The following is a 70807-nucleotide window of genomic DNA, read 5'->3' as shown; positions in this document are numbered from 1 at the left end:
GAGGACTGTGCTCAATGGAAGTATTCTAAGCAGAAGAAATAAAGCCTAAATAAAGCGAGTGGAGCGGGAAAGGACTAACCATTTACTGGACATATTTAGCATGTACTCCAAAGAGGAGCTATTTATTAGATTCCCCAGTTTGGCAGACCCAAATGGAAATTTAGAAACTTTTACTACTAACCCTAGAGTAGACGTTTTGAGTGATACAGATGGGTTTAATTCTCTGCGCCGTATGTGATAATAACACCTATATCTTTCCCTCAGACAGAAGACATATGATTCGTGAACTGGTAAAAGAGTGCAGCTATCTTCTGAGAAATGGGCGCCGAATTCACAGTAGGCCACAGGGGTAATGAAGGCTTTGGTTGCCTTGGACCTTACCAGGGTCCATCACAGAATCCACCAAGGGAATCTATGGCTGTACTCTATCCATCAAAGAGCTCGTCTACCCTGTGTATTACAAAAAGCGCCAGCTTTTCCGCTGCATTGCTAAAGCTCCTTTTTTTGTATCCCTCAGCGCTTAGCTGAGTGTTTGGCACAAGATTGCTTAATAAATCTTCGTCGCCTTATCTCGCCTTCTATTACGGGCAGAACCCCATGACTGGAACGTAAGGAGCAACAAAGTGTAGGTAAAATCTCATGAAGCTGTTTTCCACCTAGTAGGGCGATAACAGCAACGTGGAAAAAAAACAACTCGAGATATTCCTCAGTAAGGTAATAGGAGCTCTAATGGAAAGTAGGAAGCAAAGTTTTAGGGAAGGACATTGCCAGGCACCATGAGGATCCTTCCTAGGGCACGCATGCTCCTATGGGACTGGAAAGTAAAGGTAGGATATTTATCAGGTATACATAGGAATGAAAGGCATACGGAAGAGTCTAAAAAGGCCCAGGACTAATGGATGGAATCACGGCAATCAAAGTTCTAAACACGAGCTGAAGAGCCTGACATCCAGCTAGGGACCTTTCTCTGTTCAGGTTGGAGAATAACTTCCTCTTTATTGTTCAGTCAAGATCACAAATTCTCTGGGGATGGTAAGGAATGATCATTTGAAGGCCTGTCAGTGAAGCCGCTTTCACATAAATAGAGCGGATTACATTCCCAGCCCCCAGGATCGTTATTCCAGCATATTTTGGGATCATTGAAAGGGGTTATATGCAAAGAACGGAAAAACGGAACTGGAGGATGCGGGCATCGATCCCGCTACCTCTCGCATGCTAAGCGAGCGCTCTACCATTTGAGCTAATCCCCCGTGACAACGGCTGCTTTAAATAGACTCCTAGATGACTTAATTCACTCATTCTTTTCTATAGAAATTAAAATCCTAAAGGCAGTAAGAAACCGAGGAAGGAAAGTGCAAGGAGTGAAAAGAGGGATTCGACTCTAAGGAAGGGGAGTAGATGTAGTTGAATGAAGAAACTGAAGGTGTCTTTCTGGGCTCCTTCGGACAATTACTAACGGATAATTTAAGAGGCAGAACCCAAGACAAAATTTGCAAGGGAAATTGTTCCCAACGCATTTCCTTCCAAAGATAATCTGTAAAATGATGTGGTTTGCAGGGGTGGGGAGTGGGTGGGAAACGTGACCTTATCAAGACTTGTGGCATGGATGAGACAGACCTGAAAGGGGTTAGGGTAGGATTTTATCTACCACTACAACATTATCTCATTTTACAGATGAGGAAAAATGAGTCCGAGAGATTTTCAGTTTACACAAGGAAAAAAACCTATGAGAGCCAATATTAGAATTCAGTTCTCTTAACTCGAAATCCAGCACCTGTCTGACCCAGGAAAGCTGCACTCGTTTACACTTTTCCACCGTGCCTCCAGGAACCTTAACATAAGGAATCTTAGTATTCACACCTCATCAGTACCCTAGGCTCCTCTGATTGGAGAGTGGAGTGAAGAGCTCCTCTGCAAACCTCTCTTTCAGGAGGTCACTCAGGCCAACCATCTTTTCCTTTCCCACCCAGCTGTGGTCCTTTGGACTTCTCCATTCTGACCCCTCACCCTGTATCTTCTTTTCCACCTTCTTCCTCCTCCTCTATTTTCACCTTCCTTCCCCCCCTAATTAGATTGTCAGGTTCTTTAGGGCAAGGACTCTTCTTATTCTTTTTAATTTTTGTATCCCCAGGATTTAGCAGAATACCTGGAACAGGTTGCTGTTCAGGTATTTTTCAGTCCTGTCCAATCCTTTTGTGACCTTATTTGGGGTTTTCTTGGCAAAGATACTGAAGTGGTTTGCTATTTCCTTCTCTAGCTCCTTTTACAGATGAGGAAATTAAGGCAAAAAGGTTTAAGTAATTTACCCAGAGTCACAAATTGTGCTAGTAGGGACAGCAAGGTGTGGAAGTAGATAGCCCATTGGGCTTGGAATCAGGAAGACTCATCTTCCTGAGCTCAATTCCAGCCTCAGACGATGACTGAAAAAAATGATTTATAAATGAAACTGCTAAAAGAGAGCATTGGAAAAGAAATGAGAACCATAGAGGAAAGGCTTGGAAGGAGAATTCACAGCTTGGCATAAGCATTACAAAATCTGTGTAACAGGATGGACTAATTAGAAGTGAATGCCTCAAGGAAATAGTAACAGACAAAAATCTAAAACTGGAACAAATAGAAGTAAATAAGATATCTCATGTCAGAATTACTGGAAAAAATATCTGGAAAACAGAGCAAGGAAAAATAATTTTAAAACCATTTGGACTAACTGAAGGCTATAATCCTGAAGATGGGGGGATAGGGAAAACTCTGAGTGAAGCAGTCAAAATCATCACAGTAAATTTTGTCAAGCACAAGCAAGGGAACTTTTCAGTTTTTAGACTGGAAGGTTTTCCCATTTTCAAACTTCAGGACTGATGAAGATTCAGATGACACATTCTCAGGGGATGGAGTGTCTTGAGAACCAAGCTCCTGGGAGTTGCTTTAGCAGTAACGAAGGCAGAGGTCTTCAGGTTCCTGGGAAATCCAGGGCATTCATTTCTCCTGGTGATTAGCAGAGAAAGAAGATGGAGGCAGGGAGGGCCTGTATTCCATCAATTCCTGGGTTGCACTGGAGAATTTATAACTTGTTGGGAACTCTGGAGAGAATTGAAGGGAAGAAAAAGTAGGGGATGGAGGTGTTGCTTCTGACATGCTAAGCAAACTCCATACTATGGAGCTATTTTCCCAAGACCCTGAAACATCAATAACATGCCATATGCCTGGAACCCTCCTTCTAATGTAGTACTGAAGCACTGAAAGGCAACAGGAGTCTGAGGGTGGGGGTGAGGGGGTGGCAGAGAGGAACAAGGTGTCTCAATGCCCAATGTAGCTGAAGGAGGGATCAGACCTTAGGTATGATGAGTGGACATCACAGGATTTAGAAAAGTCAGTGAAAGGGTTTCAACTTCTAGGCTGTTTTTCTTTTTTACAGGCAACTGTGATGGATTTTTAGGGGACACAGCACTTCATATGCTTTTCATGGGATCAAGTCCCAATACTCTGTTAAAAAAAAAAGGATGGAGAGAAAAGGGATAAAAAGTACATCTTGATCAAAGCAGGTGCCAAGGATCAGATTTAGACCTGAAACAAAATGCTGGGACCCTGCAGGCAATATGTGAAATGCTAGGGAATTTGCTGCATTAGGAGTATGCACCAGTTCTGACAATAATTTCTCTGCCTTTAACAGATCTGAAATGGGGGAATCCCAGTACTGATTTCCAGGGTCCTGATTCTCTGAAGGAGCAGAAAGGAAACAACTCACCTAGAAGGCAACCAATAGTAACAGAAAGGAAGGGAACTCAGTAGATCTCCCTCATATGGGGTGGAATGAGAAAGAAGAGAGAAATCCCAAGGGAGAGGCACAAAGATAGAGAGGAACAAGACAGACACTTTTTTCAACCCAGGTGAGTGAAACTGTTCTCTAAAGAGTAAACAAACTGGGTACATTCTGGTGGTCTTGACCTCAGGAGATAATTGTAATGAATTCAGTGTCCCCTTATGCTTGGAAATTATTTTGAAAGGGGGAGGCATTCAACTCTAAGTGACAGCCATAGAGGCAGTTAGATGGAAGGATTCTTATGGACAGCAAGGTTTGGTAAAACCCTTTTCCTATCTGTGACTCCCCCTAACCCCCTTACACTCTCAATAGGCACACATCAAGACTTATGTGTTTCACAGCCTCCTCGACTGTCAAATTCAAGCTAAAAGAAGCTGAAAAAGGAATCAAAAGATACCATTCCCCTAATGGAACACCCAGGATACTCAAAGCTATTTACATTGATATTTTTGGATTCATTTTCCTTAGAATCAAGGGAGGAAATTGCCACCTCATCTTCCTGAGTCCCACTCCACTGCCCAGCTCTCAGTGCCTGGCCCCTTCAAGGAATCCCTATTTGGGGCTCAAAGTGGGAGTTGGGCTAGTAGGTTTTCTAGTTAGAAAACTCTTCTTGTGAATCAAGATAGAGTGTTTGTGACTAGCTTAGGTATTCAGTGTCCCCTGGGATGAAAGAACTGTTCTCTGATTCTTACTTTGTTTTTTTCTTTGCACTTGCATCCTTTTCAAATTATGGACTCAGACAATGACACTTTGTGGGTTCCCATGGGGTGGGGGTGGGAGGACAGAATCCATGCTCACTAGACCTTGAGAAATAATTCCTTGGTGGAGTTGTAAATTGATCCAGCCATTCTGGAGAGTAATTTGGAATAATGCCCAAAGGGCAATCAAATTGCCCATACACTTTGGTTCAGCAATACTACTGCTAGGTCTGTATCTCAAAGAATCATTTAAAAAGGGAAAAGGACCTACATGTATAAAAATATTTAAAGCAGCTCTTTTTGTGGTGGTGAAGAATTGTAAATTGAGAGAATACCCAGCAATTGGGAAATGACTGAACAGGTAGTGATATATGATAATGGTGGAATACTATTATGCAATAAGAAATGATAAGCAGGTGGATTTCAGGGGGAAAAAAACCTGGAAAGACTTACACAAACTGATGCTGATTGAAAAGATCAGGAACAGGACAACACTGTATACAGTAACATCAATGTTGTGCTATGATCAACTATGAATAACTTAGCTCTTCTCAGCAATAAAATGATCCAAAATGGTTACAAAGTACTCATGACTCACACCCAAAGAAAGAACTGATCGAGTTTGAATGCAGATTGAAACATACTATTTTCACTTTCTTTATCTTATTTTTTTTCCTTTCAATCTGTTTTTTTTTTCTTTCACAACAAGACCAATATAGAAATGTTTTACATGATTGCTCATGTATAACTAATTTAAAATTGTGACCTTTTGAAGGAGAGGGAGAGGAGGAGGGAAGGAATAAAATTTGAAACTCAAAATTAAAAAAAATGTTAAAATTGTCTTTACATATAATTGGAAAAAAATAAAATACTATAAAAAATAATTCCTTCTCTCTTGGGTTCTCCCCCCCTTTACAATCTCATTCCTTAATTCTGTTCCTATTGAGTATGAACAGTGTCTTTGTGACTTAATTGGTTAATCCATTCAATTGTTAATCAGAAAGATTGATGGTTTAAGATCATCCAAGAACATTTTAGAACTTCTTGGGTAGTCTTTTCCCTATGCCTTTCTAGGGTCATCCCCAAATACTGAACCAGGTGTGTCCTCTACACACCAATGCAAGTAGCCGCCTTCTCTAAAATATATAAATCAAGTGCACAAAAAAAGCATTTATTATGTGCCAGGCACTGTGCTATGCAGCGGTGATGTAGGTTTCTTTTTTTTTTTTAAACAAAGAAGACAGCAATAAGAGAGCTTTTCATATTAGAACACTAGTAACTAGAAAAGGATGTTTTGTTCTGGGGAAGAGATTGAAGTGGTAGGGGAGAGTGACACAGAGAAAAGAACTTAAAAGAACTTAACAGACAGAAGGTAAGATGTCAGTCACTCAACAAGCATGTCTACTGTCAGCCAATAGTTACACTGGATTAAGGGGAATAGTTTGCATATAGTTGTTAATCATTTCTATTGGACACTATAATTGGAACTATACAGATGAATAGATTAACTTCTCTAGGGACTGAGTCCTGGATTTTTGGAAGATTATCATGTAGAGGTGAAGGAATCAAGTTCAGGAAGTCCTAGAGAGATCTGTTTCTGGTTTTTGTCTCTCAATACACGTTGTTTCTCACAGTGAAAGATCTGGAACATAACATTGCTTCCTGCATTTAATTGTCTAATTGAAATTGTTTAATTTGCTCTAGACCAATGGAGGTTGGAAGATCTCTAGTACTGAATGCTGTTTTGTGGGATTTCTATTGAGGTAGGGGGTGAACTCTGTAAGAAATCACCCCTTTGGCCTTGACTGAGAAAAAAACTTAAAATTTTTTTTTGAGTTATACAATTAGAACTGAGTGGGAACAAGGCCTTTGAATCCATCAAAACCACTGTGTGAGAGACTCGGTCACTTCCTAAGCACTTTGTATCACAGGGAGAAATTATCTCAGAATTACAAGAAGAGATCTGATCATCTGGATTTGAAATATTGGAGCAAAACTGGAGCAAAAGGAAAAATGAGTTGTGGCAAAGAAGGGAGATAATTGAGTCAAGTCCTTGGCACTACAGCCATTACAGAGAAAAGAATTCAGGTTGGGAGGGAAGGTCTAAAAAAGGTGGGCTCTTTTCCTAACCTTATTTCCACTCCATGCCTATCTATCCACAAATTTCATACTATCATCTGCTATTTTGTAATTTAAATGTTTACAGTAAACCCAGTTTTGCCTCAATCATAAAGCCAGGACCTAACCAGATAAAAAGCCTAACTTTAGGCAGAAAGCCCAACTTCTGCTTAGATGTTAATTTTTCCTAACTAGAAGCTAGGAGATATTGTTATCAAACTCACAACTTTTCAAATAAAACAAATTCCCTAAAATCAAAGGGAAGGAAACCAAGTAAACTTAAGGGCAATAATATATATAATTATATATATATATAATATAATAATAATTATATATATAATATAATAAGAATTATATATATATAATAAATGGGGACGTTCGAATCACCAACCCTCCTGCAGTACTCCCGGAAGGCTGTTTACTTTTTGAGGGGTTGATTTCTTCATTTTTTTGAATTCTTGGAAGGAGAATCCGAGGGCAGTGGACTGTGGAAAGTGTTAAGTCTGAAGAAAAACGGTACAAGTAAGTGGAGATGCCGGGGATCGAACCCGGGGCCTCACACATGCAAAGCGTGCGCTCTACCACTGAGCTACATCCCCAGCCCAATAAATGCTGTCTCATTTCTTTTTAATATATAATACCCATTTTTCTCTCAGGATGGGTGGGTTCGATAACGATGGTGTTATTTGAAGACGTGCCAATAAGACGTACACCCAAATAACTTAAATGCCAACTGACCACTTGAAAGAGGCAAAAACTTTTCCTGTCACCCAGCCTTCCTCTGGGTTCTGGGCTTTGAAAGACAATTTCTCTACACGCATACATGGACATAAAGAGCCAGAACCTATACAATTTGAACTTCGCAAGAGAGACAATAGCGAGATCCTGAAGATTTTTGAGCAAAGGAAAATTTATTCTGTGTAAATGGAAAAACAAAACAATTAGAATCCCACATAACTGAAAACTGTAATTAATAATTTTCAGATTTGACCTAGAAGAAGAGACAAGGAAAATTAATTCTCCTTTCTTTGAGGTAGGGTTGGGAGTGGAGATGAGACTATGGGAAGTGGGGGAAAGTATTATTATGGCCATACGTTTTATGACCTAGGCATTGAGCTAAGGGTTTGGGATACAGGTTTTTTTTTTTTTTTTAGGGTAAAGTCCTTGCTCTCAAAAAGTTAATATTTTAATAGGTAAGACAATAATCTAAAAAAGTTCTTATATTAATATTATTTTTAATAGAACTGTTTTCTCTACCTTCTGCTTCCCTCCACCCCGAAATGGAAATGAAAAAGAAAAGAAAAACAACCCATTTGTAACAAGCACACATAGTTAAGCATAGACAGGTATTGGCCACTGAATGTCCAACCTTGCCCCGCCCCCCCCCCTTCCCGGCCCAAACAACAACAACAACGTGTCATTCTGCACTCGGAGTTTATCACTTCTCTGTAGGCAGGTAGCATTTTTGGTCTTGGTTCCTTTGGAATCATGGACGGTCATTACAATCATCAGAATTATAAAGTTTTCAAAGTTGTTTGTCTTTACAATGGTATCATTACTGTGGAAATTGTTACCCTCCCTTGACTTTGCTTCAGTTCAAAAAAGTTTTCCCTGGTTTACCTGAAACTATCCCTTTGATCATTTCTTACAGTATAATAATATTTCATTATATTCACATACCATAATTTGTTTGGCTATCCCCCATTTGATGGGCACCCCCTTGGTTTCTTGTTCTTGCCAGCACAAAATGAATTGCTACAAATATTTTTGCATACATTAGTCCTTTTCCACTTTCTACTTAACCCCTTGGAATATAAGGCCAGCAATGTCAATTTGGGGTCAAAATGTATTTCAGTTTAATAATCTGGAGAGGGAATTTTCCAAATTGTTTTCTAGAATTAATAGACAAATTCACAGTTCTACCAAAAGGGCATAAAAATAGTGGTTTCCCCAGAACCTTGCCAACATTTGTCATTTTCATTTTTGGGGACAATTTTGCCAACTTAAAGAATGTGAAGTAAAATGTGAGATGTTATCTCTGAAATGAGTTATGACTTTTCCACATAGTCCTGCATGAAAATTAAAGCTCCATTCCTAATTAGTCCATCCCCTAGGAGTGGGGGCTGAATCTTGCAAGTAGAGGATCATCTGTATTTCATCAGCATCTTAGTTGCTTTGGGTCTGTAGGATGTAGGCAGCAATCCTACTATCTCTAAGCACTGAGTGTGCTACCATCTTAGCTAATACCCTAGAACTAACAGCCTCCCTGATGGTCAAACTCAATACAAGCATTCATTCCTTGTAGCCATTGATACTGCTCATCATACTCTTCTCTTTGACATTCTCTTTCCTCTCTAGATTTTAGGGACGATAATCTCTCCTGGTTCTCCTATCTATATGGTTTATCTTCTGTCTCCTTTGCTGGATCTTCTTCCAGGTCACAGCTGGCCTGGTAACCATGGCGTCCCCTAGAGCTATGTTTTTCCCTGATACCCCACTAGATGACCTCTAGGCTAGAGCTTTAGAAGCTTTTGCTTTTAACTGGGCTTGAGGAATTGAATTGAAGTTGGCCTTTCATTTGCATTTCAGTTGTATTTGAGATTATATCATTATTACCATAATTATAAACAGTACTAGTAGTAACTCAATATAGCACTTTAAATTTTACAAAACTTTCCTCCCATCAATTCTGTGAGGTAGGGAATATAATTATTATTATTTCCATTTTACAGATGAGAAAAATGAGGATGACAGAGGTTATATCTGTATCATAACTAGAATCCACACCATGTCTCCTGATACCAATACTATTTCTCTTTCTACTACATCAAATTCTTTTTTTCCATGATCTGAATTCTTACTGAATTGTCAGCCAATAAATACATACACTATTTTTACTCCTCAATGAGATAGAATAAAATAGTAGTTCACAAAATATATACATATACAGGTTATCCCAAAAAGTCTTGTTGTAGTTTTAAGCTTTAATAACTTAAACACCCGTATATAAGCACAAACACTAATACTCGTGTTTTTATTTAACGGAGTTATACCACACACATTATAGTGACATTTCAATACATATGATTTAATTCATGGTTTTATGTATAAGTATATATATGCATGAAGATATAAGCATTACCATTATAAATAAAATGATATACCTATATCTATGTTTATGTCTATGTCTATATCTACGTCTATATCTAAATCTATAAATTTCAAAGCTCAGGCTTTTAGGACCATAGATCTAGAGCTAGAAGGAAGCTTAGAGGCCAATGTACCAAGCCCCCAATTTTTTGAGGATGTGGAAACTGAGTTCTAGAGAGGTTAAATGACTTAGGTCACATAGTCAGTAAGGCAGGCTTTAAACTGAGATATGCCTAACTCCATGTCCAATATTCCATACAGTACTCCATGTTGCCTCTCCTTTGATGCTTAACATGATATTGAAAGTGATGAAACACTTAGACACAAATCCAGAAATAATCTTGATTTTATAAAAGACAAATAATTTAAGACCTAAGCAAATTTAAAACAGGTATGATTGACATTGATAAAAAAAAATAGAGAAATGCATGAAAGGTGGTAAAGCACAAAAATTAGATTTGTCTTTTTCAATGATCCAAGACAATTCCAAAAGACTCATGATGGAAAATGTTATCCACATCCAGAGAAAAATCTATGAAGTCTGAATGCAGATTGAAGCATACTATTTTCACTTTTTTGTTTTTCATTATTTTTCCCTTTTGGTCTGATTGTCCTTTCACAACACGACTAATGTAGAAATATGTTTAACATGATTGCACATGTATAACCTATATCAGATTGCTTGCTGTCTTGGGAAAGGGGAAGGGAAAAGGGGAGAGAAGGAGGGAGAAAAATTTGGAACTCAGAATCTCATAAAAATGAATGTTGAAAACTAAAACAAAAAACAGATTTAAGTATTTTTCCAGTTTTACCTGTTGGTATAATAAGTTGATGAGTCTAAACATCTAGGAATTATTTTTATGTGGCACTATTGTGTTTATAATTGATATAGTGGCATTTGGATCATAACCACTAGAGTACCTTAACATCAAGTGCAGCCTAAATTATCAAAATAACATTTTAAATCCATTGGGATTGTGAAAATTACACACACACACAGATTAATTGTCGAAGAAATTGTTCAAATTCTCTAGGGCTCAGTTATCTCATTTCAGGATTAAAAAGACAGAAATAACAGTGGATAGCAACATAGGCAAACTAGTAATTATGATCTTTTTGTTGTTTCATTTTTTTGGAGCAGGAAGGCTAGGCAACTGTGGCTAAGTGGCTTGCCCAAGGTCACATGGCTAGTAAGTGTTGTGTCTGAGGCCACATTTGAACTCAGGTCCTTCTGACTCTAGGGCCAGTGCTCTGTTCACTGGACCACCTAAGTACCCTTTGAGGAAGCTAGCTATCCCTGTAATTATGATCTTTCATGGAAGTTCTTTTAAAAATAGTTTTAGATAAATTTGTGGAAATTGTAATTGTGGCAATGAACATTATTCATGAAAACTGTCTCAGGCATACTCACCAGGTCTATTTTTGTCAGGCCATATCCCATGCTATCTACACATATCCATGCTTAAAATTGACAGTCTTCCTTGAAATTCACCTCTTAGTAGAAATATCAGTTCCTAATGTAAATATGATATTCTCAGTCAAGTTTCCTTGTGAAAGTTACCTGGGATATGAAGTACTTCTGATATATGAACTGGTTTTTTCATAGGACAGCTAACATCTATCGTGAGCCGACTGGCAAGGAAGAAGAAATCATTCACTACCAGTAGTGGAAGGGGACAAGGGAGCATGTTGTGTTGATTTGCTCTGCCTTCCTCCCCTCCAGGACTTTGAAACTGGGATCTTTGAAAGCACTTCTCTTTGAAACTCTTTTGGTGTATAATAGCCTGCCTAGTTCCTGTAAGATTATTAAGGAATGCCACAGAAAAGTGTGAAAAGAGCTCAAGCTTCATGTGCTCAACTGCTTTCATCTTAATGTTTTTTTTTTTTACTTTTTTTAATTTTACTTTTACTTTCAATATAGTAAATGCAACTTAACTTGAACTGCAAATGAATGAAATCCTTTGAGGTCAACTAGATAAATGATCCAGTTGTGCGGGGAGGGTAGCATTAAGCCAAGCATGTTATGGATTTTAATTTGAACATCCATCTCTCTAGACAGGAGCTCAGAAAGCACTAAAGAGCTACAGATACGGAGAGAACTGGGAGATGCCTTGAACTGTTCACACCTTTGCAGAGTGAATGAACTGTATTTTGGGGGCTGGGAAAGCCCTGGGACTTTTGCACATGCCCAATTAAGGGAAGGGAAGTTCAAATTTAGAGTGCCAGCTGGTGGTTTGGTCAGATATGGCATACTGAACAGCTAATCCAGTCATATTGCCCCAGCTGCTAGATGAAAGAGACTCAGTACTTACCAGAACCTGACACCTTATCCTACAGATGAGAGATCTTATTAGAGTACTATTTTCTCATAGGGAAAAGAGATAGGATTACAACCCCAAGTAACTTACTCCAAAAAACTGGCCACACTTTTTTCGAGGAAAAAAATGGATCTTTGATGGAATGGAGGACTTTCAGCTATTTTTGATGAAAAAATCAGAATTGAGAACTTTGAAATGCAAACACAAGAGTCAAGAGAAATCTAGAAGAGCAAATTTATTTGAGCAATTGGAAAGGGGAAGTATGATGATGTAAAGTTAACATTATAATGGGGAGCGAGGGAGGAAAAACAGTTCCTTCAGTAATTTATTTTCTCTAAAGAGTACCGAGGAGTTAAAAATAAGACAGCATTTTCCTCCTACTGAACTCTCCTGGACTTTCATTCTGCCTTTGGAAATCTCATCATCCTGAAAGATCACACTGACTCTGAAATCCACAGGTTCTCAGTGCTCCTTGCCCCTGGGGTCTCTCCCTCACTTACTAGCTGTGTGACTGCTCATATCACTTAATTCTGCTTGCTTAAATTTCCTCACCTACAAAATGGGAATGAGAACAGAACCTACCTACTAGAGTTGTTAGGAAGATAAAATAGGATAATATTTGTGAAGTACTTAACACCTGATTGTACTATATAAATAGTAGATACTATATAAATGCTGTTATTTGTTGTTGTTGGAGGGTGTAGAGGATGGACAGACAGTGGAGAACTCCTCCTAGATCCTCCAGTTAAAAAAAGACACCTAGGATAGCCATCTCATATCTCACTCACTGCACTCCTCTGGTTTTTCATCAGTCTTCTACTGAATACCCTCTCCTTCCTCCCCCCCCCCCCACTTCTTTTTACGTGTTGACCTCCTCCATGGGTTGTGAGCTCCTTGAGGGCTGGACAAAGTAAACTATCATTTGCCTTTATTCATAGGCAGAACTTAGGACAGTGGCCAGGACACAATAGATTAGATGCTTAATACATGTCTATCTACTGAGTGACAAAGAGAGTTCCTGGCGTTGATTGGTTATGCTCTGAGAAGCATATGTAAAAGGAATAAATGCACTTATTTTAAAAGGAGAAAAAGAATATGCAGTTTTTCATAATTGGTACGTGTTAGGAGTACATAAACATGGGGGAGGGAATGGGGGGATTGGAGTAAATTAGTCGATTATTCCTTTCAAAGACATTTCACATTTCACGATAATTCCGCTAATTCTAGCTACCTCGATTAGAAATATTACTGTTTGGAAACTCCCTCTGCCTAGTGGTTTCATAGTGTAGTGGTTATCACGTCTGCTTTACACGCAGAAGGTCCTGAGTTCGATCCTCAGTGAAACCATGTAGTTGTGTTTTAAAAGAAAAAACTTTTACCAAGAATTTAAAAGAGCATCGGAATTGGAATGGATGATAATACCCTTTTAAAACACTGAAGGAAGGGGCTTCTGGAATGAACAGACAGGAGTAAAGCCCAGTTCACCCCTCATTCAAAGGCTGTGGAACGCAGAGGAGGTGGCGAATTACTCCAAGCTGCTGCTAATTTAGCCATCAGCCCTGGGCTACGGACTGTGACGGAATGCCACCTTTAGGTCTCGTGCACTTCCGCGTCTTAGGGGCTCGGAAAGACAATGATCCGGACTTCACAGACCATCGCCTATCTCCATCTTCTTAAAACCAAAGCAAATACATTGTAGATGCGGCAAATTGAAATCTTCCCGAGGCGAGGGTGAGGGCAGGGGCAGTTATCCGGGATTATATTCCCCTCAAAAGATTTGTGATATCATTCAGAAGACTGGGTAGGAAAATGTATATTATCGCTCTCACTCAACAATTAAGAAGCGGAAAGTTTGCGATGAGGAGAAGATGTTTAGGTAACAATTCACATGGGGGGGGTGCATATTAGGGGTGAAGTGTAGAAGGACAGGAACTCTGAATTTAGGACTTACAGATTTCCTGTAATGATCGCGAGGAACCTAGGAATTTATGTGTTTGGGCGAGGGAGGATACGGAAAGCATTCTCGACTACAGGAAACTTAAAACAGTCGTCCCTGGGTGGGCTCGAACCACCAACCTTTCGGTTAACAGCCGAACGCGCTAACCGATTGCGCCACAGAGACTACATGTATAAGGTTACTATTTTAGAACATACCTAATTGAAGATTATTTTTTTTAAAGCTGTCATAGGTTGCCTACATTCTTCTAAGGTCCACAACTTCCAACAAGCTCAAACTCAAAGCAGAAATACAAAATGAACCAAAGGTTGAGTTTTCTGGTCTGGAACTCCGGAATTCCCAAATCAAGTTACACAGATCCTCTAGGATTCACTTTTCTTCCAACCAGAAATAAAGGAAAAGTACCAACCTCATTTCCTTGCCTCTTCTTTCATTCCCTCCGGCAGCTAAGCTCCCGGAGCGTGGGCACAATTAGATTCAGGGTGCTCCCTATCCACTGGAACGAGCTCGTTGCCTGATAGTGGCTGGGTGTGTTTTTTTTTTTTTTTTCCTGATTTGGAAAAAAACCAAACAAACCGAGATAAAAAGATTTCTTGTCCTTAGCCTCGATTATCTTGGGTTCTTGGGTAGGCAGACTTTTTTCTTTGACATCTTCTTTGGACTTGAGTTTGTCTAAGTACCTAGGCACATACGTCTTGCTATTCTATCAGGAGTCCATGCTAACTAGACAGAAGAAAAACATTTCTTCCTCCCTCCCTCCCTCCTTTCCTTTCCTTCTTTCTTTCTTCTTCTCTTTAGACCCCCAAAGGGCTCCACGACTGTGATAGTAATGGCAATTAAAGATTCCCAACAAGATTGGCTTGGTTTTCAAATTGATTGTGTTAAAACCCAGAGTTTGTTAATCCCACCTGTGGGATGGGCTTGTTGATGTGAAAAGAAAAGTCCTGAGCTGGGAGGAGCTGGTGACGTAGATTTGGAGAGATAAGAGAGAGGGGGAAGATCTTTTTGGAAGCAGCACCTCGTGGAGAGAGAGAGAGACTAAGAGAATTGCTGGTGGCCCCTTTGAATTGCCCTGGACTTTTGAGACCTGCCCCCTGAGCTGCCAAGGACTGAGGAGACATGGCTGTTTTGCTGGTACTTTGTCTGTCTGTTTTGATGTTGTTTTGCCAGATTTGTCCACTGGTGAAAGACAGTCCTTTTGTTGAAGAAGTCCTGGAACCTGGCTGTTCGCTAAGAAGCCCTGAGACTGTCCTGCAGACAGAGAGTGAATACTGTCCACTGGTGAGGGACAGTGCTGTTGTTGCAGGGGTCTGGAGACTGTCCTGCAGACAGAATGAATACTGTCCACTGGTGAAGGACAGTGCTGTTGTTGCAGGGGTCTGGGAGCCTTTCTGTTGGTTCAGAAGCCCTGAAGAAGGATTTTCTTGTTGTATGTTTACAGAAATCCTGGGAGAGGGCTTTGCTAATGTGTTCAGGGGTTCTAGGACTGTTCTACAGACAGAGGATAAATTCATGAAGGGACTGGAAATGTATCTTATGGCCTTGCTAAGCTTTGTCTCCCCAGGAACTAAGATTGCTGAGAACTTGCCTCTTGTCAAGATGAAGAAAAGACCTCCATTTGGGTATTAAGTGCTGTGTTTAAACTTGATGTAACTCTGGGGTAGATTCAATTGTGATCCAGGGGTGGGGAACTTTTGACCTTATTGTGCTCTGTGATTGACAAATGAAGGTACTTTACCTATGTTTGGAAACTAATCTCCATTTGAGAAGAGGGGTTTTGTGGTGGACCAAATGAAGGTATAGCCTAGGGGTGGAGAAGTATTTAGAACAGGGACTTTGTAATTGATTGAATGATTGGAAGGTCCTGGGGTGGGGTAGTCCTTGTAGATTATTTAATCACACTTAGTAAATGCTGTATTTTGAATGATGTCATGTTTTGATCTTCTCTGTTCTGGGTTTGTTACTGAATAAAATGGAGAGCACCTATGCTGGTATTCTGAACCTTGGGAAGTTGCCTTTCTTTTGGCATTACATTACAACGACACACAAAAAAGGTTAAGAACTCGTAAACTAAAGGCATCTCCCATGCCCCAAAACAGAACACAGTAGAAGGAATGCAAGAGTAAAGTAAGTATAGTGAATTTAGAAACCCGAAGAGAAAAGGTAATCTATCAATCATCTTCAGAGGAGGCTCTGGGGATGCTGGAACCTAACTGGGTCCATGAGACCACTAAAAAGGTTGGGCTCAGATCCGAGGGGAAAGATACCAGACTGAGAGCTAGGAAACATGGGTTTGAATCTCAGCCCTTACTATCTGTAGGATGGTGAACAAGTCACTTAGCCGAACCTCAGTTTCTGTAAAAAGGGGACAAAGGATAATTGTTGTACCTACCTCGAAAGGTTGTTTAAAAACAACAACTTTCAACATGGTAATCCAGGGACTTTTGGGGCTCTGCCTCTAGGCTCTCTTCTGGATGCTTTCTCTCGGAAATGTCATTCCATGGAGTCAACTACTGCTGTTGACTCCCAAATATTTTCATCTTCAGTCCTGGCCTCATTTCAGGCACACACAAGACCAACTGCCTCTATACCATTTCCAAGCATATTCATAAGGTTTCTGCTTCAGGCAAAGGGTAAACTCAGTGTTACCCTTTTGTGAACTGGGTCCTCAGGTGAGGACTGAGGGGGGAAATAGGATTTGGAAGTAAGAGTTCATTGGTACCGTTGCATAGAACAGTTTCAGATGATTGATGAGGTCTGAGGTCATTTTTCAAAGGTTGGAGAAATAAGTTAGAAATGAAAAAGGGGAGACAAGGAGAACACATTGCCTTTTTCTAGGATGTGAAAGGGAAGGACTGCAGTATGAGGATGTAGTAGGATTAAGTGAAAGTTTTTAAAGAATGAAGGGAATCTAGAAATGTTTTTAAGCTGGAAGGGGAGACTAAAATTTAGAGAATGATCGAAATGCCAACTGAATGTAAACATCATAGGGGACAAAAGAGGGAGAGGTTAGAATGGCATAGGGATGTGGGAGCGATTTGGTTGACGTGGATGGGTATGAAAGAGCAGGGAAGTGGTAGCCAGAGGAGGGAGAGCTGCTGGATTTGATTTCTTTTGGGTACATAGAAAGGAGGATGCAGAAGACAAGAAAGAGCGGAGGACGTAGACATCATTTCCCCTACCTCTTTCGTGTTAACCGTCTTCTCTATCTCCTAAACTAATCTCCCATTAACCAGCTGAGAGCGAGGAGATGTTTTTCAGTCCTTTAGGTCTTGTTCGACACTCCGTGACCCCATCTGGAGTTTTCCTGGCAAAGATACTGGAATGGTTTGACATTTTCTTCTCCATTTCATTTTACAGATGAGGAAACGGAGGTAAACAAAATTAAGTAATTTGCCCAGGGTGGTACAACTAGTAAATGTCTGAGGTCGGATTTGAACTCGTCTCCCTGACTCCTGACTCCAGGACTGGTATTCTACCCCCTTCCTGAGGCGATATAGTAGGTTTCATAAAAGAACTTAGGCTTTCAAAGCCAGTTGTTGGTTTCCCCCCTTTGAATCCGACGTCGGAGGAAAATTACCAAGGGTGGGAGGCCAATGAATTAAGGAACAAGGAAGGGACAGAAGGAGTAAAGCTAAGGGAGAAAGCATGGACAGCGGACAGACCTAGAAGTGAGCATAGCTAGGGCAGATAGAGGCCTCTCTTTCCAGCATTCATTTGCCGGCAACTGGGATGGATCTATTAGGGATAAAGCCCCAAATTGACTTGCAAGTGTTCTTTTCCCAGTGCTTTTCCCTCCAAAGATTAAATACTTGTTTGAGTTTGGGACAGGCTCTGGCTCTTAGCGACCAGTTGATTTCCTAAGGCGCCGAAAATGCATGAAGATAGGGTAGACATTTTTTTAATTCTTAGAATTAAGCATTCCAGGTAATTAAATTACCGCTCCAAAGGTGAGACTGGGGAAGAGAAAATGAATGGAGGTGAAAGGGGGCATCTCCGCGGGCATGACTCCAGCAGAAAGAAAATAAGACCCACCCTAGGGTTCTGACGCAACAAAATTGAAGCTGCCTCGTCCTAATTGTTGACTCTGCCTCCTGCAGAGCTTTTTACTTTGTGGTTTGGTCTGTAAAAAACTAGTCTAGTAAATTGCAGGTCCTTTAGATATCTCGAGAATGGGGGCAATTGGTTCAATAGTCCCTGAAGATCCTTGCCTTTTCAAATGAAAAATCGCGAAATCTGGGAAGTAGTTTCAAATCCTCCAGACAAAACAAGAACAATGAGCCCAGCAGATTAAGGAAACTAGCCAGCAAGAAAACCACAAACTATTAGAGCTCTCTCTTTCCCATACAAACCCTTTTCCAAAATCCCTTGAAAGAAAAATAATCAAGGATTTGTTTAGAATTGAATAATGTTGACCAGAGCTACCATTAGACCTAATGAGTCGTAGGCATTTTCAGCTCTCCAAAAAACATTTTCCTATAGAAGTAGGCCTCATAAGAGTAGGAATTGTTTTTCGTTTTTTTTTTTTCTTTCTATCCCCAGACAGTGAAGGTGTCTATTAATGTTTGCTGAATCGAACTAAATTGAATTGAAATGAGATGAACTTTGTTTTCCTATTCAGTACTTGCTACCTATAACTGAAGACGATAGACACAACAGGCAGATGCTGCATTTGTTTTTGTGCCTACAGGAGTTTGAAGGAAAGGAAACAGTTGAGAAATTTCCGCGCAGATTCAAGAGGACGATTTACAAGAAGGGATCATTGAAGACCAAGAGATTTCTTTTGGTCAGAAGTTCAGGATCTCTGCTCTTAGTCTCACCTGACAATCCGTTGCTTTAACTACTGACTCATTACATTTCTCGAAGAAACCAGAGCCTTCCGTATTTTAGGAAATTTTGTATAGAAAAAGACAATGAGTGGATCGCAAGTGAATTCTCCATCACAAGGGTCTGAGCCATTTCCAAGATACCTCCAAGAGTCCAAGAAAGGACTTTTAAAAATCAACTTCTTGGTGTCAGCGACTCAAAGACAAGGACCTCCATGCCAGGGAGGCTCCTGGCGATGGAATATCACCCTTTAAGTAGAAAGGAATAGATTCGTCACAGTAACACTTCTGATATTAGAAAAAAAAAGAAGGGGGCTCAGTAGTCTTGGAACAACTGGCAGGATTGGGGAGGAAGAGGGAAATTGAGAGAGATATGGTGAATAACAGATGGCCAATGAAGCTTTGGGAAGAGAAAGAGTCTTATTCTAGATTTGATTGTGAGCCCAATGGAGTTTGAATGTGGAAGTGGATGGGGTGACTGTTTTGTGGAACGTAATTATCCTAAGTCTGAATCTCTTTTTTGGCTTTTACGGAAACTATGCCTTAGAGGTGAATACTTTTTAAAAATTTTTTTGATCTTTATTAATTTGTTTGTTTACTTTTAGTTTACAAGATTCAATTCCACAATTCCTTGAGTTTCAAATTTTCTCTCCTTCCCTCTTCCCCCCCCCATGACTGCATACAATCAAGTATAGGATTTGCAAATATTTTCACATTAGACATTAGTCAGGTTATAAAGACGAATTGTATCAGATGGAATGAAAAATGGGAAAGAGGAAACAAAACCAAACAAGAAAAAGAAAAGGATACGGTAGTTTGCTTCAATCTGTGTTCAAACTCAGTTCTTTGTAGTTCTTTCTCTGGATGTAGACATCTCTCTCCATCATGAGTCTTTTGGGATTGACTTATAACACTGAATTGCTGAGAAGAGTCCAGTCTATCAAAGTTGGTCATCACACATACGTTGGTTGTGTCTGTAACTGTGTACAAATTTCTCCTGGGTCTATAGAGGCGAATACTTTAAAAGACTCTGACTTCAGCTTCTCCAGACAGGTTCCGGGGAGAAGAAGTTGTAGATTAAGTAAGGAAACAGATCATTTCAAATCTATTTCTTTGTCGCTTAACGAAGTGACTTTAAATTTAGTTAGGAACAGTGGAATGAAGCTGCACTCAACTCAATGCCATCTATCCCATAGAACCAATCCTGCCAGCGAGGACTGTCTGTGGTAGTTGACTCTTCAGCAAGCTGACTCGGAGGGAGCTTATACTTTGGCTTTCCTAAAGTTTTGAGTGTGAAAATCCTAGAGAGATCTCCTCAAATGCAGGAAGAAGGAAGTGATTTTCCAAGCTTGAGAGGAATAGGATCTCCAAGGCCTGAAAACACAAAGCAAGACTCCAACCTGTGACCCCACACTTGAGAAACAAACACTAGCACTGAGACAAGCTGGACAAAACCATCTCACTAGACCCCCCCCCCCCCACATAGCTTTTATGTATTTTCATTTAGGAGGATGGTTTCACAGCAGATCTCTGAAGGTATTGAGATCCAAGGAAACTTCAGGACAGTCAGCTAGATTCAGGGGCAGGACCTCTACTTTGCCGTTTCTCACCCTGATTTCTGGATTTTACAAAGTTATCACTTTGTCAGGTAAGGATTCCCTTCAACCAAAGATTGCCAGTGAAAACTGCAATCCAAAGTGGCTCTCTTGACCTTGTAAGCACCAGGGACAGTTCTTTAGAGGTTAATAGAAGGAGATGGTGCATCCAGCCACTTCCCAAAGGAGATTAATTTTCTAAGGTTGTCCAGGTAGCTCTGGTGTCATCTTCTGAAGGAGGCTTCTATTTCCTCTCTCCAACTGCTAGAGTCTTCCTTCCAAGGCTACCTTGTAATTACTTTGTATATACTTTTATGTACATATTATCTTTACCGATTAGAATGTAAGATCTTTGAGGGCAGGGACTGGGGCTTTTTTTTTTTTTGTAATAAAAGTAACTCTCAGGGCACAGCACAATGTTTGACACAGAGTAATTTCTTTTTGTATCATTGTCAGTGTGTACTAATGATACTGGAGGAGATATTAGACAATCACCTACAGAAAAAAAAAATCAGAATTCAGTTAATTAAATTCCTATTCTGATTCCTCATTATTTTGTGGATACTGGATTCTCAAAAGCTGTGGTGACTGAGCACAAACTCTGGTGAGTCCTATAGTGCTGGAAAGACTTTGATCACTACAAGGAAAGATAGTGAATCCATTATCCAAGAACAACCCCAAATTTGAAAGGCCTTTCTCCAGCAGTTTGGTCATGAGGTTATAAATCATTTTGACTACAGAAACTAATTAAGCCTTTTAATAAGGCGGAGAAGCATTATGGTCAACATTAGGAAGATAAGGGCCTATGCCAATGGAATTAAAGGTATTTGATATATTGAAATAGTGTTATATCTGGCATAGTGCCTGCCACATAGTAGGCATCATGTCATAGCTTACTCTTTTCCCTTCCCTTCCATATCAATTTGTGACCCAAAAAGAGTCCTTAAAGATGTCACTAAAGCAATATAAACCAGTCTTCAAAATCACCATACCATGTTCGGAATTAGGTATTGTAGTTGTTGGTGACTGGAGAAGGAAAAAATAGGACAAGCTGAACTTTGAATCAATGTTATTACTTGCTAACAGACACACATCTCAATAATTTTGGGAGATTGTAAAAGGACATTAATGTTTACTTTACACTGTGTCTTAAGATGGTCAATGACAAAAAAGAAGGCTCCATATAAAATTATATTTATAGCAGGATTTTTTTTTTGTGGTAGAAACAACAGGAAACAAAGTAGATACCCATCTATTGGAGAATGATTAAAAAATATAGTATATCAATTTAATGGAATATTACTGTGCTGCTAGATACAATTAATATGATGAATACAAAGAATACTAGATAGACTTACATGAACCAATGCATTAATGATGCATAGTGAAGTAGAGTCAAGAAAATATTATGCAATGATTAAAATAATGTAAACCACAAAATAGTTGAAAATGAATCATAAAAAAATTTTAAAGAATGATCTTGTCCCCAAAGAAGATATGAAAAGACACCATCCCTCATTCCTTTACAGTGCTGGGGATTCACAGCTGTGGAACATTACATACTATGTCAGCTTTTTTCAATGTTTTGAGAAGTTGTGCTGATTCTTTTCCTTTTTTTCTTTTTTGTCATTTTGTTTCATTAATAAAAATGGTGACTCCAGGAGAGAGGAAAAGGAGAAAAAATTCAGGGGGAAAACCAAGTAACCTAAAAACAATAAAAATACTTATTTTCAAATTGACCAAAGTCTATTTGATATACTACAGAGATCTCTGGGTCAAGGGGTATAGACATTTTGTAGTCACTTTATTTCTTTATTTCCAGATTTCTTCCTAAAACAATTGTATTAAGTACAGCTAAACTAATAATGTTTTGGTGTGACAATTTTTCTACAAGTTCTCAGAACTGACTTGCAATTTTATCATTTTGCCAATTTGCTGGCAAAAACAACTACTCCAAATCAATTCAACTATCTTCAAGTAGTTTATTTTTTAAATTATTTTCCTTATTTGAAGATCAAGACATATCTTCCTTTGATTTTAACATAATTGACTCTGGAAAACTTTTTTCATATGAAGAAAATCTGCATATTTGATCATCATTTTAGCAGAAATTTTCACTGAATGAAGTTGAACATGCATTGGTCATAAGAAAATTTTGAAAGGTGTCGCTGGTAGTTTATCACACTTTCCTCTCCAAGTAATAGTTATTTCCTTTGAATTCAGTTGTTTTATGTAAGTTTTATTTTTTATTTTGAACTAGATGTAGAGCAAAAGTGAAATGAGCATTTCCACATATGATATAGAAAAGGAGAGGATTGTCCATGAAACTATGAAGCTCTATTATGTAGATCTTTCTCTAAAAAAATTTTATAACAAATTTACATGTAACCTGTAAATCTAGTCCTGCTTGTCCATGATTCCTTCTGACCTTCCTTGTGTTTTCTTCCTTTTTTGGAGTCGGATTTGTTGGCTATATCTCTAATCCTCTTCTCCCTCCCACCTTTTCCTCAATTAAAAAAAAATGGAACAATATCATTGCAATAAGTTTGTACAGTCAAAAAACCCAAATTTCCGTATTAGCCATTTCCCAAAAATGTATGCCTCATTCTGCATCTTGAGTCCATTACCTCTTCATTAGAAGGTGGGTACCATGTTTCATCATTGGCCCTCTGAAATCATAATTGGTCATTGCATTGATCAGAGTTCTTAAGTCTTTCAAAGTTGGTTTTTCTTTACAGTATTATTGGAATTGTACAATTTGTTCTCCTAGTTTTTCTCATTTCACTCTGCATAAGTTCATACAAGTCTTCCCTGGTTTTTTTTTGAAACCTGCCTGCCTCGTTGTCGTGAATATGCCTTTATATTACGAAATCTCTATTTGTTTAGACATTCTCTTAGTTTGCAGCTATTTGCCACTACGAAAAAAAATTGCTACAAATATTTTTGTACATGTGGTTCCTCTCCCCCGATCTTTTCAGCGCCTCCTAGAGGCACTTCTGAGTCAAAAAGTCAAATTCACAACTTAGTGACTTGTTGGGCATAGTTTCAAATTGCTTTTGAAAACTAGTGGACCAATTTACATTTCTATCAAAAGTATATTAGTATGTCTGTTTTCCCACAGATTCAACAGTTGTCACTTTCCTTTTTAATTCTCTTTGCTGATTTTATAAGTGTTATATGAAATCTCAGAATTACTTCAATTTGCATTTTTCTAATTATTAGTGATTCAGAGCACATTTTTTACATGTTTATTGATACTTTAGACTTCTTACTTTGATAACTACTTATTCATGATTTATTTATTGGGGGAAGTTGAAAACCAGTTTTTTTTTAAATGAAGTACCTCATCCCTGTCTCAGCTCTCTCTCTCTCTCTCTCTCTAGTATTTTTTCCAATTACATGCATGGATAGTTTTCAACATTCATTTTTATAAGATTTTGAGTTCCAAATTTTTCTCACTGCCTCCCTTTTCTACCCCCTCCCCAAGACAGCAAGTAATCTGATAAAGGCTATACATGTACAGTGATATCAAACATATTTCCACATTAGTCACATTGTGAAAGAAGAATCAGAACAAAAGAGGAAAACTATGAGAAAGAAAAAAACCCCAAAAAGTGAAAATAGAAAGTTTTGATCTTCATTCAGATTCCATAGGTTCTTTCTCTGGATGTGGATAGCATTTTCCATCATGAATCTTTTGAAATCATCTTGGATCATTTTATTGCTGAGAAACTCAGAAGTCTATCATAGTTGGTCATCACATAATGTTTCTATTACTGTGTACAATGTTCTCCTGGCTCTGTTCACTTCACTTTGCATTAGCTCATGTAAGTCTTTCCAGATTTTCTTTTAAATCTGCCAGCTCATCATTTCTTATAGAACAATAGTATTCCATTACATTCATATACCACAACTTATTCAGTCACTCCCCAGTTAATGGGCATCCCTTTATTTTCCAATTCTTTGCTACCATAAGAGGAGCTGCTATGAATATTTCTGTATAGGTGGGTCCTCTTCCCTTTTTTATGATCTCTTTGGGATACAGACCTAGTAGTGATACTGCTGAATCAATGGTTATTCTATTATCTCTTTCACAAATAAAGCAGCAATATGTGGAATTTTTGAATTGTAATCCTAATAGAAGAACAACAACTTTCAGGTGTTCCCATGTATATCAAGATTAATTTTAATATTTAAAGGTTCTCAAGAGAGAACCTTTGTTTTAAATCATGTTTTAAATATATTTTGATGATTTCTTGGATAGCATCCTTTGTTTTCAATTCTCTTTATCTAGAAAATAAAGTTTTAACTTAATTTTTCATAAGTTAAATGAATAAGCAAAGACATTTGGGTATGCTTGAGTTATTATTGTGAGGATCTGAGGATAGAAAGGTTACTTAGCACATAAGCTGGAACTACATAGAGCATCCAAAAATAAGCCAATTAGTGATTTCTCACAACCACACCACATCCCTGACATCCCTCCCCACAATAATTTATTAATATATAATTTCAATGCATAAATTATGCAATAGAATTTGAGATACATTTCTAGATAGATATAGAGAAACAGATAGTTTAGACTCTATCACTACCAGTTAGTTTTCCTTATGAGTTCTCAAGCTGGGCTCTAAGGCCTTTCAAAGCCTCTGTTTTGAGATTTCTCTATTAATTCCCAAAATTAAAATGTCTCTCCAATCAATCTATTAATTAGTCTTGCATCCTCACTCCAGTTTACTAAAAGTGATATTTAAGGAGAATTTCCAAATAAGAACTTTAAAATAAATCATTTCCTTAAAAGCTTTTGCTCTTATGTATGCAATATGTATATACACACATATTTATATATGTTGTACACACATATCATCTTCCCCCTTCCACCACATCTTAAATAGACATCAAGATTACTGACCAAACTATTTGTTACAATGTCACAAACAATAAAAATACACATAAACAATTATTTATAATTTATCAGTTGTGAGAAATATCGCAGGCAAAGGCACTTTAACCATCTATGCAACTGCTTCCCTCCCAATTCTTTAAACACAATCCCACTAGTCACTTATCTCAGGATAACAATTAAATTCTTTTTTTTTTTGAGAATTGGAAATGGCAGTTTTTATTGTAAGCAGAAGAATGAATAGGCAAAACCCAAGCATCAAAAGGTGGAGAGATGTGTGATCAACAAGAGGAAATGGGAGGAGGTTGTAAGGAGTTAGTTGAGAGCAGAAAGGAGGAAGACAACTGGGCTCCTAAGATCATAAATCTAGAGTTAGAAGGGACCTCAAAGGCCATTTAGTACACCTTCATTCTACAGATGAGGAAACTCAGACTGAGGGAGCAGAAGTGAATTACTCAAGTCTGCAAAAGTAGAAATAATCAAAAGCAGGATTTGAACCAGGGTCATCTGACTCAAGACTCAGAGCTCTTATGGAAAGCCTAAGAAGAATGGTTTCAGGGAGTTTTCTGTGGAGGGAGGGGATGGATTATTAGAACAATTAAATTCTTATTGAGAATTCTGTTCATCTCAAGAAAAGGATTGTAGTTAGTTCTCTCAGGAAATTACTTATCTTAGTTCCTTTTCTCTGTCCTTTCTTCAGTTAGTTAACAGTCTCTACAGAATGACAGTTAAACTCAGTGTTCTCACAGATAATTCATAGACTGAGAATTAAACTGTTACTCCAAGATTCTATTGCCTCCTAAAGATACAGTAACATAGCTACAATCTCTTTAAGATAAACTATTGAAGTTACTATTATATTTATATCAAAATTAATTTTTCATTCAACAATAGTAGATGACAGGGAAATTTTGTTTGTACTTTTAAAACGTTTATCAAAAGGCATATCTAGAACACCAAGACATTTCCACATGATAAAAAATGAGTTGAATAATGGATTCTGTGATGTTTGGCCATACAACAATTCAAATTTATGATTCGTAAAATAAATAGTCAATAAGAATTATGATATGGGAGTGGCTAGGTAGCGCAGTGAATAGAGCACTGGCCCTAGAGTCAGGAGGTCCTGGGTTTGGATCTGGACTCAGACACTTAACACAAAAACTAGCTGTGTGACCTTGGGCAAGCCACTTAACCCCAACTGCCCTCCAAAAAGCAAAAAAAAAAAAGAATTATGATATGCTTTCCCCCTCAAACCCATTTATAACTAACACTCTATAATAACCATCACAAATTTTTCTTAATAAAATAAGTGTTTTCTGTTTATTAATTTCCTTATGGCCCCCTTTACTTCCTTGTTTCTCAGGCTGTAGATCAAGGGATTCAACATGGGGATCATTACAGTGTAGAAGATGGAAACTACTTTGTTTTGGTCAGTTGAGTAGCTGGATTTAGGCATCACATAAATGAATGTAATAGTCCCATAAAACAGAGTGACTGCAGTGAGATGAGAGGTGCAGGTGGAGAAGGCTTTGTGTCTTCCATCAGTGGAGTGCATTTTCAGGACAGAAAAGAGAATATATACATAAGAGATGGCTATGATTAATACTGTGACCACAATAATTGACCCAGAAGTGACAGCAGGAATAATTTCAGCAAGAAAATCATGGGAGCAGGAAAGCTTCAATAGAGGTGAGTAGTCACAAAAAAAATGATTGACTTTATTAGGTCCACAGAAAGACAGACTCAATAAACAACCAGTAAAAGCCCAAGCATTCAGACAACCACCTAGATAGGAGGCAATCACTAATAGTGTGCAAACTCTGGTGGACATTTTGGTGGAATAGAGAAGGGGACTACAGATAGCCATGTACCTATCATAGGCCATTACAGACAGCAGAAAGCATTCTGCTGTCCCAAAAGTGACTACAGAACACAGTTGGAATGCACATCCTGCTAGAGGGAGTGAGGGTATTTCCCCAAGAAAATTCATGAGCATGACAGGTGTGACTGATGAGGAGTACCCAATATCTACAAAAGCCAAGTGACTGAGGAAAAGGTACATTGGAGTGTGAAGCTGAGAGCATTTTCTGATCAATATGATTATGCTAAGGTTACCAATTAATGTGAAAATGTAGACACCTAGAAATACTACAAAGAGAATGGCACGAAGCGTTGGAGCAGCTGTTAACCCCAAAATAATGAATTCTGTCACGTCTATCTCAGAATGGTTTTTGAAAGACATCTGTCTCAGAAAAGGTGCCTATTGAGACAAAAAAAGAGATTTGGGTGGAATATAAGACTAAAATGTAGATATCCATTTACATATGTATAATAAATAGTTACTGAGCATTGACTACACCAAAGGCCCTATTTGGGAGAATGAGGGGAAATACAAAAATGAATATCATGCAGTGTTTTTACTGAAGGACTTAAATATCTAATAAGGGTAACAAGACATAGAAATAGTTATAATAAAAATATAAGATTATCAGAATTTTTTATATAAATAATGTTCTCTGAGAATACTAAAGTAGGGACCACAGAAGGCTTCATAGAGGATATATGTTTTTTATCAATTCCTTATTTAAATTTCAGGATCTCTTGGATATAAATTGTTTATGAGAGATGTATAGTTTTTTAAAAAAAAAAAAAGGTTCCCCCTTTCCAGTTCTACAATTCCTCTTATTCTAGCTGCATTGATTTTGTTAATCCAAAACTTTAAAATTTAATGTAGCAGAAACTATGTATTGAGAATAGTGTGTCAAATAGCTTACTTTGTATTATTTAATCCAATTCAGGAGCTCTCATTTAGATGTGGGTGTGGTTTTATTCATTTAGCATGTAAACTTCAGCACTGGGTCACAAAATATCAGCCCTAGAAGTAAACTTGGAGATTACTGAAAGAAACACAGAAGAGGAAATGATTTGAACAAGGTTAAGGTCAGAGCTAAGACTTAAACCAAGTCTAGTAAGTATTTCTCATAATTCATCATTATACTATAGAATACTTATGTCTTCAAAAGCAATTGTAAGAATAAATATTTTAGTAATCATACCCTTTCTACTATATTTTGGAAATATAAGAAAGGTTTAAAATAAACTTTAAACTTATCAGCTATATCTTAACTAATTATTCTTGCTAAGGAAGTGTCAAACTCAGTGTTGTCCTGCTAAAGGAATGTAAGTGCTGTAAGTGTCCTCTAAATTTTGGCTCCTGGGGTCAAAGAGAAGTTCACTCAATTATAATGGTCCAACATTAGACTGTCTTGCCACAGATGAAAGATCCTTTTCAATGGAAATATTCAGGCAGAAACTGGATAACCACTTTTTCTGGAATTCATTAGAAATCTTTGGGAATCTATAAGGGAATTCCAGTATTTGCTGGGATTTTGAAATAGGTGACCTATAAGTTGATTCATTGTATTTCTAACTCCAAGTACTATGAGTCATTGTCTTGGAGGAAACCACTTTTTGAATGAGCAAATGAGAAATGAAAAGATGCCCTGTAAATGTATGTAGGCTTCAGCATGCTTCCAACAATGGCTATGAGAAGTGTTAAACATACTACCATGGACATGTATGGTTGGAAAATGAAGTGGACCTGTTTTATGAAGCAATAACAAAAACACCTTTAAGTAACTGATTGACATCACAAGATCTGTACTGCTATTCATTACATATTAAAAGATGAAGAGTAAGACCTCAACTCCACTCTATGAAGGATTTATGGTAGGATATGGACAAAGATTTCACAGGATGAGAAAGTAGGGATTGGTTGGAGTCTGCAGAGGTAGTGGCAGAACACATATCAATGAGATCCCAGATCCATGAAAGTATTAAAGAAGTCCTACAATATTATATTTATGTACATGTGGAATAGTTCACCTATTATTGTTTACAGTTAATCTGACAATACAATAGCCACAGGAAATATTTCTCTCAGAGATCAATACATTTTGGTTGTAACAGCAATAACACCTTCTAATGTTCATAGGTGACTTAGACTGGCCCAGATAATAGGTAGTGAAAAAGGGAGAATTAGAAAGGATGGAAGAGAAAAAATAGCTCAAGTATATGAGAAAAGAGGAAAATATGACAATATGACACAGGAGAAATATAGAACAGATGGAGAGGGGAGTTTCTGAAGGTCAGTAATAGTGACCCCAGGTGCTCATAATTTCCTTTTATTAACACTAAATACTTCTAATATAGAGTTCATATATATGTATGTATGTATGTATGTATATATATATATATATATAAAGTTCATTTAATTATCAAGAATAAAATCTCATGTTAAAACTCAAGAAGTCATTTAGAATCTGAGGGGGGTAGAAAATCGGCAGTCTAGTCCTCCATGTCCATTGAAAGTCTAGCCATCAGTCCACTTGTCATTAGGACCCTGAACAGGACCAGGTGGTTCAACACTAAGTTAGTTGTCAGAACCTCCTCATCTTTAAAAATCCTTTACTTGACTCAATCACTCTGTCATCCCTTCTATCTTCTTATATATTTTCCTCCTTCCACAGTCAATCTTCCAGAAAAGAAGTCTATACTTGCTGCTATAAGTCCTTTCCTCCCTACCCTTCTCCTTTCTTTTTAATCTGGCTTCTCATACAAATATTCTGCTGAAAACTTCTCTATTCAATGTTATAAATAATCTCTTAATTTCTAAATCTGATAACCTTTTCTCAGTCTTCATCTCTCTTGATCTCGACAGTATTTGGCAGTTTTCATTACTGGTCACCACCTCTTCCTACATATCAGCTCCTCCCAGGCATTTTGTGACCTTATTTTCTCCTCCTATGTTTCTGTTTACTTTTATGTCTCATTTGCTGGATTACCATCCATGTTCTATTTTTATTTTACTTTGACCATGGTTTCTCTGTTCTGAATCTTTTTTTCTTTTCCCTCTATATTTTTTCTCAGTGATTTTATTCACTATCATAGGATCAATTACCCTTCTATGAAGACAATTCCCAAATCTATATATCCAGACCTAATCTTTCTCTTGAGGTCTAGTCATACAGATTGAAATGACTGTTCAGTATCTCCATATGGATATCCCATAGACACCTCAAGCTCAGCTTGCCCAAAGCAAGACTCATTATACCTATTCTGCCTGCTTCCTTTTTTCTGTTGAGGGTACCATCATCTTTGAAGTCATACAGGTTCAAAATTCAGAATCATCCTCTACTCTTCCTGTTGCCTCACATCTATAATCTTTTTAATTCCTTTTTTTTTTTTCACAACATCTCTCACATCTACCATCTTATCTGCATTCTCACTATCATGACTGTCTCAGACTCTCATTCCCTCTAGCTTGGATTATTTGGACATCTTCTTAACTAGACTCTGAGTTTCTAGTTTCTCTCCCCCAAAATCTATCCACATATAGTGGTCAAAATTAATTTTCCAAAGCACAGTTCTGACCACTTCATTAGCCTGATCAGTGATCTTTAGTAGTTCACTTTTATTTCTCGGATATAATATATAGACTTCTCAGTCTGATATTTAAAGTCCTTCACTATCTGTCTCCAGTATATCTTTCTTACTTATTTCACATTATTCTCCTTTGTTTACTCTGGGTTCACATACCACTTTTATTGTCCTCTCCCTTCTTAAATATTTTGTATTTACTTATCCAGGAAGGTATTTTATCTTCCTAGTAAGCTCCTTGAAGACAGAAACTGTTCTATATTTTTCTTTGTATATCCAGTCTCTAGTGACTTACACATAATAGATGATTAATAAATGTGGTTGAATGAATTAAACTAATATCAGTCATTCACTTTGGAAAACCACCAGGCTCACATATGGCATAAGACCGATAAGTCAATATACTTTAAATTTTACAAAGTATTCCTTGTCAAACAACTCTTTGAAATGGTATTGTAAAACTATTATTTCAATTTTAAAGATAAAGAAAACAAGACTTGACAGAAGGTAAATGATTTTTCCATGATTACTTACCTAGTTAAGGGTCAGATGTGGGATTTAAACCAGTGACTCACTAAAATTCTAGTTCTCTCTTCTTTACATGAGTTCAGTGCTTTTTATTTAATTTTCAGAATTCTTAGTGTGTAATTTTCTGTTTCACCTTGAAGCTTCAATCTGAGACAGAGGAAAAAGAACAGACAAAACATTTGCATATAGGAAGATACACAGATTATGTGCTTTACCTGACCATGTTCTATCAGACACTTCCTATTTGTAGTTATGTTTCAGTACAAATTATATTACCTGTAGCACATCTAAATTTACTCAAGAGTATGCTATGTTACAATAAAGCTCCATATACATATGTTACTTCTAAATCATTGACTTCACATATCACATTGCACAAGGGACCAAACACATAATAAATCAAATCTGGAAAAATCTTATTTTTGAAAAACAAATGGACAGAAAATAGAAAGATGAAAATTTCCAAAACACACCAAAACATTCATGGCAAAGCTTTTAAAATATAAAATAAATAGAAACAAAGCAAGTGCCCATCAAACAAACTGTAGTACAGAAATGTACTGTCTACAGCTATGCAAATGGACAGAGCTTGATGCAAAACAAAACAATGACTACCAAACTGCAAATGGATATATCAGCAATGACAGCAACAAACTCAGATCTAAACACCAATTGTAGTAACTAAATTTTATTGTGGAGAAAAGTTGATAAAATACATCTCTCTGTCTTCATTTTAGATATGGAAGTCTGTTGGTATAGAATATTGAGTATTTTGTCAGAATGGGTCAAATGTTGGTTAACTTTTCAAAATAGCTTTATCCCTCTTTAATTTTTTTAAAACAAGAGATGACTTTATGGGTAGCAGAAGAAGTATTGACATATTCTTTAGAAACTGACATAGAAAAGAAGATACCAATAAAAATGAAACAATTCGATTAAAGAAATAAGCAAATTAGACAGAAGCATACAAACATCTACATATGTTAACATTGCAAGAGGAATAGATATGCCTGTATGAAATGTGATATAAGACAATAATTAGATGGAAATATTTTTATGTAATAATAGAAATTATTGTTAAATTGCAAGGAATAGCAAAGGTACCTGTTGATATAAAACAACCATGAATTGAGACTCTAAAGACTTTTTTTTGTATTGTATTTTTGGCACATTTATGTTGAGTTTAGTGGCACCTAGGATATAACCCTCATGGTAGCTTAGCAACAAATGTAGGTAACATCATTAAAATTCCATTCAAAATCTATTGGGATTGAGAAAATTGTATATACATAAATGAGTTCTCAGGGGTTTCATTAGTTTTCTCTTGGTCTTTATCTGTCTTGATTAAAAAATAAGTAAGGGGGTGGCCAGGTGTCTCAGTGAGTAAGAGCACCGGCCTTAGTGTCGGGATGACCTGGGGATCGAATCCAGGCTCAGATACTTAGCACCACACCCAGAAATAACTGGCCGTGTAACCTTGAGCAAGTTACTTAACCCCAATTGCTTTAAAAAAAAAGTAAGAAGGGATAGCAAATTAGTCAAATTATGATCTGGCATAGATGGTCTTAAAAACTGACCTGAATTGTAATGTGGCAATTATGATTGTGATAGTATGCATTTTACATAAGAAATTACCCTAGTTAACTCACTAGATGCAATAATACATGTTATGACTAGAGTCATAATACATGTTGTCTCCACATATAAATACTTGAGTTGGACAGTTTCCCTTTGAAACTCAACTCTACTAGAAACTTCAACTCCTACAATAAAGATATTATCAGTGTGGAGAACTACCAACATTTTGAAGCAACATTGACATGTTTCTAAATCTCCAGGTGATGATCTCTTGGGATATGAATGATTCTGATAGGCAAACTCAGATTTCCCTTAGGACAGTTAACATATTCTTTGAGCCAATAGTTAGAAGTGGTGTTGGTATCTGTGAATTACTCATCCTTAATAGCTGTAGAAATCTTATATCTCCATTTACTCCTTTTGTAGTATCACAAAAGGATAATAGTCAGCTGATTAATAGACATTCATTAAGGACATACTATGAGTGAGAATATAACTAGGTACTCAGAATGAGGATAAACATGATAAAAATTAAAGAATTGACATTCTGTAAACTGTGACATTTTCACATTTTCATAGGCATTCTTTTTTGTTCTTCTTTAAAAAAGACTTTTTTTTGAGACTAGATCTTCCTATCTGGCCCATATTGGAAGTTCAGTGACCACTCAGAGCCCCAATCCAACTGATGACTAGAGCAGAAGCTTTGACTTGCTCCATTTCTGACCTAGGTTGGTTTGATCTTTTTATAGGTAGTCTGGTAGCCTCTTGCTCTGGGTGTGTGTGTGTGTGTGTGGGGTTAACATAGAGATTCCAGACTTAGTGTAGACACTAGAATACCTTGAACACCACTGCAGCTCAGAGCTACCAAACTGTACCAGTCTCAGGCTCCTCAGTATGTCAGGAATAGAAGCAGACCACTGCCCAGGCAGACTGTGCCTGACCCAGAGTCCATGCTCCAATCGCAGAGAGACCACAAACATGCAAAAAGTCCAGGGTAGTATGTAGAGTCTTACATGAAACCTACTACCAGGTCAATTATCATCATCTGACTGAGACCTGTCTGTTAGACACCATCTAGCAACAGCAAAGGAGAAGGTGAAGTTTAAGTTCAGGATTATGTGGGAAGAAGAAGAAAGGAAAAGAGTGGAGGCCAAACCTAAGTCCAGACACCACAAGACTTGACTAAAACTCAGGAATTTCTGTAGATGATGGGAACTTCTCTTAGGTGATGCATCCAGGCATCAATAATGACATTCGAGAATATAGAGGGTAGTAGAGCCTGACCCAAGCACAAATCCCCAGTCCAGAAATTGAGGCCTTAGATATGAATGTATAGATGACATATACAATGAATATATACTATGGGTTGGGAGAGCCCAAAAGGTGAGCCTAGAAAAAGAAAGTAACTTAACAATTCTAAGTAGAGCTTCAGGGAAAAGAATGGTTGCAAGAGACACAATTATGCCTGGAAGAAATGAAGAAATTTAAAATGCAGTATTAAGAGAAATGAGAGCTAGGGAGGAAAGAATAGAAAAAGGAATCAATAGCTTAGAATAAAAAGTGATAAACCTTACCCAAGAAATGAACTACACGAAAATTAGAATGGACCAAGATATAAAGTAATGACCACTTGAGACAACAAGAATCATTAAAGGAAAATTAAAATACTGGAAAAAAAGCCTACAAGAAAATGTAAGGTATATAGTGTCTAAAACTGACTTGGAGAATAGTTCCAAGAATCACAATCTTAGTACCACAAGTTCCAAAAGAACCACAATTATAGTACCTTAAAATCATAACCAGGAATAATAAATTTGGGTACCATATTTTTTTAAAATTTCAAAACAATTGCCCAGAACAATTTTTTAATTGCCTTTTTTGGAGGGGAAGAGGGCAGGTCAATTTGGGTTAAGTCACTTGCCTAAGGTCACAGGGATAGTAAGTGTTAAAGTGTCTGAGATTGGATTTGAACTCAGGTTCTCCTGATTCCAGGACTGGGGCTCTATTCACTGCACCACCTAGCCACCTCATGCAGAGCTATTTGAAACAAAAATTAAAGCTAAAAAAAAAATAGAAAGAATGTTCTGGTCATTTCCTGAACAAAATCTCACAATGAAAACTCTCAAAAACATCATAGTCAAAATCCAGAGCTGCTAGGTCAAAGAAAAAAATATGGTAAGGAGCCATAATTCAATTACCAATGAATCACAATCAAGATTACACAGAACTTGGCAGAAACTACTTGGTATGTAAAGGAGATGTTGGAATGTGATATTCTAAAAGGTCAAAGATAAAGTTTTACAATCAGAAATAATTCTTCCTACAAAAATAAAAATAATGCTACATGGAAAAAAAAGTAGACCTTTAATAAAATAGAGGTCTTTCAAGTATTCTTGATGAAAAGATCAGAGTTAAGTAGGAACTTCAAAATGCAAACACATGAGTCTAGGGAAAAATAGAAAGGTTAATAATACACTTTAGCATTCAGAAGGGGATATACAATGATGAAGTGTTCAATAGGAGAGGAAGAAATAGATGTCTTTTCAATGTCATCAAGGGTCACAGAAGGAGATAATGATAATAATAATTATAAACACACACACATATTGCTCTAAAGTTTGCAAAATACTTTACAGATAATATTTTGTTTTATCCTCACAATAACCCTGGGAGGTAGGTACTATTATTATCTTCATTTTAAAGATTAGGGAACTGAGGCAGTTGGATGTTAAAGTGATTTGCCCAGGTTATAAAGCTAACAAATATCTAAATCTAAATTTGACCCTTGATGTCCCTGACTATAAGTCCAGTGCTCTAGCTACTGGGCCACCTAGCTAAGAAAAACAAAAGAACCGGGAAGGTTTGGTTCTGTTTTTTGAGTCTAATAGGTGAAAAAAATAGAAGAAAGAAGGAATATACTAGGGAAGAAAGAGGGAGGGGAAGAAACTTACTATTTCATAAAATAAAAATGCAAATATGAAAAAATACTAAAAAGGAGAAAAGGTTGTGAGGGAATGGGCATCATATGATCTTCACTTTCATATAAACTGGACAAAGAAAGATTGGACACACACACAATTTGGCATAGAAATACATCAAACAGGGAAGTAAGTGAGGACAGGGAGATGGGATAGCAGGCTTAAAGAGGAAAGGTGGAATATGTGAAGGATGAGTCACAAACAAAGCAAACTTTAATGTTGGAAGATGGCACATGAAGATTGTTGTTGTTTAGTCATCTAAGTAAAATCTGACTCTGTGACCCCATTTGGGATTTTCTTGGCAAAGATATTGAAGTGGTCTGCCATTTCTTTCTCTAGCTCACTTTACAGATGAGAAAACTGAGGCAAACAGATTAAGTGAGTTACCCAGGGTCATACAGCTAATAAATGTCTGAGAACAGATTTGAACTCAGGAAGACTGACATCAGACCTGGTGCTCTACCCACTGTGCCACAGAACTGGCCCCAAAGAGGGATTACAGGGAAAGAAAGACATGGTGAAAATGTGTGATGGAGAAGGCAGAAGGTAAGACAAGAAGGGTAGTAGAGTGGAAACAGATCCCTTCAATAATTGGTCATTAGTATGAAGTGCACTCTACTGTCCTTTACCCCTACTCCAATTTCTTCTCTATAAAGAGGAGGACAGATGGCCAAAGGGAATAAAATGTATAAGAGTTAGGATGGAGAAAATCTGCAATTAATGTTTACAACCATGAATGAGAATGAGATGAATTTGCCTATAGAATGAAAAAGAATAGAAAAAATATTTTAAAAAACGGAATCCAACAATATATTCTTTATAAGAAGTACATTTAAAATATAATAAATCACTTAGAGTTAAAATAAAGAGCTGGAAGAAAATCTATTATACTTCCAATGAATTCAATGTACATTTTCCAGACCCAGACAAATCTAAGAAAAACAAAAACAGAATAGGAGGACCTAAATAAAATTTTAGAAAAGTTATATATGATAGATTTTGAGGATTAGTAAATGGGAATAGAAATGAGTGTACACTCTCTCACCAGCACCTTTAAAAACTGACCATGTGGCATAGCATAAAAATCTGATGAACAAATGCAGAGAAACAAATATTAACTATATCTTTTTATATGTCAATACTATTTAATTCAACAAAGGATATTTGAAGACAGGATTAAAATTGATTAGAAACTAAGTAATTTAATTTTAAAGTATTGGTGGATCAAAGAACAAATTAGCTTTTAATTTTGGAAGGAGATTGGGAGAAGAGGGTTAGCATAGTGATGCTGAAAAATGAAAATTATCAAAAACATTTTCAAAAATCCCAAATGAGTAAAGTAGAAAGTTCTGAAGGAAGTAAAGACTGTTAGGAATGTAGCATGTTTTAGAAAAGCTTCTGGTATGAATTTCAGATACATGTTTTCATATACGCTTCTCACTTTGTGTTCTATGGGGTAAAAGTAAATGGTTTTTTTTTTCAGTGCTTAAGTTCAAAATAAAAAATAAATAAAAGTTTAACTTCTATGTGAAATTTACTACATATTTAAAAGAAAAAGCAAACCATTCATAATAGAGATTTGAAGTTTCATATACATTGTTTTTCTGTTCTAATTTTAATACAGACATCCACATTATATTTGGTGTATATTAAGTTTAAAATTTTAAAACTTTTTAAAAAAAGATTTGGTTAATAGTTCAAGGAATATGAGTGATAGGTGTTTTAAGGAATATTGTATGATTTTAACATTTGTATGAAAGACATCTTGTTGACAATCCAAACTTGGGTATGGTATTTTGTTCCAAAAACGTTCTTTTTTTTTTAATGTTAGCAAAGTATTTGTATACAAATCTCTTTTTTGGGCCTTTTTGTATATGAGAATGCTCATGTTTGTTGAACATTTCCTAGTTCACAATATGTTTTCAGAAGCAAACAAAGCCTGATGTCTTATTCCATATGTTTTTCAGTAAATTGTACAGCTATTTGTATGTAATCTACTCTAAAATATCATTTGTGAAATCTAGCTTGCCCCCCTCTCAATCTGCATCAAAACGCCTTGTATGTTAGGTATGTATAGGTTTTTCTCCTAAAATATTTGTGGAGAAGGAACAGTAGATATTGGTATTTCTTTTGTCACCTATTACAACAATAATAATTACAGCTTTTACCCTTTTCTTGAACATCATTTTTCCCCACTTGGCTGTATTTAGAATATCAATCCCCCAACACTTTAAATTATGTTGCCTGGAGTGTAGCTTTCTTTTTGTACATGCAGTCTTGTTACTCTTCTCATCTTTGTTTTCTTCATGGCCATTTTAATTGCTTTATACAACAGAGCCAGGAGTGTGATGTTACATGCAAAATGTAGTGGCTCCACAATAACTAATGGTGTAAAGAGTTTGTTCTAAAATTCTTGGCTGATCTCTATTTCCAATCTTTTCATTGTTTTCTTTCTAATTTTACCCTAAAATTCCTTTGATGTGACTCTTAGTTCATGCTTTCTGTAAACCTGATTCCCTTTCCCTGCTGCTGCTCATTATCTTCCACCATCTCCCTCCATAAAGATTTTACAAACACAGTGATAGCAGTTACTTATTGAGGTTGTTGTGAAAATAAAATGGGATGGCATTTACAGGGCACTTTGCAAGCCTCAGAGCCCCTTTTAAGTGGTACCTATTAGTATTTTCAAGGAGATCAATTGTTTTTTTGGATAATTTCTAATTACTTCAGAAAAGATGTAAGACTGCTCTAACTACTGAAATAACTACAACGAAAATTAGGCTATTGTAAAGGGTACACTCAAAGGACTCTGAGGATTTAAAGGCAGGATGGGCTACATATTCTTAAGAACATCAAGGAAAGCTTCATGAAAATAAAAGTTTCTTAGTGTTTGGACTGAGATAATTTGTAATAAGGGTGGCATTTAAGCTGGCACTTGGCAGGATTTTGACAGGCTTTAATGGTGGCAGGGTGGGATGTGTAAGAGCATCCCAGGTGGAGAGAACCAAAATAAAAGCATAGCTTCTTTCTGTGCAAAGACAGAGCCACAGGGGATAGGGATAATTAAAGGCTTTGGAGAGTTCAAGGACTGGCTATAAGGGACGGGGGAGACCTGGTGAATGGTGGAGGCATGACTCTTTTGCTTCCCTCACCTCTGTCTCTGACACGTCTTTTGAGTCTGTTCCCTCCCCTCTATTCCCACTGCAGATCTGCCATGCATTGTCAGTAGATTAACCAGATCTTTCAATCCTTCTCTCTGCTGCCAGAAAAAGCTTTTCCTCTGCAACTATTCAACACTATCAGCTGCTTTACATATCGTTTAAATTGCGTTTGTGTTTTTTTTTTTTTTTGTTCCCATTTCTATATTCAGAGAAACTACCAAAAAGCAATAACACAGGGTTCAATATTCAGGGACAGAAAAGGGGAAGGAAATTTGTTCTTTGTCATCTCAACTACAATTGCAAAGTTTTCTAAAAGTATCAATTATTGGTATTGGAGGCAATTAGGCGGCCTTGCAGTCAGAGTAAACCCGAGTTAAAATCCGCCCTCACACACTTACTGTGTTATCTCTGGGGCAAATCCCTTAATTTACTCTCAGCCTCGGCTCCCTCCCTCAATTGGGGATAGTAATAATACCTACCTCCCAGGGATGTTGTGAGGATCACAAGATTTAATATTTACAAAGCGCTTAACGCAATGTCTGGCACTCAGCAAGCTCTATAGATACTTATCTCCTTCCTCTCAGACTCCCACCATTCATCCAACGCCTCTGACAAATCAGCGAAATACCACAACAATTAACAGTAGAAAAATAGCTGAATAATGTGGGGGATGTAGCTCAGCGGTAGAGCGCACGCTTTGCATGTGTGAGGCCCCGGGTTCGATCCCCGGCATCTCCATCAGTTTTTAAAAGTTCTCAAAACGATAATTCTGGCCTGGCTAATTCTTCCCCCCCCCGTTCACGCCTCTGAGCTTCTCAGCTCTGGACCTTTAGGAAAACCAAAACATTGGAGACCAACCTCAGACCCACTGAGTCACATCTTTGCTAATAAGCAGTCCCCAGGCCCTCCTTTGGTTTGGTTCAGGTGGCTTTGTGGGACTACAATGAGGGTGGTGCCCCAAGTTATTCCCTTCAGTCAGTGTGAAAGTCAGCCTCTGTGGACCTCGAAGGAGTAAACTTGAAGCGATTAGAAAATGCAATTGTAATGCTCCCACTGAAGAGCGAGGCCAAGAAGAGAAAACGTTCTAGATGGGAAATCTTCCAATTATTTTCCCATGGATTTGGGTGGGGAGGATTTCAATGTGTCTCAAAATATGGTAAAGAGATGTCTCATCCCCTTCATTGCCTTAAAGCTTTATTTATGGTAGAAGCACTATCCCCACACCCAAACCATTGCTAGAAGGAAGACAATAGTGCTGGGAAGAAAGGATGTGGGAACCAGTAATCTAATCTCAACAGTGAAGATGTGGAAACCAACCAGTGAATTGTAAAATTCATTTTAGTAATTGCTATCCCAACTTATCTATTTCAACGGACACGTATAGCACGTGCGTAGTATCCAACATTTTCTCTTAAATCTTTTCATCCAGATCAGTTCCCAGGGTATGGTGGAGACATAGTAAGGTCACTACACTGGTAATGAAGGGAAAGATGTTTTTAGTCATACTATGCGTTTGCCCTAGAGGGATGTGGAATCTGATTATATTTTACTTAACCTCTGGTTTACAATTCAGAGAACAAAGCACTCATCTACTTTCTTAGGAATCAAAACTGGAGGATGCGGGTATCGATCCCGCTACTTCTCGCATGCTAAGCGAGCGCTCTACCATTTGAGCTAATCCCCCTGCTCAGGGGAAACTTTCAACAAGTTAATAGACGGTATCTTCTCCCAGTATCTGGAAGTGAGTGGGGGAAGTGAGGTTGTGTTGTATGAAGTAAATCATTCCAGGCAAAAAAACAAAAGCAGGAGTCTGAGGAGGAACAAAATTATGTTTGGCCTGAACTTGACTAAATTTCAAAATCAGGAGAGAGACCATAGAGATTAAGAGGGCACAGGTATAACCAGAAGACAGTGGAGGATATGGAAATGCAGATATGTAGGAAATAGCCTCAGCTTCCTAGGGCCTTAATACCAGGTAGCTGGGCTAAATCTTGACAAGGGAACAGTTTTCTGGAGTTTCCAAGGATTTCCCCTCCAAACTTCAAAGATCTTTGGGCATGTGTTTTCAGTTTTCCAGATCTGGGTATGATCAAAGGTTTCCCCACTCTTTTACACTCCCCAGTACGAAATAGCTATACCCTTAAGGCTGACGACTTCGGCTCTTTGGTTCCCTGTTAAGGATACCTCCCTCTCCCCGCACATTATTTCCAGAAGGATTTAACCTGAGAACTTCGCTTCTCCCTCTCTCCACTCCCTCCACTACTGCTCTGGCTTTAGCTTCTGAAATATAAGGAAATCTGAAGAGTGAAGTAAGAAATTTCTCACACTCTCTGATGTCTTTTAATAAGTCCTGGGGCTTGCACCCATGTAGTGACGGCTCTTTGAGACTATTTGAGTGATTCCAGCACTTCCTATCATCCCTTTAGGGATATGAAAATAACCTCCTTGGATGTCAAAGAAATTGGAAGGTACCTTTGCACAAACCTGGAGAGGATTGTAAGGAGCATGATGAAGTATCTAACGAAGAAGAAAGAAGTTGAGGATGAAGTGAGGAAAGAGGAGCTCACCTGGAAGCCCAGAGCCCTTTGAAGAAATGATCAGCCCTAAAAGACAGTATCAGCCAGCCAGACAGAAAGGTTCACTGGAAACAGTTACAAGCCAGAAAACCTGTCCAATACCAGTCTGATACAGGTCCCCTATCAAGCGCCCATGAAATCAGTACTACTTAGATGAACAATGTTCCCTTTCCTGGTCTTTAGGGTTCATTTGCTCCGTTCCTTCCAGGTTTGTCTTCTCTCTTCATCCTTTTGTCTTCCTCCTATCCTCTTCCCAGCTTTGTCAAGATTATCTGTGTGTGCTTTGGGGAATGTATCAGAGCCCTTTTGCTCCTTCCTATATCGTCAAGTTTGAAGATTCCTTCAAACACGAAGAATCCCTACTGCCCGAGCTTCTGAGTTAGCGAAGTGTCATGTGTCTTTATCTCAATATCTTTCTTGTCCTGCTTCATTCTCTACGTGAAAACTCTACTGATGTCTCAAACTCAATATGTCCAGAACTAAGTCTCGTTTCTCCCCTCTGCTCCCAATTCTGCTTCTTCTTCTGCTTTCCCTATTTCCATCTGTGATACCATCATCCACTTAGTCACCAGATCTAATAACCCTGGAGTTATTGAGTCTTTCCTCTTCCTCATCATATCCTATCAGATACCAGGTACTAGTGATTTTATCTCCACAACATTTCTTGCCATCCTCTTCTTTCTACTATCATTCACCTAGTCTAGAATCCCATCATTACTCCTCAGACTGAATAGTTTCTTTATGGATATCCTCCCCCCCCCCCCCCATGTCCTTTTACCTTCTCTTTCTTATCTCAATCTCAAGAATAGGATGAGGTTACTAAGCAGCAGTTCTAATGAAAAAGTCATTCCTTCTTTCCGATTCTGGTCATTACACTTTCCTAATCCTTTTCTCTTCTTCAGAGTCCCTCGAGGTCATTACTAATATTAACTTCCTTGATCCGCCTCTTATTGTCATCTAAAGTATTGTAACAAAAATTGGGAGGTCTGGAGTAGCTGGGAAGGGAAATAAGTGGAAAGAGTGGAAGAAGACCTGAGTAAAGAAATGCTCAAAGGGTCAGAAGTACAGGTTTACATGGAGTGTCAACGGCTTTTAACTACAGGCAGGCAAGAAGATACCACTTAAGCAATCCGTCCCTGGGTGGGCTCGAACCACCAACCTTTCGGTTAACAGCCGAACGCGCTAACCGATTGCGCCACAGAGACGTTGCTCCAAAGTGATTTAGACGATACCAGGTAGGGCAAATCCCTCCCCCAGTCCCCAGCAAATGAACAACACAATCCTAAACACGAGCCCCCCCACCCCCCAAAAAAAAAAAACCAAAACAAGAAATCAAAGGATTTGTTTCACCACCCGAGGTACGATAACCTAGCCACAACAATTCTCATTGCTGTATTTTTATTCCAACCAGAAAAAAGAAAGCCATTCTCTCCCTCCCGTAGCCTGGGCACAATAAGCCAGCTTCTCTAGACATATATTTGTTTCAAGTTTCGGACATAATTGTGCGTATTTTGCAGACTTATTGGGATTCCATGGTCAGGACACTTTAGAGACCAAGATTCTGCTTTTTGTCCTGATGAGTTCTGCTGTGGCATGTTTTTCGCGTGGTCTCTGTGGCGCAATCGGTTAGCGCGTTCGGCTGTTAACCGGAAGGTTGGTGGTTCGAGCCCACCCAGGGACGCACCATTTTTAAAAACCACTCATGTCTACCTGAAAGACATGAGTCTTTCTGAAAGAACTCAGCGTTCGTTACCTGGTTATTTGGAAAGTAAGGCATCGGTGGTTTGCTGCTGACTCACGAATATCCACGTTGGTGTTTCAGGTCGTTTTCGGTGCTCCAGATCCACACAATTAGCTGCATCCTTGTCCATTAATCTCAATCTGTCCCAAATGGGATTATCCTACCTCCCAGTCCTGGAAATCTTTAAATCCCCTGAATGATTTCATCGTTCCTCTAGCACCTCAGTGCATCATTTAAAATGACTAATTTTAAGGATGAGAGTGAAGAGAGACAAGCACTTCCCAAGGGGAATTGGACAAAACACAAACCTCGAAGATTGGGGAAAAATATGAAGAGAGACTGGGAGAGTGGGAAACTTTTGATGTGGAAAAAGGAGGAAGAAACAAGGGCACGGCAGTCATAAAACTGCTGAGAGCTATAGACAGCGACGAGGACGGAAAGTTAAGGATTTGAGGAGGTCAGACACTGCCTCCCAGGTGTCACAGAAGATAACCTTTGAAGTTCTGAGTATTCCTCATCTGTTCTAATTCTTCAGCCTGTTTCCTCTCTATTCCCAGAGCTACTATCCCATTGCCTCTGATTCAAGTCCTAATTACCATCCACCTAGACTATCTTAATAGTGTACTAACAGGTTCTACGGTCCCCGAACTGTATCTTTCCCTTAGCTGTTGCAATTATTGTTCATATTCAAATTCGGGTACCACACTCCTGCTTAAAAAATCTTCCGTGGTTCCTGATTGTTTCTGGAGAATATTTCAAATTAGGTGTCTTTGTTTTCCTCCCCTCCCCTCCCCCGCACACTTAATTCCATTCTCCCAGTGTCTCTTTGGAACCAGCTGAATCTGGATTGAAGAAGATTTTAGTTCAAGGCTGAACTCACAATCGATACTAAAGTTCTTCAGAGGGGTCCTGAGAATGTCTTTGGACCGCTTCTCCAGACCTTTGTGTGAGCGCTTGCCTTGTGCGAATTCTTCATAAAATAGTCTTTTAAGTAAACAAACTTTTGGCATTCGAGCTACGTGGCCAGCCTGTTCTCACTTCAGTAGAGTTTGAATGCTTGGCAGCTCAACTCAAGAGAGGACTTCAGGGTCGGGTACCTTATCTTGCCAGGTAATCTTCAGAACCATTCTAAGATAATTCAAATGGAAGTGGAGCTGGTTTACTGTCCAGGTTTCACAGGCATACAACAATGAAATCAGCACAATTGCTCTGTAGACCTTCACTATGGTCTGCACCCTAATACCTCTGCTCTCCCACACTTTCTTTTGAAGCCTACTAAATGCTGAGCTAGTTCTGGAAATGAGTGCGTCAACCTTATCATAGATGACGACATATGGACATGTCCGAAAAGAATACTGCCAAGGTAGGTGAATTTAAGGATAGCATTCAAAATTTCTGTAAAGATTGGTTCCAAGTATGGATGGTGTACTGCTGGTCAGTGGAGGACCTACCCGTTGAGATGAAATGTGACTCTATGGACCTGAAGAAGCTTTGAGTTTCCTAAATTTCTAGGAGTCAAAACTCTGAGTAGTGTCCAGAAGAAAGAGGCCTGGCCAGAAATTTTGCTCTAGAAAACCATCTTCCTTAAGAATGAGATTAAAACGCAGAATTTGAGATGAATGTGGGAAAACGCAATGGAGATACCGGGGATCGAACCCGGGGCCTCACACATGCAAAGCGTGCGCTCTACCACTGAGCTATATCCCCAACCCCAGGGGTAATATTTTGCCATATTTCCACCTCTTTTCTCAGCGGTTGGTGTGGGATGAATGGTGTCATTTCAAGAAATCCTAATGCCATTTGTATTCCAACAACTAACAAATTTTCCCTCTTATTTTCTGCCTCCTTTCCGCTCCCACATTATCTTTTTATTTTATTTATTTTTATTATTTCTTTCATTTAGAAAACAATAGGGAAGTCTTGAACATTTTTGAACATTAGTCCCCTATCCCCTCTTTTCTTTTTCTGTCAGCAAAGAGGAGAATGGGTTGGCGATGGGAAGTCCTCTTGGTAAGTTACTGACACAGTCCAGGTCAGTGTTTGCTATGGAAATAGAGACTAGAAGACAGATTTTAGAGATGTGGCCAAGTGGGAATCCCCAGAGTCTGGTGTAGATGCCTTTAGCGAGGAATTCACTTTTGATACTATTAAATGACGTCACCCTTCTAAAGCAAAATGCCCTCATAAGCAAAAAAGCTTAAGGCAAGAGGTGTTGGAATGGCTAAAGGCAAAGGACTGTGAACGCATTTTGACTCCTCCGGGTGGTTCAGTGGATAGCGTGGAGATAGCCCTGGAGTCTGGAAGACCCAAATTCAAAATCTGGCCTTGGACAATTACTTAGCTATATGGACCTGGGCAAGTCACTTACTCTGTTTTCATCAATTGTGAAACAATGACAACAAAACACGGTACTTCCAGGGTTGTTGAAAGCGCTTCTTGCTACCTAGAAGGCTTTTAAGCGTTTTTTTTTTTTTTTTTTCCGTCCTGCATTGCGTTCTGCCTCAGCAAGCCTATGTGTAGTTTTTGCTCTCACCCTTCCCAGCGGTCTATTTCTACCTTCCTGAATTTCTATTACGTGTATTTGCCGAGGACTAAATAGAATAACGGCTTCTTGAAGCTAGGAAGGTCATTGGAGGAAGAAGCAGGGTATTGCTGAGGGTCTGATCTTGTTGGGGTGCCTTCTGTAAATGTGAAGGAGAGGGAAAGGGAGGTCTTGGATGACCAACTCTACAATGCAGGTGGTAGAAACATAAAAAGTGGAGGATGTGGGCATCGATCCCACTACCTCTCGCATGCTAAGCGAGCGCTCTACCATTTGAGCTAATCCCCCTTCCTGACTGTAGTTTTGGCAAGCTACATCTAATTGAATCTAGAAGTCCGTGCGCTTTAGTGCTTGGCCTGTCTACTTCGGAGAATCTAAGACCAAAGGAGGACCTGTGGTGGGTGCGGGAGATTAGAGACCCGAGGAAAATAGGGGTGGAGAAAAGCTTTGGGAGGGGCAAGTATACACGTAGAGCAATGTGTGGTCTTGAAGGTGAAGGGCCCAACTTCGGGCCCAATCTTTCTAGGCATCCTCTTCTAGAGTCTGTAAGGAATCCTTTGGGAATGAAGGATCTCCATTGGATTTCAAGCTATTCTTTCCTAGGACTACAAGGCCTTCTCCTTAATCTGAATTATCTCCAAGTACTGTGTAAAATGTGTGTTTAATGAACTGGAGAAAGTTCTTTCCCTGTAGACTTTTGCTCATTCCTCCATCTTGACTTTTTACTCACACCTTGCTGTCCTGGGTTTGAATAATCATCAATGTTAGTGACTCTCCTATTTGTTAACAATGGAACAAACGATGCAACAGACATAAAAACTTATTTCCCATGTATCACCTGTGAGAAAGGTCACAGCCATTTTCAACCATCCCTACAAACTGTTGCCTTCTCATTTCTGAAAAGACAGTCCCACAATTCAATTCTGCATTACACTAGTTCAAGTCTTTTCTCAAGAATTCTCTAGTTCTTTGTAACTGTAAGGGTTAAATTGAGTCCTCTGAGGATACAACCTTTCATAGTCTTTTTTTCTTTTTCTTATCTTCAGCCACTACATATATATATATATATATATATATATATATATATATATATATACACACACACACACACACATTCTCTCCAGAATAACGGTTATATTCCAGATGTCCTAGGGAACTTTTAATAGAAAGATAAACAGCTAATCCACATTTTTATTGCCTTTTAAAGATAGAATAGCAGTATTGACAATCTCTGTGGGAGAGCTGTTGAAGTTTATGTTACTTGTGTGACTTGATGGAAGAAGCCATTTGTATTTCTGAGTCCTAGTGAGAAGAATCAGGTGACATGGGAAGGAAAGCGGATAAATAGCTAACAGTTTATATTGGTCTTACCCTGTGCCGGCCACTTTGCTAATTACTTTGCGATTATTATCTCATTTGAGCCTCATAACAACTCTGGTAGGTAGGTGCTATCATCATCATCATCATCATCATCATCATCATCATCATCATCAGTAAGGAAAGTGAGGCAAATAGAGGTTAAGAGATTGGCCCAGTCACATGGCTAGTAAGTATCTGAGTCTGAATTTGAACTCAGCTTTTCCTGACTCCAGACGAAGCACTATATCCATTATGCCACCTATAAGCAATAGTATCTACTATGTTCTAAACATTGTGTTAAGACTTAGTGGTTTTTTTTTAAAGAACTTGTTAGTTTTTCAGATAGAAAGGGAAAATGCATAAAACTTCCTCAATATAGAATTGAATTGATGGCATGTTATTTGTTAAGTGCCATTGCTGGCTGTTTGGGGGACCTCCACTCAGCTACTGGATGAAGTATCTTGTCTTCCGACGCTGAGAATTTATGATTGTGCAAAGTGGGAATAGGAGAGACAATCAGATGGCAAAGTGCTGCCAAGTTTGAGATTATTATTTGATTTGACTTCCTGAGCAATTAAGATGGAATAGAAAATCTGTTCTAGGGATGACACATCAGGAAAAGACCTAAAACTCCCGTACTTCGGTATAGCGACCATCAACAAAAACAAACCTGTGTGTGGGTTTGTTTGTTTTTTTTTCCTGTTGATTTAAAAGGGGCTACTGTGTCGGCTCCGTGGCTTAGTTGGTTAAAGCGCCTGTCTAGTAAACAGGAGATCCTGGGTTCGAATCCCAGCGGGGCCTTAGGTGGTTTTTTTTTTTTCAGCACTTCCACTCCGATCTCTATAGGACAAGGAGAGAGGAGTAGCTGAATGAGGGCCGTGAGGTTCTTCCTTTCTCAGAACCTTAGGAAGGAATTGAGGCCAGTCACTTTCTTTAACCCCACCTGCCTGGGCAAATGACTTGAAATTGACCAGCCATATCAATTTGTCTACTTTTAGACTAGGAAATTTTAAAGTGGCAATTTAGGTTTGGTGTAAGAAACGATTTCCCAACAATGGACCTATCCAAAAGTAAAACAGCCTCTCCAGAGCGATGAGGTTCTCCCTTTGAAGATTCCCCAAGTAAAATCAGAAGGACCACCAGAGGGATAGGCTATCTTGGAGGACATTTAGAACCACAATAATTTCACAACACCTTTATGGACTAACCACCTGGTGGACTAATATTAGGAGGACCCAACCACCTTTGAAGGACAAATTAAATATAAGAAACTATGCAAGGACACAGTAAAGTGGGAGATCTTATCCAATTACAGTGACAACTACTTGTTCTTGCATGAGACCCTGTAGTTTTGTCTAAAAGGAATTCTTTCACAATTGTGAAAATATTTAGTCACTTCCCTTTGTCTCCCGACCTCAGGTAGGAAAAGTGTTCCTTTAATTTTGCTGGTTGCATTTTAAATACTCTTCTCCCCCCCCCCCCCCCCCCTTTTGAAAAGCACTGCCAATTGGCCATGCACTTTAAGTAGGCCTGAAAGGTTATTTTAAAAATTTGTGCCCCATGAAAGCTGAAAGTAGCATTCTTTAGTGTTATAGTAACCCTTAGTCATTAAAAAGGTCCCATTGTGTAGATTCTAACTAGGGCAGAAACTGAATCCTCGAGGGTAGAGCACAATTGTTACTAGTCCATAGCCTTAAACTCAGCCACCTTATCTCCTGCTAAAGTCTATTTTGGGAACTTTTGGACATCAAGGTAAAGTGCAAGGGAGTTAGCCATGACAGGTTTAGAACTTGAAAGGAAAATATTAGGAGGAAAGCTCACTATCTCAGGACCCAAGAGAAATGGGACTTCTTGCATAAATATCCTGGTCGACCAAACTCGAAATCTAAAAGCTCTCCAAATTCGCAAGGGGTCTAAAGGCATTGGAGAGGATCCACCCCCAGGACCAGCGCAACTGGGCCGAGCTGGAGCAGGGGAGAAAAACCGTGGAAAAAAGAAGAGACAAGGGGAACAGATGTACACTATCAAACGAGGAAAAGAAAGGCGGTGATCTGCTGTGACTAATAGGAGAGCGACTGCTTGGAGGGCGGGATATGAATGAAATACTGTTTTTCGAAACTTAGCTAAGTATGTCTAGTAGCAGGTGCTTCACAAATGTGGGGTTGTAGCAAGGAATAGAATTAAGAGTCGAAGTGCCGGAGTTATGGGAAAAAAATTAAGGCCCCGCTGGGATTCGAACCCAGGATCTCCTGTTTACTAGACAGGCGCTTTAACCAACTAAGCCACGGAGCCGACACGAAAACTGGTTTTGAATCGACAGAAAAAAGCATTACTCCTTTCTTAGCTCTTTCCTGTACAATGAAGCTTTTGACTTTTACTTCTGGATCATCTCTAAGCCACACCCCTATTCTTTCCCAGTGGCCGAGGAAGCCGAAAGCAAAAGCACAATGGAAGCACTTCCCCCCTCTTTCCTTTTGGTAACCTCCCCTACTCCCATTTCACACAATCATAAACTTTCATCACCAGAAGGAAAGCACAGACATGTTGATTCTTCGTCCATTAACTGAAGATAAAAAGAAAATAGACTGAGAGGTTATATCCTCAGAGAACCAATTTAACTCTTTTCGGGATTGAGAGAATTCTTGAGAGGAGACGAATTAGCATAAGGCAGAATTGAATGGTGGGGCTGTCTTTTCAGAAATGAAGAGAAAGTGGAAGTTGTAGGGATGGTTGAAAGAGGCTTTGTGACCTTTTTCGCAGATGATACATGGGAAATAAACATTTTATACCTGTTGTATTGCTCCTTCCACTGTTAATAAGTAGTGGAGTCACCAACATCGATGATTATTTAAACCCAGGATAGTAGGGTGTGATTTGAGAGTGATGAGCAAAACTCTATAGGGAAAGAAGCTTCTCCAGTTTATTAAACACACATTTCACGAACTACTTGAAAATAGCTTTTATGCACGAGGTTACAATGTCGTCTCCTTAATCTGAGTTCTAGCAGTGAAGAAACGATTTTGTTGTGGAAAAGACCTGTGATTTTATATGGATGTAGGGAACTCCCTGTACTAACCTATTCAGGTAAGTGATTCTTCTGTAGTTCATACTCTTAATCTAAGAGAAATTGCCTGGTAGATTGAGAGGTCAAGGGCCTTGCTGGGTTGTTTCTGAAGCAGGATCTGAATAGTAGGTTTGCAATAACTGATTGTCCTCTAGGGACTCACTGCCTCTATAAGAGGTTGCCTAGGGAAGAACAATTAATTATAAAGTGAAGATAGTCACCAGTGAACTGACCAATCAAGAAATTGGTCACCACTCAAACACCTTTACTTTAATCTTTAAGTCAAGCATGCCATGGTCCACGAAGATGGTTGTGTGCATGTGTTCTCTTCTTTATTATAGGTATGCTGAAAAATATCAAAAGAGGACTTTGAGAAAATTGAAAAAATCTTCAAATATTCTTGCGACCATGGATCTCTTCTTGCCTGATTCAGGATGTGTGTGTCCCTTTAACCTCACCATCGCAAGCACCCCTTTTCTCTTCTCTGGCATACCCCAATACATGAATCCCAGGACTGATTTATTTTTTCTTCGGGGGCCCACCTGCCTCCATTCATATGTATTGAGCACCTTTTCATACGGTCCTGCCACCCGAACTCAAATCTGGACACAGAGAAGTGCCTCCTTTGATCTTTGGCAGATTCTCTCCAGAAATGGATGGCAGGCAATCCAAACAAGAGGTAGGGTTCCCAAGGATTCCTCGTAGATTCTTGAGGAAGAGTTCTCGAAAGGCTAGCCCCTTACCCAGTCATTAATTTAAAGTCGGCCTACTTACTAGCTGCGTTTACACTTGTTCCTCCCAGGCCTTTCCTCCACCCCTTTACCCTCTTGCAGTTTCTGGTCTCCCCCCCCGAACTCCCCCCCCCAAGTAAACTGAGCTCTAATTTGACTTTGAATTCTCCGGATTGGTCCGAGTCCAGCACTAAGGTTTGTGACCTTCTAGATTTTGTTATGAATACCTTGGAAATAAATCCTTGGGATGGGGGATTAGCTCAAATGGTAGAGCGCTCGCTTAGCATGCGAGAGGTAGCGGGATCGATACCCGCATCCTCCACTTTTGATTCCTACCTGTGTATAATCGAAGAGGTGCATTGGTGCGTTGGTCACCCCATCTCCGAGAGAAACACGGCTGGGGACCTGAGACTGGCTGGAAGACAGTTACAAGAACCTATAGAGATTATATAATCATTGTTTGTGGTGTTGAGGGTCGGGAGGGCTGGGGGGGGGGGCGGGGCGGAGAGGAGTTTGGCGGAAGAAAAGAGTAAGAAGTATGAACGGCCTGGTATCTTCTGTGGCATAATCGATTCGCCGCCCATCGCCTTATGAGCCCCTCGACCAACAGATGGCCTAAAGGTAGGCTGGCTGCCCTTGTACTCGTGAGGACATTTCACATTGGAAAGGTGGAGACGTGTAAGTGAATCGCAGGTGAATTCGATGCAAATGGCGTTTATTTATTTTTTAAAAACAGGAATCGTTACAAGGATTGGCCACTTGGTAATAGCCTTGCTCTCTGCTTAGATACGAGCTTCTGGATTCTTGTTAGGCGTGGCTTGGAAATCCGATCCTTGTGATGGGGGATTAGCTCAGATGGTAGAGCGCTCGCTTAGCATGCGAGAGGTAGCGGGATCGATGCCCGCATCCTCCACTTTTGAGTCCTATCTCAATCTGGGTTGGTGGGTATTGTCAGGGAGTTGTCCTCTTCCTCTCCATTCCTCAGGGTCTCCAGACCCTGCCTTTGGGGCATCATTTGTAATCTGAAGAACTAGAAGATTGGATTTTCAACCCTAAGAAGCAAGAATGGAAGTGGGCATAAGTGAGGTGGGGGGAGGGGGAGAAGAAAGAGGGGTGGGCACCAAACAACACCGCTGTTCCTGTAGGGGGAAATGATGGTATTCTTCATCTGGCTTTGACTTCTTGAGAGTGTGAGAGAAGGAGGGCTAAGGAGGGGAGTTTTCCCACTCTACAGAAATCTTTTCTCTTGGCTGTCCGGTGACTTAAGCACTTCGCCAGAGGACTCTCATTTGTAGCAGAGTGACCCTGTGCTTTGTTATGGGTCTGTTTTGGGCCTTCCCAAAACGTTAACAATTCGAAATCCCAAGCCGTCGGTAGGAGGAATGACTCCTGGATGAGAAAGATCAACAGGGAAATTGATGTGCAAAGGTACAGAAGGGATTGTAAAAGGGAACTTAGTGGAAGAGAGAAACTGGAGCCCAAACACAGGAAAAAAAAAACCCAATGGAGATGCCGGGGATCGAACCCGGGGCCTCACACATGCAAAGCGTGCGCTCTACCACTGAGCTACATCCCCCACCCCCGCTCCTACAGACTCCCAATGGCACCACAAACTCCCCACTAAATTCCTTCACTAGGTTCTCATCTATTTTCTCAGATAGAAGTCATCAATACCATTCAGATTCCAATGACAAATATATTTTCCCTCTACTTTTCTATCTAATGATGGGTCATTCGTTACCGTTACATGGAAGAATCTCTTAGCACTAAGAAATGGTTATAGGGAGACCCAATGATAAATATTAAAAACAAACAAACAACAGAATCGACTTTACATCCCCAGAGTCCCTTGCGTCTGGACAAATTAGTTGGAAGATTGAATTGACGTCTCCAAGCAAAGTCCTGCCCTGAGATGGACTTTATCATAAGGCCTTTTAAAAAGAAACTCGTCGTTCCTGGGTGGGCTCGAACCACCAACCTTTCGGTTAACAACCAAACGCGCTAACCGATTGCGCCACAGAGACAACGCAAATGTTTGCTCTACCATAATTCATCGCGACAAAAGCTGGAATCTTGTTTCCTAAAATGTCCTGAGAATGGGCCCCCAATAGGTTTGTTGTATGTGGGGGTCTCAGACGGGGAGACACGTCTGTTGGGAAGAATAAATATTCCTTCTTGGTGTTTTAGAACTTATGTTTGTTTAAAATTATGACCCCATAGTTAGTAAATATTGGAGGGACTTAACCATCCTTACTTTTGTGGGGAGAGGAGAGAGGGGCGTGAAGATCATCTCCTATCAGACTGGTATGAGGTTGATAAGGGTGTAGCTTCTGCGGCGAAACCGGTTATTGCCTTCGGCTGTTAACTGAAAGATTGGTGGTTCGAGTCCACCTGGGGATGTATTTCATGTAGATGTTTTCCTTAAGCATTCTTCTTTCTCGGTCTCACGTACTGGCTCTACTTCGATTTCTTCCTTACATACCTCCCATCCCATTCTCAACTCTTCCTAACTTCGATGTCTGCTGAATCTGTATTTCCAATCTTGCTCTGTCTTCCATGTTCCTGTCCTACGAACTAGGATCCACTTCTCGACTTCATCCACCGACTCTCCTCCTCACTTCTCTTTTCCCCTTTTTTTGTCCGGGATTTCTGTCTGTGGCAGTCACTACACAGAGTGCAGGAAGAACGGTCAAAGAGGGCAGAAGACAGAGAAAGCTATGGAAGGATACAGAAATCTTGGGAAAAGTTAATCCTACAAAGGCAGAAATAGGAGTAAGCTATCAACTGTTCAAAGAAGCTTGAAGAGTTTGTGGTAGCTAAAAGCTGACAACTACAGGAGCGTCCTCTTATTGGGGAATGTCTAAACACATTGTGGTATATGCATGTCATGAACTATTAATTTATTAAGCCAGTGGAAACGACCAAATGGACCATCTCCAAGGAAAATGGGGAGACCTTTAGGAATTGGCACCCAGACTAGTGAAAGATTAATACAAAGATAACATTATAGAGAAAAACAACTGTTAAACTAGTATAAAAACCAGATCAACAAGTTAATCAGTAATAAAGTAAGACATTTATTGAGGTTCAAAGAATTGCAAACTGGAACAACTGCTGTTTTACTCAGACTCAGGGAAGGTCATTGCGGGGAGTTACAACCAGAGATTATAGACACTCAGGAGGGGCGGCTCGGTAGATAGATGGAACATGGGGAGGGGGAGGTTGTCACAAGTTATTTCTTGCTGGGTGATAGTACATTCCTAGAAAATCTGCAGAATAGGTTTAGGCTGCTTCTAGTCAATGGAGACAGTCCGATGACCTTGTCCCTGGCCAGGGTCACAGAACAGTTGAACCGCTGGAAGAGAGAGGTTGCAAAAGTGTCCTTGGAACTACCTCTGTCTGGGAACAGGGGCAGTTAGAAACTGCTGATCACGGCAGAAATTCCCAAGAGTTGACCTTTGCAGTAGGGGATGATTAGAAGAAATTTCTAGTCAGAACAGGGTAAGGGTCCCAAAGTTTCCCAGGAATTGATACAACATTGAAAAGCATTATAATTGATCAATGCAATGATAAACCACAATTCTAGAGGACTGAGGAAAAAATATGCCACTCTTCTTCTGACAGAGAATTGAGATACTTTAAATACAGAAAGAAAAGTTGGCCCTGGAAGTTGGTGTGATGGAGGAAACTAGGACACAAACTTCCAGGATGCATTATTTGCTGTAATTCCTAGCTCTAATGATTACATTCAGCTTAAACTTGCCTCTTTAAATCTTCCACCCATTTCTAGTCATTCCAACCTCTTGACCAAAGCCAAAGCCAATTCCTCTTCCAAGTCCTTCAAATATGCAAACAGCTATCTATGGTGTACTTCAACACCCCCACCACTTCCTCATACAATTCAGTACATTAACAGGGCCAAAGGAGACTTGGGAAAAAAAAAAAAAAACTGTTTCTTTTGAGCAACTAGCAAAATAAAAGCTACCAGACTCAAGAAACATGAATTGGTTATGCAGATTTCTCTTCCTGGAGACTGATGAAGAAGGTAGTAGAAGAGGCAGTGCAAGGGATCGTAGGATTTACTGGATTTTGTTTCCAGCATCCTTGGCAATAGCTCCAGTCTTTCTGTTTGGCTTATATTGAGCCCATCACATAGCCCAATATCACAGTCATAGAATCCCTGGGCCTCTCACTATCATTTGGTTAAAGGCCCTTAGGCTCTTCATCTCAGTTTCCTCACACTTAAAAGGGGAGGCTTGGACTAACTCTTTCTTTGAGGTCACTTTCTCCCCGGTGAAGTTCTGGTGAGGCTTCTTAATTATGCAATGGTATGGCTGTTTGTTCAGGATGAGAGTCACAGTCTCTTCCTGACTGTGCATATTTGAAATATTTCCACGGATTCTGGAATAATTTCCCTTAAATGAGAGTTATCGAATGATGAAATTAGGTTATCTCAGAGGGAGGGAGATTAATTGAGTTGAAGAAGAATCTGGGTGAGAGATGTGGGTTATGCCATGAACAGTTTCCTGCATAAGACTTGGAGTACCAGTAAATTAGCTGTGATGTCTTTTCAGACTGAGATTGTATATTTAATGACAATAGCACCTCTTTGCAATTCCATTTAAGTCTAATGGCATTTCTAATGATTTCCAGAATCACATTTAGTATGAATACTTCTGTGGAATAATGATTATTACATTTGCTATACATACTTGACTTCAAATCTCATGATTGTACCATTTCCCTGAAGAATTCTCAAAGAACATGGAAAGGTAGAATTGCTTCATTACTTGGAAATAATACCAAACAACTCACATTTATGTAGCACCTTTAACTTCATAAAATTATTTCCTCACAAGCATACAAAATACAACAGTTTCAGTATACAGACTGCTGCAGTCTATAAATTGGAATATGACCTGTCAGACAACAAAAAGATTGAGAAGTCACAGCTGCATGGACCAAAGTTATTGAAATTCTGTTCTCCCTCTCCCTTCCTGTTTACAGCCTTCAAAAATCGACCTAAGAAAAGTTGAACATGCCTGTGATTACTCATCCAAAAGAGCCAGGGGCTTAAACAAACAAACACAACAACAATAATATCTCATTTGTTTCTACTAGCATCTGTCCAGGGGAGATTCACTATCCTAACAAGTCATAGTGCAAGTTATGTCATAGTTTAAGGATGAGACATGTTAGAGGTAAAAAAAAAATTTAAAAATGAATGTTAAAATTGTTTTTACATGTAAGAGGGAAAAATAAAATATTATCCCCCCCCAAAAAAAAATTCACTTTCTTATAAACAGCCAGTCTTGACCAAGGGAACTTGCCACTTTAATGTTTCATTAGGACCTCCTTATTCTCCTAACTTTCTGGCACTCCAAACCTGGAAAGTCTTATTCCTGGGCATGCCAGTCACATGATTTGTCATGTTCCTTTACTGCTTCTGAGCATTGTTGGAGAAAATTACAAAAATGGATCTTATTTCACCCACTTTCAAAGCACATCTACAACTTCTGTAGGATCTGGTAACTGGTAGGATGTAAGAGGTGAGGGAGAGGAAAGGCTGAAAGAGAACTCCTTTATCAATTCTAAACACTATGTGAATGAATGGGTGTTGCCACAGACAGAAAAAAAAAATGAAAGCAGGAGCAGCAGGATGAGGGAAAAAGAAAATGGACTTGATTTTGGATATGTTGAGTTTGAGGCACCATTGGAACTTCCATTCAGAGAATGTAGCAGGACAAGAAACATTGAGTAAAGGATGCATGACCATCAGGTTCTTGCCCAGCAGCTCAGACATTAGGGAGTCCTCTTGTCAAAAGGAGTTGGGTCTGGCCACCTTACCATATATAAAGGAGCAAAAGGGAGTAAATTTATTCTCCAAAGCACCCAAAGATGATTCTGCCCCCGGTAGGAGGAGGAAGAGGAAAAGATAATTAACCCTGAGAGGAACAAAGGTACTCAGTCAAATAAATCCTGTAACCCACGAAGGGCTCTAGGGATTCATCTGACTCCTACTTTGACTCCCTGAGCATTCAGATGCAGATTCCTTTTGGATCAGTGTTGGGGAGATTTTATGAATTGTTACTTACCTCATTGAGCTTTTTTTGTCTGACTGTCTCTGAGACTGTTTCTTAGGCTGATCATTTCTCCAAAGAGCTCAGTCCTAGAGGATTTATCTTTCCCTTCTTCATCCTCAACTTCTCCTTTCTTCCCCATAAGACACTTTATCATGTTCCTTACTATTCTTGAGGGTTGTACAAAGGTGCCTTCCAAAGTTTGGTTCATCTTAAAAGTTAATAGGGGACCTTGGAAGTAATGAAGTAGGCCCATGTGTCACTGCCACAGTTGTTCAAACTGGGGATTATTACTAGACATCTGACTCAGAGGTTCTGAAGAACCCTCTTACTTCTTTTTGCCTTCCTTAAGTTTCTGATTCTAAAGCCAGAACAGTGTGGGGAGGAGAGTCCCCAAGTGAAATCCCTATTCAGTGATGTGCAGGGAGAGGACAGAGTCTTCAGAAAGCAGGGAATCAGAGAAAGGGAGGCAGGCTAGCCTTAATATTATAGTCACCCCAGAAATGTGCCTGAAGTTTGGAGGAAAAATCCCTGGAAACAGTTCCCTTGCCAAGATCCATTCAGCTGCCTGGAGATCAGGGTAGTAGGAATCTTGAACCCTACTTGACCCCATTCCTCTACTGTCTTCATGGTATAACTAAGCTTCCTAATCTGTCCTCTCCTCTTCTCTGACTTGGGTCCAGGCCCAACACTGGTCTTTTTCTCCCCAAACTCCTGCTCTTATTTGGGTTTTCCTCAGGAAGGTTTACCTTTTATAAAACACAAGCTTGTTTCCCTACTCCCTCCTCCTCCACCTGCAGGTATTGGGAGAAATTGCCATCTATGAACCTATTGAGATACTTTCATCCAGTGGGGGGATTAGCTCAGATGGTAGAGCGCTCGCTTAGCATGCGAGAGGTAGTGGGATCGATGCCCACATCCTCCAGTTTTGATATGTTTCACACTTGGCACCCTGATAGGGCAGAGAGTTTCTAGACACCTTCCCCTTCATTCATACAATAGCGATGCCAGTCAGGACTTGACAGAATTCCTGATTCCTCCCCCCAAGAAGTAGGGTACTTTACCTTCACCAAGCTGTGGGAACTTTCTGCTGAGAACTGTGTAAGATGATAAAACCTTAGAGAGAAAAAAATATCCAGCACATTTTTCACCCGTGTCTATTAAAATAGCTTAGTTGGGCCAGTACTCTAACATTGGTTTGTTTCTGTGTTTTTGCTGCTGAGACTCAATTACTTTTCCCAAATCCTGTTTCTTTTCCATAGCGCTATTGTGTCTTCCTTTTTGTGATAGTTCATTTTTTTTTTTGGTGGGTGGTAGTGGTGTTTTTATGATGACAAACTTTAAGGCCAAGAAGGAGATAAGGATAAGACATCCTTATACCATATTGTGAGATACATTGAAATCCCCCCTCTGTCCCCCCACCCGCCCTCCAAATCCATGGTGACTTTCTGCTCTCTGCCTCTGTTCTGGTTCTCTTGTTGGCAAGGGACAAAGAGAAAGGCCCTGAGAAAGAAAGGAGAAAATAATTGGAGGACAAGACTCAAAGATTCCTTCCCAAGTTCCTGCTTTTGTCTTTTTGCCTCAGAATGATTTGCCTCTTATACAACACAACCTCACTTCTCCCGCCCATTTAACAGGTAGTGGGAGAAGAACCTAGGGGGGCTCCTCTATAAGGTGGGGGATTAGCTCAGATGGTAGGGTGCTTGCTTAGCATTTGAGAGGTAGCAGGATCGATACCTGCATTTTCCAGTTTTGATTACATTCACACTTCTACATGTGGTTTGTAAACCAGAAGTGGAGTATAATTAGACTCTATATGCCAGGGCAGAGACTTCACAGTCAGTGGGACTGTGAACACCCTTCCCTTCATTATAATGCCCACCCCATCCCATGGGAACTGTATAAGACAATCAGAACTAAGATAAAATGTTGGATGCCACACATTTCCCTTTCATGTCCATTGAAATAGATCAGTCGGACCACTAAAATGAACATTTACAATTCCCTGGTTGGTTTCCACACCTTTGCTGTTGAGATTCAATTACTGGCCCCCAAATAGCCTTTTTCTTATCAGCAATACCACTGTCTTCCTTCTTGGGAGAGTTTCTTTTTTGGGGGAGGGGGTTTAGGGAAGGCAGTATTTCTACAATAACTAAAACTTTAAGGCCATGAAAGGTGTGAGACTTCTTCATACCGTATTTTTAGGTACCCCGAAGTCCTCCACTCAAGTCTATGGGATTCTCGCTTCTCTGATCAAGGGGTAAAGAGAAGGGCCCTGAGAAAGAAATGGTAAAATGATTGAAAGACAAGACTCAAAGATTCCAGAAGCAAAGATGAAGTCTTCCCAGAATAGTAGAACCTGTCCAAGTTTGTGCCCCACTAGAATGGCTTTCAAGAATCCAGTACACATATCCCAAGGAATTCAAGAATAGTCCAATAAATAGTACGAGCTATTCATAGCCACATTTTGTGCTTGCTGAATAAACTGTGCTCAGTCCCAATGCTCAGGGGCTTAATTAGGGAAATGACTGACTGGTTACAGCTTCTTAGGACAGTTAGCAGGATAGTTGGGAGCCAACACCTGGAGAGGGGTTGGGCACCAGGCAGAAATGAGGCTGTTCCTAGAGAGAATTCTGACTTTGTCATCAACTTTTGTTCTCCTTCCTCTGTGGCACTTTTCCCCCTATTACCCAAAAGAATTGGGAAAAAAAAAGGAAAATGAAGGTCAGCCTTCTCCCCTGGTCATTTGAGTTCATTTCCAATGCTGGTCCTAATCTTGTTAAAACACTCTGCTCCCTAAGCAGGAGGTCCCAGTTTAGAATTCCAGATTGAATCCTTTTCTCTCTCCCTTCCAATCTTTCTTGGGGATCCAGCAACCTGGTGAAGGACCATTATAGGCCTCCCCTTTTGCAGTCTTGGACTGCTTACAGGATCCCCCTGACCTCATGCTAAGCAATTAAACCAGCATTTTTGAATCACTGACTTTGGGCAGTCCCCCAGCAGGCCTTTAGGGACACAAAGACCAAAACAAAGCAGTCTTTGCCCACAAGCAGCTTATATTCTAGTGGATCCTAGCCAGGAATACATGTCCTTCTCTCAGGTTTTGTGGGTAATGTATCCATTACCCTCTGCCTCAAACAAGCAGAGTGCAATTGGATTTTACAGCAGAAATGAGAATTGTTCTTTGGCCAAGGAAAATTTGCACATAGTAGGTTGGCAGACTGAATACTTCTAGTTTGAGCTTGGGAGCTCTTGTCAATATTGTTGTTTTAGACCCCAGGAAGAACCTACATTCACCCTGGGTTTATCCAGCCATTAAGAGAAGAGGGGCCATGGTTACCTGAGCAAGAGTGCTAAAAAGTGGGGGTTGGGAAAAAGGGAGGTGGAGGTGGAGGAGGCTGCCCTACTTGTCTTTCTTTCCAAGTTTGTCTGCTGCTCTCTTTGTATTTGTCCTCTGAAGCATTGACTCCCCTCTTTCCCTCCTGTCTCTGGCCTTGTCCACCTACTGCCATGAGATGAGTCCTCCTTTGGCCTTAGATTCTCAGAGGCAGGAAGCCCCCTAAGCATTAGACGTATGCAGCCTTCTAGAGGCTGTTCAGAGTAGTTTGTGAGCCAGTTATTTGGTTTGGACCATTGGCTTAGATGGTAGAATGCTTGCTTAGCATGTTAGAGGTAAGGGCCTGATCCTTTTATCCTCCAACTTTGATTCCTTTCCAATGTGGAATGATGGGCATTGGCCAGTCATACCCCCCTCTCTGTGTTCTAGTTATGTGACATGAAATCTGCATCTAGCTCATGACTCCCATTTTCTCTGAGGTCCTTTCCAACTACAAAGGAATATTAATTCTATATTTGAGCCTGTGGGTGCCTTGGGGGTGATAGGAAACAGAACAGCAACAACCAGGTGTGCGGAACACAATGGTTTCACTATCACTCTAACCACTTGACTACCTGGTTACCTAAAGGTAGGTATCCCTTGTGTATATGAGAAATTTTTACATGGGAAAGGTAGAGATGCCTGGTGTATAAGCAAAAGAATTTTCCACATAAGGTGTTTGGACCATTATGTATATACATATAATATATAATAATCTATGTATAATATAAACATATATGTATAACATATACACATATGTGTGTGTGTATATATATATATATATGGCACATGATAACCAGTTTTCTTCTTTCACCTGCGCAGAGATGTGGGACTTCCTGTTCTGTGTAATGGGCACCATCTGTTGTCTGAAGAACTAGGAGAGCGCAGATTCTTTCTGAAAGTGCCTAAAGATGTTGAGAAGAGAAGTAGATAGGTAGGTCTGGCACAAGGGGAAAGAAGAGAGAAATATCAAGTGAGAGGGAGAAAGAGATAGATAGAATAGATCAACACAGTCCAAGGGGCAAAAGGATGGGAATCTTGATCTGTTTCTTGAATGTGTGAGTGTGGGCATAAAAGGTAGGATAGTTTTCCCAACTGTCCTCATAAATTTCCTGTTCTGATTGTCTTGATGACCATTTTTGAGATTTTAACTTTTCTCCAAAGGGCTCTGATACATGTCCCAGAAGTCTCCACTGTGGTTCCTTCACCTTTGGCTTTTCTCTCTCCCCTTTCTCCCTGCCCCCACCCCCACACACTCATACACCCACCCCCTCCCCACACCCCTACACCCCCACAGCATTGATGACTCAGTGGCTTGGAAAGAGGAAGACTCATCATCCTGAGTTCAAATCTGTCCTCCTATACTTCCTAGCTGTGTGATCCTGGGCAAGTCACTTAATCCTGTTTGCCTCAGTTCTCTGTAAAATGAGCTGGAGAAGAAAATGATAAATAACACCAGTATCTTTCCCAACAAAACCCCAAATGGGGTAATGAAGAGAAGGACATGACTGAACAACAACCTATTCAAGTTTGATCTTTTGGGGCCCATGGAGGTCTACTTTCACACTGGGGTAACCTGAGACCCCACCCTCTCTATTATCATCTCACAGCACCTCCTGGAGCAGGTCAGAGGCATGCCCCCAGGTCTGTTTTTCTAGCACAAATGGGACTCTGGTTTTGAGGAAGGTCTCCTTTGCTTTGTCTTTCCTAAAATTTTTGGGATTCCAAATCTTGAGCAGTCACCAAGAGAAAACTCCCAAGCAAGCAAGAAAAGTGTGTGTGTGTGTGTGTGTGTGTGTGTGTGTGTGTGTGTAGATAATGACCTCTTTTAGACAGGTTAAGATAAAGTTGAGGTTGAAATGGGTGGCCTTAAAGACTCAGTCCAGGCCTATGGCCTCCTTTGTATATAAACTCAAGTCCCAAGAGAAAAGAGAAAGGAAGACCAAGTGTGCCATTATCCAGAAGAGGTCGTTGAGGGGAAGGAGGCATCAGAAATTAGAGTTCAAGCTGAATTTAAGCAATGGCAGTAGTTAGAATGGGGGTGGGGATTCTACGTAAGGAGTTGGGAAATCCAGGTCTGGATCCACGCTTTCTAGGTTTCCTCAAATATAACAGATGTCTCACAGTTCTCATTAATAGAAAATCATGGAAAAGATTTTCTTCTTAGCCATTTTGTACAAGAAGAGAAAAGAAGGAAAGAAAAGAGAGAAGAAAAGAAAAAAGAAAGAAAGTATGCTTCAGTCTGTATTCAGACCATATCAGTTCTTTTTCTGGAGGCTTATGAATATGTTTCATCATGAATCATTTGGGATTGTCTTGGGTCATTGTATTGCTGAGAGTAGCTTTCTTTCCACAATGTTGCTGTTACTATGTACAATGTTCTCCTGCTTCTGTTCACTTTGCATCAGTTCATGTAAGTCTTTCCAGTTTTTTTCCAAGAGCATCCGGCTCTTCATTTCTTATAGCACAATAGTATTCTATCACAATCATATATAACAATTTGTTCAGCCATAGAATAAGCTTTCTTACCTATGGTTATGGCTTTATTTTGCCTTTGCTTCAAAATCTTCTATAGTTTCCCATTGTTTAGTGAGTAAAATTCATACTTCTTTGAAGGGCATTTAACTCTTCAATAGTTTGTAACCAACTTACCTTCCCTGCCTTATTTGTTTTATTCCTTTTTGCACATTTTTATATTCCAGCTTGGCTGGAATAAAAAACTTTGTTTCTGCTTCTCTCTATATCTATGTCAGTGTCTAAAATCAAAGTAGATGTGAGGTTAAAGAAAAGAAAGGCCCCGCTGGGATTCGAACCCAGGATCTCCTGTTTACGAGACAGGCGCTTTTACCAACTAAGCCACGGAGCCTTACACCTATATTCTTTTGGATCTATAAGAGAGAGGGAGTGTGGGTGAAAACAGCCTTTCTATTTGCACTCAATTTAGGAGGAGAAGCCAGCGGGGGTGGTGATGGTGGGAGAATCTGTCTCATCTTTTCCTCCTGAATCGACCCTACCTCATTTTCCTACTCCCTCCTCATTGCACTAGAAGCTTGTATAAATACATAATCTCAGACCCAGAAGGAAGGAAACGATCGATCTCTTACGGATTCCATTCCTCCTTTTAGCCCTCTCTGTGAATGGACACAGTCTCGAGACAGGAAGGAATCTCAGGGCCGGTACAGTCTGGTTCTCAAACAGCTACCCCGGCAAGCGCTCGCGCAGACTCGGTTGCAGATAGTAATTGCTGAGGTTTGAAACCTTATTCTACCGTCAGAGACCTTGAGCTGTTTCCTTAGATTTCCCCGGTCCTCGATGTCCTTACCTATAAAATGAAGGGGCTGGATTAGACAACTTTAAACCTGGAAAACGTTCAAACCGAGATGACATTCCAGCTGTGATAAATTCAGGTCCTCCTGAGCTGAGGGATTTAGGATCTATCCATGCATCTCTTTCTACTCTGGGAGAATACTTAACGAACGTTTTCCCCCTCATATCCTGCCAAAACAAACCTCTCTGCAACTTCCACCCAGTGTTCCAAGTTCTGGTCCCCGGGGCCAAGTCTGTCGCCCTTTCATTTTATAATTCTATAAATACCTGAAAACAGCTGTCTTGTCGAGGAGAGGCAGATGAGGGAGAAAGCACAGAATCCCTAGTCAAGGGATGTGCCTTATCTCTGCCCTGCTACCTGCTTGCTCTTCTATAAGCCTGGGTCTCATGTATTAAAACGAGAATTTTGGACCAGCTGGCTTCTAATACCCCTTGCAGCCCTACATCCTTTGCTTTCCTTTAGTCTTTTCCAGGCAGAGCATCTCCAATTCCCTCAGCAGGTCATCTTCTGGCTTTGTTTCATGTCTCCTCACCATCTCTGCCCCTCTTTTGGACGTTTGTATCAACATATTTCCTAAAACGTGGCAGCCAGAAATAAACGAGCCATTTAGCAGGTAGAGACACCTGAACAGACTACGATTGCATCCTATGGTATGCAATGATCTTTTTTTTTTTTTTGACTGCACTGTCAGCACATCAGTGGTGACTCATATTGATCTTGAACTCCACCAAAACCTCAATCTTAGAAAAATTTTCAGCCATGCCTTCCCAGGTCTTCTATGAGTGCAACTGATTGTTTAATAAAAGGATGTGTTCTGTAAAACTTCGACTGGGTCAGAAGGCCTCATCTAAGGACCTAGAAGGCCACATGTGATCTCGTGGCGGCAGGCTCCCCACCACTGTCCTTTGATATCTGTTCCTTTGTGTGGAAAATCACACTGATAATGTCAGGCTGGAAGGGAGCTGTGATTTTTTAATGTAAGAGATTTTGGGAAGCTCCTCAGTTTTGTAGGCTTCCTGGACCTCAAATTCTAGTGGTGGGAGGGGCAGGGAGGAGGAGTGAGGATGCCTCCCATGTAACAGCCCTGCCTAGTAGAGAGGGCTTCAAATGAACTGAGGTTCCAGTGCCTAAAATTGCTCAAGCGCTCCCCCACGTGGTTAGGGCAGCATAGTGTCCAGAGCAATCCATTCCGTCATTTCTCTACTCTGCCACAATCCCTCTACCTCTGAGGTATTGCATTTAGTAATGGCTGCCACGTTTTAGGAAATAAGTGGCTAACCTAGAGTGTCCAAAGGTGATTTGGGATGGAGAACAGAAGCTAGATGGAATCATAGGGTGCAGTGCTGGGCGAGTGCCTAGAGATTATCTAATCAAACTCCCTCATTTTAGGATGATAAAATCAAGGCCCAGAGATGAAAACTGACATATCTTGGCCCACTCAGCAAACCCGTGGTAGAGCTGGGTGAAAACCCAGGAATCTTAGTTGAGATTTAAGGGTGTCAATATTCATGCTCACACCCTCCTTAGGGAGAAGCAAAGTAAAAAACAAATGCTCATCTGCCTGCAGTCTTGTTAAGATGACCAAAGAGTTCCCCTGACCAATCCTTAACCCCTTTGGATTTAGTTTGTTATGGTTAAAGACCTACTACAACTGTCTAGATGTCTCTTCAGGGTTTCCCAATTACTGGATCACAGGGTCACTTACTTCTTTATTACTTTTGTTGTCTGCTCACACTCTCTGTAGGTCAAAGCAGTTAGGGGAGGGAGGGAGAGAGAGAGAGAGAGAGAGAGAGAGAGAGAGAGAGAGAGAGAGAGAGAAGAGTGAGTGAGAGGGTGTTTGTTTGTGGGAAGGCCCTAGCAGGGGAATGTCGATGCCCCCCTGTATAGATTTCTTTGTTGCTATGATGGGTTTGGCTTTCTGGGTTTTGAATAAATGTTTTGATTCTGTTTTCCATGTGGAGAGTCTATTATATTTTGTAATTCAGAATTACGTCGGGGTATTCATAGCCGACATAGGTGCTATTGTGCATTGGTGCTACATATTCCAACTGCATTTCCTAACCCGGGCAATAGGCCTTCTTCTATGTATTTTTTCCTTTTTGGATGATTAGGACAAAGACTTCTGAATGATTATGGAACTCTTCTGGGAGGATCTGTAATGTCCTAGAGCTTGGGGGAACTGGCAAGATGTCAACTACAAACAGGAGCATTTGGAGGACCTCATGATCTATTTGGGAAATCTCTCTTCAATTTGGAATCTGTGCTAGATTTCTGGACATAGTGGTGAATATATTTGTTAGTCATATTTTTTCCCATTTAAATACTTTTCCTGATGTACATGAAGAGGAGTTTGCTGAACCAGGTTATCCCTTTCAAGGCATATCAAATAATTATGTTATAAAGAGGGAAATAACCTTGTTGGGAAGAGAGCCTTTAAGGAAGAGCTCTGCTCTACCAAAGCAATTTTTTTTTTTCAAATACTCAGAACAATAAGCACAGTGAGACTTTGTATTCTCTATATCACTGTTGTTATAAAATTGAAATTGATTTTAATTCTATTTTGCTAAGACTTAGTTAATCTAGGCTTAATATTCCCTTTCCTGGTTCCTTCCCCTTGTAAACTTTGCCAACCACCCACATCTCAGAGAAACTTGCCTAAAGGTCAAGTCTTCCCCTTGTAATTTCCTCCCCCTTTGTAATTACCTTTGTAATTAATTACCTCCCCGTTTGTAATTACCTCCACCCATCACTCATTTTCCAGAGAAGTCCTAATTTCCCACTGGTAAACCTAAAGGTTAAATCTCATCAATTTAAAATATTGTGGCAACTCCCATCACCTGAAGACTGCTCCCATTGCCTGGGAACCTTTGTCTTGTAACTCCAATCTCATGTCTTTACTTTGGATAAAGAGGTTTTAGAAGGGGTGGTCCAAATGATTTAATCTCAACTCTATGTCATCAATAGCCAATCAGGAGATGAGATAATATCTATGTAGCTTGAAATTTTGCTCTGTCATCTTGTTAATAGCTATAAGTCATCTCTCACTTGGGTCTTTGGCGTTATTCTATATAGTCACTGACCCACTTTGTTAGCATATTTGAGCTATCCTAATAAACTGATAATACTAGGAACTTTGTCAGTTTATCTTAATTTTAAAATGTTTAAATGAAAATGGGGAACCACTAAATCATACATAAGAATCCCTATAGACTTCATATATTGATTTAAGAAACCACATATTTGTATCTTATTTTAGTTAACATTTCCCAATTACATTTTTATCTTATTTTAAAATGCTCAAATGAAAATGGGAACCACTAAATCATACATAAGAATCCCTATAGACTTCATATATTGACTTAAGAAACCACATATTTGTATCTTATTTTAGTTAACATTTCCCAATTACATTTTTATGTGGAGCTGGGGAATGTTGTGGGCCAACCCAGATGTCTTGTGTTCAACACTTCTCCTTTATATCTTTCAGTCCAATTTGTGATGGTAAATATTAGGTTTATCATGAAATATTGGTTGTGAAAGCTAATGTCATGGGTGGCTAGGTGTCGCAGTGAATAGAACACTGGCCCTGGAGTCAGGAGGACCTGAGTACAAATTTGGGCTCAGACACTTAACATTTACTAGCTGTGTGACCTTGAGCAAGTCACTTAACCCTAATTGCCCTCCAAAAAAACAAAACAAAAAAGAAAGCTAATGTCCTTGTTCTGACTGCCCTCTTGCATGGTAGCAAGGATTCCTGCAGTAAGTATAGTACTGGATCTGAAGTCATGAAGACATGTGTTCAAATTTGACCTCAAATACTGACTAGCTATGTGATCCTGGGCAGTTCCCTCATCCACTTTCTGCCTCAATAGCCTCATCTATACAATGGAGATACAAATAATTCCTACATCCCAGAATTGTTGTAAGAATATTTGCAAAGCGCTTTGAAAAAGTGTTCAGTAAATGCTGGATATTATTATTATTATTATTGTTATTATGATTATATAACAGGCTAGGCCACTCTCAGTTTGTGATAGCACATCACTCATGAAGGAAATAAAATACTTCTGGGATATTTAGCAATTTGCCAAAGGAAGTTCACTTAGCCATACTGGGAAAAAGTCAATGAAAATACAGCTTTGGTTAGGTTGAACATAACTTCCTTGACTCTGTGTTGCCCAAGGTGGACAGAAGAAGGAGAAATTGGAACTTCTAATGACTGCTTTGTACTTACTTTGCACTTACACTACATCAGTGGACTCAGACTTTAGTTTTTTGACCTAATGGAGTTTCCAGATTGGTTTCAATATCTTTTATAGAAATGAATAAACCTATTTTACATGTCAAGGGAATATTGGTAGATGTTCCTCCCACTACAAATATAGAAATAATTCTCATTTAAATTTTGGATAGCCGGTAATAGAAGCATATACTTCCATAGTTGGTAATGTCTCCTCAGATAAATTTTTTTCCTTTTGGTATTTATAAGATCCAAGTGTTTTCCCATAGTTTTATTATCAATACATATCCCTATGTATCTGTACTTCAATGTCCCCACAATTGTTTTGCCACCAGCACAAATTTCCTCTCTGTATATTTGGTATAATCCAGTTGCTTTTAGCAACTTTGTTCCTTTCAGGGCCATTTTTAGTTTTTCTAAAAAAACATTCTGGACCATGTTGTTAGCCCAACTATGGCAGCTCTACTGTATATGATGGTAAAAAAAGAAAAAGTTTGTTTTAAACTTGTTTTTCAGAACTTTTCCAGTTCTCTTCTCTTGGTTGCTTTCCTTGAATTTTAAACTGAAATTCCCTTGGGGTGACTTTGCTTAGTTATATCCCTCCCCACACTTACTTTAAACTGATATTGTGCTGAGTTTGTTGGCACATGCCTTTAGTTCCTGATAATCTGGAGGTTAAGGTTGGTGAATTGCTTGAGTGCTGCTCAGGAGATCAGTAGGGCTAAAGCCTACTTATTGTCCACAGGAAGTCTGACATCGATCTGGTGAACCTCAATAGTATAAAAACTCCAGCTTCCGTAAAGAGGGGTGAATAAGGCCAGGTTTAAAAAACTAGGACAAGTTAAACCTTCCCTGCTGATGAGTATTGGGTTCTACCCCTCACTGTACTTTCAGCCTGGGTGAGACAGGTGGTCACAAATGAACAACCTGATTTTACCTTCCATCCTTTCTCTCTAATTCATGAGATAATACTGATCATAATCTTCCACAATTCTTTCTTTGTAAGATTTTGCAAAAGAATTTCTATTGTAAACTGGTGCTAAGTTTGGTGACCAATCTCTCTCTCCTGGGCTAGTAAGTCAATTGTTTGTTGACTACCATAATGTTTTTAGCTCTTCTAGTCTCTCTGTTATTGGTTACACATCCATATAAAGTTATAAACGATGCTAACGTCTTTTCTCCATTTTTCATGGCCAACAACACGCTCATTCCCAGTTCTGCTACTTAATATCTTTCTTAGTCTGAGTAAATCAATTCACCTGATATTTATGTTTTTCATCTAGCAAATGAGAGGATGGGAGTGGATAATCTTTGAGCTCTCCTCCACTTCTAAATCTATGACTCTAGGAAAGACATTACACACACATTGGATTTTTAAAAAAAGTTTCATCCACCTTTTTTGGGTTTACATCACCATCATTTCTTGTTACCTCTTTCTCCACTGCCACCCCATCTTGAATTATCTCATTAGTTTAGAAACTTGCAAAGAACCACATATATTCATGCTCTGGGATATTCAGGTAGATTTTAAATTTCCTATCCCTGGAGATTTGGTTTAAGTTAAAAAAAAATATTTATTAAATGGAGGTTGGATTGTCATTTGTCCAGAACGTTGCAGAGACGACATGAGTTGGGCTTTACTGCTCCCACCACTTAGATGATCTAATTCTGTGATTCTGGAAGGAATGAGGGAGAAATTACATTCAACTCCTCCTGCGTCGAGGCTAAACTAAATTCTATTGTGTTTTCCAAGTATCCCAGAGAGCGTGAGACTGGAGGAGCGATATTTTGGTACCGAAAACTTCAAAATTCCTCCCCCTAACTCTTGCTCGCTGATAGAAACGTATTACACGCTTTTCTAGGTGGACTCCACAACCTTTATTACTCGGGCTCCGTGGCTTAGTTGGTTAAAGCGCCTGTCTAGTAAACAGGAGATCCTGGGTTCGAATCCCAGCGGGGCCTTTATTTTCAAAACTTTGCTTGCCCAAATTGCGTTGAACATAGAAGCCCTTCGGAAAAACTAGGAGCTAGAGGAATGTTTCATCCCTTAGAATTTCGTGCTTTCTTCAAGGCTGGGAACCCGACGGGGTCACCAAAGAATGGTGCAACTTAAATTTGAATTATAAACAACTATGGGCAACAATTTAATGCTTTCCTTGCTTCCGGAAGGGCAATTTACAATCCAGGAAGCTGGAACTCAAAATTGTCTCTGACTCTGAGACCGTGAGTCCTTTAAATTAGGGAAGATATGGCATCCTCACAGGTCCACAACTTCCAGCCATTCTTCTTTTCCCTCTGGGCACCTAGGATCGGCGAGAAGGAACAGTTTCATTCCTGTCTCTCTATCAAATAGAAGAAAAGCAAGCTATGAAGTGCTCCGTGTGCCCAAAACCGTGTTGCATGGGTTACAAAGTGTAACAACGAAGCATCACTTAAGGATAATATACTGCCCAGAGGTGTTATTCTTCTATTGGCCACTAGGTGGCAGAAGGAAACCATTCCAGGCTCTCCGAAATTGAAGCCTGCTTCATAAATGGCAGCAGAGACCGTGTATTTTCAGGGACCCAGATCTGACTTCTTGTCTGCATTAAATATAGCAATATCTTGTCTGCCTTTCTCTATAATAGACGGTCTCTGTTTTTGTCTTAACTTTGTCTAGAGGCATGGAAATCCTTTAATCAGTGCCTAGACAATGCCTGGT

At 39.5% G+C, this 70807-nt stretch overlaps 1 protein-coding gene and 19 non-coding genes across 20 annotated transcripts; 8 read left to right on the top strand and 12 right to left on the bottom strand.

Annotated features, from left to right (window-relative positions):
• Positions 1-1177: 1177 nt before the first annotated feature.
• TRNAA-AGC (transfer RNA alanine (anticodon AGC)) lies at positions 1178-1250 on the bottom strand. Its single transcript has one exon. It is a non-coding gene; the product is annotated as a tRNA-Ala (tRNA).
• A 5910-nt stretch (positions 1251-7160) lies between these two features.
• On the bottom strand, positions 7161-7232 carry TRNAA-UGC (transfer RNA alanine (anticodon UGC)). Its single transcript has one exon. It is a non-coding gene; the product is annotated as a tRNA-Ala (tRNA).
• Positions 7233-13375: 6143 nt separating this feature from the next.
• TRNAV-UAC (transfer RNA valine (anticodon UAC)) lies at positions 13376-13448 on the top strand. The gene has a single exon. It is a non-coding gene; the product is annotated as a tRNA-Val (tRNA).
• Positions 13449-14149: 701 nt separating this feature from the next.
• On the bottom strand, positions 14150-14223 carry TRNAN-GUU (transfer RNA asparagine (anticodon GUU)). The gene has a single exon. It is a non-coding gene; the product is annotated as a tRNA-Asn (tRNA).
• A 12389-nt stretch (positions 14224-26612) lies between these two features.
• On the bottom strand, positions 26613-27627 carry LOC138151008 (olfactory receptor 5P3-like). The gene has a single exon (XM_069074433.1). The coding sequence runs from the start codon at positions 27625-27627 to the stop codon at positions 26683-26685; it is 945 nt and encodes a 314-aa protein (XP_068930534.1). The 3' UTR covers positions 26613-26682.
• Positions 27628-39735: 12108 nt separating this feature from the next.
• TRNAA-UGC (transfer RNA alanine (anticodon UGC)) lies at positions 39736-39807 on the top strand. The gene has a single exon. It is a non-coding gene; the product is annotated as a tRNA-Ala (tRNA).
• An 873-nt stretch (positions 39808-40680) lies between these two features.
• TRNAA-AGC (transfer RNA alanine (anticodon AGC)) lies at positions 40681-40753 on the bottom strand. Its single transcript has one exon. It is a non-coding gene; the product is annotated as a tRNA-Ala (tRNA).
• Positions 40754-42776: 2023 nt separating this feature from the next.
• TRNAN-GUU (transfer RNA asparagine (anticodon GUU)) lies at positions 42777-42850 on the bottom strand. Its single transcript has one exon. It is a non-coding gene; the product is annotated as a tRNA-Asn (tRNA).
• Positions 42851-43252: 402 nt separating this feature from the next.
• TRNAN-GUU (transfer RNA asparagine (anticodon GUU)) lies at positions 43253-43326 on the top strand. Its single transcript has one exon. It is a non-coding gene; the product is annotated as a tRNA-Asn (tRNA).
• A 1695-nt stretch (positions 43327-45021) lies between these two features.
• TRNAA-UGC (transfer RNA alanine (anticodon UGC)) lies at positions 45022-45093 on the bottom strand. The gene has a single exon. It is a non-coding gene; the product is annotated as a tRNA-Ala (tRNA).
• Positions 45094-46143: 1050 nt separating this feature from the next.
• Positions 46144-46216, bottom strand: TRNAA-AGC (transfer RNA alanine (anticodon AGC)). The gene has a single exon. It is a non-coding gene; the product is annotated as a tRNA-Ala (tRNA).
• A 1798-nt stretch (positions 46217-48014) lies between these two features.
• Positions 48015-48088, top strand: TRNAT-AGU (transfer RNA threonine (anticodon AGU)). The gene has a single exon. It is a non-coding gene; the product is annotated as a tRNA-Thr (tRNA).
• Positions 48089-49505: 1417 nt separating this feature from the next.
• TRNAT-AGU (transfer RNA threonine (anticodon AGU)) lies at positions 49506-49579 on the bottom strand. Its single transcript has one exon. It is a non-coding gene; the product is annotated as a tRNA-Thr (tRNA).
• A 1752-nt stretch (positions 49580-51331) lies between these two features.
• Positions 51332-51404, top strand: TRNAA-AGC (transfer RNA alanine (anticodon AGC)). The gene has a single exon. It is a non-coding gene; the product is annotated as a tRNA-Ala (tRNA).
• Positions 51405-51922: 518 nt separating this feature from the next.
• On the top strand, positions 51923-51995 carry TRNAA-AGC (transfer RNA alanine (anticodon AGC)). Its single transcript has one exon. It is a non-coding gene; the product is annotated as a tRNA-Ala (tRNA).
• Positions 51996-52586: 591 nt separating this feature from the next.
• On the bottom strand, positions 52587-52658 carry TRNAA-UGC (transfer RNA alanine (anticodon UGC)). Its single transcript has one exon. It is a non-coding gene; the product is annotated as a tRNA-Ala (tRNA).
• A 374-nt stretch (positions 52659-53032) lies between these two features.
• On the bottom strand, positions 53033-53106 carry TRNAN-GUU (transfer RNA asparagine (anticodon GUU)). Its single transcript has one exon. It is a non-coding gene; the product is annotated as a tRNA-Asn (tRNA).
• A 4908-nt stretch (positions 53107-58014) lies between these two features.
• TRNAA-AGC (transfer RNA alanine (anticodon AGC)) lies at positions 58015-58087 on the top strand. Its single transcript has one exon. It is a non-coding gene; the product is annotated as a tRNA-Ala (tRNA).
• A 5243-nt stretch (positions 58088-63330) lies between these two features.
• TRNAT-CGU (transfer RNA threonine (anticodon CGU)) lies at positions 63331-63404 on the bottom strand. Its single transcript has one exon. It is a non-coding gene; the product is annotated as a tRNA-Thr (tRNA).
• A 6590-nt stretch (positions 63405-69994) lies between these two features.
• TRNAT-AGU (transfer RNA threonine (anticodon AGU)) lies at positions 69995-70068 on the top strand. The gene has a single exon. It is a non-coding gene; the product is annotated as a tRNA-Thr (tRNA).
• The last annotated feature ends 739 nt before the right edge of the window (positions 70069-70807 follow it).

The sequence above is a fragment of the Petaurus breviceps genome, unplaced genomic scaffold (genome assembly GCF_028583685.1).
Source record: "Petaurus breviceps papuanus isolate PSGF00001 unplaced genomic scaffold, PetGlider_PUasm1.0 140, whole genome shotgun sequence".
NCBI classification, from domain to species: Eukaryota; Metazoa; Chordata; class Mammalia; order Diprotodontia; family Petauridae; genus Petaurus; species Petaurus breviceps.
This window is presented reverse-complemented; position numbering and strand designations above follow the sequence as displayed.

What these genes read in the sequence shown, in the direction of transcription:
- LOC138151008 (XM_069074433.1), bottom strand. Translation starts at nt 27,627, where the DNA reads ATGTCTTTCAAAAACCATTCTGAGATAGACGTGACAGAATTCATTATT.